The 71,666-nt window shown below is 31.1% G+C and overlaps 3 protein-coding genes across 3 annotated transcripts; 2 read left to right on the plus strand and 1 right to left on the minus strand.

Moving 5' to 3' along the window:
* The first annotated feature begins 4,050 nt into the window (after nucleotides 1-4,050).
* LOC131851371 (protein spaetzle 3) lies at nucleotides 4,051-37,575 on the plus strand. The gene is made up of 7 exons (XM_059201864.1): nucleotides 4,051-4,216; nucleotides 16,025-17,000; nucleotides 23,934-24,061; nucleotides 32,443-32,567; nucleotides 33,723-33,923; nucleotides 35,153-35,278; nucleotides 35,726-37,575. Exons 2-7 carry the CDS (start codon nucleotides 16,220-16,222, stop codon nucleotides 35,880-35,882), a joined length of 1,518 nt encoding a protein of 505 aa, XP_059057847.1. The 5' UTR covers nucleotides 4,051-4,216; nucleotides 16,025-16,219; the 3' UTR covers nucleotides 35,883-37,575.
* Nucleotides 37,576-37,762: 187 nt separating this feature from the next.
* Nucleotides 37,763-41,363, minus strand: LOC131851375 (NFU1 iron-sulfur cluster scaffold homolog, mitochondrial-like). The gene is made up of 5 exons (XM_059201868.1): nucleotides 41,184-41,363; nucleotides 40,876-41,099; nucleotides 40,273-40,458; nucleotides 38,987-39,174; nucleotides 37,763-38,212 (listed from the first exon to the last, which is right to left on the minus strand). The coding sequence occupies exons 1-5, from the start codon at nucleotides 41,255-41,257 to the stop codon at nucleotides 38,087-38,089; spliced, it is 798 nt and encodes a 265-aa protein (XP_059057851.1). The 5' UTR covers nucleotides 41,258-41,363; the 3' UTR covers nucleotides 37,763-38,086.
* Nucleotides 41,364-42,281: 918 nt separating this feature from the next.
* LOC131851369 (piwi-like protein Ago3) lies at nucleotides 42,282-56,069 on the plus strand. The gene is made up of 17 exons (XM_059201861.1): nucleotides 42,282-42,356; nucleotides 42,733-42,879; nucleotides 43,443-43,533; nucleotides 43,787-43,871; nucleotides 44,722-44,842; nucleotides 46,947-47,118; nucleotides 47,469-47,596; nucleotides 47,944-48,107; nucleotides 48,685-48,882; nucleotides 49,316-49,465; nucleotides 49,907-50,084; nucleotides 50,651-50,908; nucleotides 51,067-51,294; nucleotides 51,861-52,044; nucleotides 53,518-53,683; nucleotides 54,105-54,323; nucleotides 55,252-56,069. The coding sequence occupies exons 2-17, from the start codon at nucleotides 42,739-42,741 to the stop codon at nucleotides 55,514-55,516; spliced, it is 2,748 nt and encodes a 915-aa protein (XP_059057844.1). The 5' UTR covers nucleotides 42,282-42,356; nucleotides 42,733-42,738; the 3' UTR covers nucleotides 55,517-56,069.
* The last annotated feature ends 15,597 nt before the right edge of the window (nucleotides 56,070-71,666 follow it).

Consider the following 71,666-nt stretch of genomic DNA (forward strand, 5'->3'; position numbering starts at 1 on the left):
TGGGCGATATTGTATATTAACATATAGGACTCTGTTTATACAAATTACACGCGTGTAAATTTGTTCTCCTATAATTTGCTAAGATTCGTCATTTTTGACTGACGTTTTTGTTGATTATAACATGTGAAGAATACGTTAGATTACATAAGTATGACTCAATATGCCATTATTCATAGTTTTTTTTATAGCTAAAAATAGTGAATAAGTTAACTACTCTCCTCGTATGATGAAACCAACGCGTTATAAATATGAAACCCCATAGCTATGACGGATTATGCTGTATCAATCAAAATACGTCTCAGATGCGTCATAGTACTTAAAATTAAATATTTTTTTAAATCATTTCAATTATAAAAAAATGGTAATCGTTTTATTTACATCCGTATAAATAATCTAGAGATGTAGATAATAAAAAAAACTCAGTGAAAATCGTGATCGTATTCTGAGTTGCGTTTCTTATATTTAATATTTTTATACGCTGTAAAATAATTTAAAATGTTTTTTTTTATAATTTACATATTCAACAATGTTTATTCAATGTTTATTCAATTCCACTATTTTCAACTAATAAATTCGTTAGTGTATTTAATAGAGTGCTTTACCTTGTGATAGTTGCAGGAATCGACCCTAAATATAGTGTTTGGCTTACTATTCTATCTAACTGAACTCTATTAGTTCTGATAGAATATTATCTGTGATAGAAGTGAGTTGTGATTTCAAAAAGGACGCTTTTATTTTTGTTTTCTAGAAATAGAAATGAAATGGAAGAAAAAAAGTGATTTTTTTTTAATATATGTAAACCATACTAACTGCATATTTTTTAGAACAATTAGTATTATAGTTAATAGCAATCGTGCGAAATCGAGTATTATATAAGAACAGGATTTTTCTCTCTCTATATTATATAAAAGGATTTTTGTTTATTAGTTTCGCTGCACAGTACATTTTGTTTAATTCGGATAAAGCTGTGTGATATATCTAGTCTCATTAAAATTTATTTTTATATGGTTAAGCTGCAACCCTAAAGTAACCTGTTACTGGGTTATTTCATATTACGACTATTCAAATGCGTTGTATTGGCGTGTCTAAAGTCATTACACGGTCATCTTTATTTTTTTCACCTACCAGTCTACCTATTTCTTTCTGTGTCTTTAAGCCTTTACAATAGAGATTATCTAAATTTACATAGTAATAGAAAATCTTGCAACACACTAAGTCGCTATTCATTTCGTATTATGTAAATTCAACAGGCTAATTTCTGCAGAGGTCGCATTACAGTCAATTTGCCAATTTTCTCCCCCGGTGGTATATATATACATACAGAGAAATACAACAAAAGAAAATGTTTTTATTGTATACAGTAAAAATATATTCAATATTAACTGACTTTGAATTATTATGGTATATAATATTGTACACAATAAATCAACATTATTATTATTAAGTACCGGAGGAATTTTGACAACCTTTTATTAATTTTTTAACAACAATGTCATTGAAAATATTTTGTTAGATGGATGAACTACAGTACAATTACGCTATCAATACAGTTATTGACAAAAAAAATAAAATACGAAAAAAAGAAAATTATTAGTTATTTTTTAAAAAACTAGAGTTTTAATATATTAGCAATATAATAACTACACGTAATTTTATTTTTTTCGTGTATAATATATTACACTGTAATCGTAGATCAGAAGACCCAAAATAATTATGTTACAATAATTTATAACCAAACTCTCGTTGATATCTTTTAATATAAAAATGCATATATTCTTAAAATTAGAAATGAAAACATTCAGATCAGCATTGAAATTTTCATTTTTTATAATTGGTATAGGTAGTTTCAAAAATAGACTATTAATAAAGAACTAATTATTCTTAAATATTTTATGGTACCTTTGAAAAATAATAATATACAAAATACATGTTATAACCATACTTTAATTTTTTCTTTTTATTATCATTAGGATACTACCGCATTCACTTTTATATTTATGCATTTACAAATATAAAAATCTAATATTGTAAGGCTGAAGAGTTGGTTTAAAGCACTGATTTTAGAAACAAAGAATATAAGCTATTTATCAAGGAAGGTTATAGGCTTATATAATGTCTCACTAGATAAATAGAAAAGGAGCATCATTGAATAACGCAGACAAAGTTGCGCGGATCAACTAGTTTGAATATATAAATAGACTAGGATCTTTTTTACTGTCATACAACAATAAACGAAACGCATTTCAATGAACTTTAAACCAATTTATTTATTAACGCCAGTAATTTTGTTGGTAATGATTATTGTAAAATAATTATGAAAACCTATATCAATAATGATGCAAATATTAATCGATACAAAGAATCGATTCAATTAATGCTCGCTAAAACGAGGATTATAGTTAAATTAAATATTACTGGATGTGGTTTTTGTGTTAATGTATTTTAAATGGTTTCTTTTATTTTTCTGTTTAATGTGCTTTGTTAATAGATATTTTTCCAATTGCAAATTATTTTTATTACAAATACTATGTCGGCATATGTAGAAGTTTAACGATATGTCTGTATGTCTGTGTGTGTAGTATAATAATACTCATTTGAAGACATTATTATTTCTAAATATAAAATTTATAGTAAATATACGTTTTATGCTAAAGATTTTTTAGTAAGAACTATGTTAATTTCCATTATATATTTATTATGAAAATTATAATCAAATTATTACTTATATTTGATATTTATAACTATAGAATGTCACAATTGTAGATAAAATTTATACCTATAATTTTGACATAACAAATTAAACTTATGAAATTTCGAAGAATGTCCAAGGTCCGTAATTATTTTCCCCATAATGAGGGAGATATATACTCTGAACTGCGGACAATAGATCGTTTGTTATCAGTGAGTAAATAAGCACTACAGAAAGTTTTAGTTGACAAATCTATTTACCTGTACTGTTGAAATATCATTCTAAGGGTGGTGCAGTGTTGCACATAAATTTGTATTGTTCTAAGTGATGCGAACCTAGTTGTAATTATGTGGTTATAAGATGACCAAAATCTTTATATCTTTTTAACAAATAATTATATATAAAGAAAAAAATATTTATTTATACAACTTTAATTCACTACATACAAAGATAATACAGGGTACAAGTCGAATGTAACACGTTATGGTATTTTCTGCCCATTAACCATGGGTGGTGCACACTTACATACAACAAGCAGAGTTGATATATATTTGTATACGTTTTATATAATTTATGTGTGTATAACACATAAATTAATATAATACGTATACAAATATGTATCAATGATTAACAGGCTATGATGGGATAAACAATTTACTTCAAAGTATGTAAAGGGAGAATAAATAAGATACTCATATTATCATGAAGAACAGAAAGAAAAAATTATTATAGAAAAAGCACATGATGTTTTTCTAGAGAAATAAACAAAACTGTACCTTGTATTGTTTTACTAATTTATATTTATTAAAATTTTTAATGTACGTGGTAAAAACTTAATAGAAAGTATAAATATATCTAAAATTTCAAACGTATAGAGAGATAAAAATGATTGTTATACGTATATTTTAATTTACAATGCGACGTCAAAAGGTCAAAAAGAGTTGTCTGTTAATATACTATATAGACATAAAGCAACTGGTATCTATTATATGTATTTTGGTACGACAATGTCACATTGTGATTTTATCTACAAAATTTATTAAAAAGTTACGCTGTATTATAAGCAATTGCGTAAATAAACATTAGGGAAAGACCAGTGTAGAGTTTATAACCTTTACCCCTTAAGCGCAAGAGTCCCTGCTGATACATATCAGATAAAGATCACATGAAAATATTTGATCCGCAACTGTTTCCGCGTGCTGTACTTATAAACCATAACCAATCATGAATTCCAACCGGAACACATATATCATCGGAAGTTTATACATTGCTCTATAACCATTGACCAGTGTCAGAACAGCTGAGGTCTCTCGAGTAAAAGGAGCCTACCAGATATTGCTCAGTTACCGCGTGATCGCCAATGTCTACACACGCATCACGGTTAAGTGTTACCCGCGTCATTGCAAAACTTTTAAAAATATCTCGAGTTTAAAGAGTTTGTATTTCGAACGTGACAGTTTTGTTTCTCTGTGGAGTAGTATTTTGGAAAATTGGCGGCAAATAGGGACGGAAATTGAGGACAGTAAGGTAAGGGTCATGATGCCTTTTTATTATCGAAAGTTTGCAATTGAATTACAACTTTCGCGAAGTATGAATGAACAGGTATATTGACAGGCTTATCTGTTATGTTCGTAATCATGTGATAACACGATGGTTTGCGCTTTAGTAATCGATCAATGTTTTCATATATAATTAATATATTTATAATCTGAGTTGACGTTACAATGTTATTGTTATTTTTCACCGTCCTGAAAAGAGGAGTTTATAAATTAGAATATACAGTTTCGTGTGTATACGCACTAACGTATATTTTGGTAATACATAGAGTTTAATTTAAAGATATACTAACTGGAGTTTTGTAAAATAATAACTCTACATATATTGTTTGTTTATAAAATATTAATCTGTGTATATATCTACTATATATTTATATTATGAATACTGATATTGGTTTTTGTAATTTTAGCATCTTACTCAGCTATATTTTTTTAAATTGCATGGTGATGTCACATAGGTAGGTCGAATTACTGGCGTACAGGTAATGTACAATTCACGATAGGTACCTACTATTTAATTGATAGATAGATATAAGTAAATACATTTTTTGTAGTTAGAAATTAACCAGACTTATGCAAACTGTCATACTCATAAGTTTTGTGTTGTGTGCGAGTTGAACCCGCGACCACCGGAAGGTCAGACATTGTACCACTAAACCACCGAGGTTGTCAATACATGACATAATCACAAACAAGCGCAAGATTGTATGCTGCCAATTCTTTAAAATATTTTACATATCGTTGTTTTAGTTAATCAATAATTATGTTCATCTTTTTTAATTTATTTACTAAAGAATTCTCGTGTTGAGAATTTACAATTGCGTCACAGAAATATACTGTAAAAGCATCTGTAACGATTATAACGAAATCGAAACCATAAATTTCACTTTCGTTGCCGACGTAATTTTATGATAATGAGGTCATTAGTTATATTTGTAAACTTGTATATATTAACAAAATAAGTAAAATGTTTATTAATTAATATATAAATTTATCAAAACAATCTATTCTTGTTAAACTATCTATATATGTAGTGTACCTAATACAATAATAGTAAATAATCTAACAGGTCTCTCCATTCGGATATAGCTTTTTTGCTCCGTATCTAATGTTGTAATTACTCAACTCCTATAAATGGTAAGTCAATATGCATAATATACACACATTATGTATGTATATAAACGCGTCTCGGCAATTCATTCATCTCTTCACTTACTTTTTTATTGTTTTCTAATACTTCTCAGAATGTTTAGTCGGTAAGAAAATTAAGGAAGTTCACGGGTATGGTAACAATTCGCGTATTAAGGGTATGACTAAGAATAAAATATTTTTTGTATCAATCTGTGTAACATTTTTTTTATTATGGTATACTAGCTGATCCGCCCAACTTCCTCTGCAATACACTTGCATAATTTACATTATAGCTATTATATAATACATAATATATTCTGATGTATAAGGTTATTTACTCAAAATTATTAAAGTAAAGTTTTATCAATATCCATTCAGTAGTTTTTGCGTGAAAGAGTAACAAACATCCATACATCCATACTTACAAACTTTCGTGTTTATAATATTAGTAAGATTAAGATTTGCGAGCAATTATATCTATAGCTTCAATGAAAGTATGCAAACTTCTTTAGAAATATTATTATTTATTCAATTTACGTTCCACTCTCAAAACGGCGGTGCTCTTACAGTACGTAGAGTTAGTCGCTCTATGGTAAGTAATAATTACGTGACGTTCTACATGTATGCTGGTAGACGAATTCGCTCGAATATCTACGGAATTTATAGCTTAATTTATTAGAGCACTGACCCTGTCAATCTTATGAAATAGTATTCAATACTTTTCATTTCAGGAAAATTACTAGCTACTGTATTGTCTGATTTGTCCTTTCTGATGTTTCATTGAAAGATGTAAAAATCTTTCATGGAGTTTTGTTATTATTTATTAATTTAACATTATAATTATTGATATAATTAATTTTGCCCCTTTTTAAATTTTTCATATGTGATAATTTCTCAAATATTTAAATTTTACTTTTACATTTTCAAAATTAATTTATAAGTTTAGATTTACCGTTTTAGCTTATTTATCATCAGCTATCTACCGGTATGATGTGTACGTATGTATAAAAAAATACAATTAAAATCAATGCTCGTCTATAAATAGCCTTTAGCTGAAGTGGAACAGCCTTGAATAAGTGTCGCCAATATTTACGCAAACGCCGCCGCCTCATCTCGTTTCGATCAAACTTTTTCAATGACATAATGCAACACACACTTAATATACACATGTGTAAGGGGAGGGGATTGTCAGTAATGAATAGTAGCCACGTTGATATTAATGTACCACGTCAGCTCGACCTCCATGATCGCCCCCTCTCCCCTGGAAACCGTCGTGGTTAATTCCTGAGGGATTTACCATGCTGTACTAATTTAACTCCTGGTATTCCCTATATCTCCACTGTGTCCATGTCTGGCCAGGACGAACTACAGTCAGAGGATAAATAGATATATAATTTTATATATACTAGCGTACACTTCAGACATCATAGCGGAAACGCAGAGTACCTTATCGGGTCCTATTGTATGATCAAATAATCCAAGAACTGATTGAAATATACACATAAAATTTCGTCGTGGATTTCGACGAAATTTTATGTGTATATTTCGAGCCATTTAGAACAAAGATGAATGATACAGATTGAATGATACAATTTTATAAATTTTATGTAATTTATTATACAAACATTGATAAACTAAGTTAGCAATTTTTTTCAATTGAAGACTGAAAATTCAAAGATTATATTGTGTTTTTTTACTATGTATTTTAGTAATCTTATTGTCTCTACGTATTTTATATGTAAATTCGTAATATGATATCAGAAAGCTAGCTTTTTAATAAAGATAATAATACATACGAAGTAATGAAAACTTCAGATATGACGATGGTTTTTTGTTCTTTTAGTTGGAATAATGACAAATATATTTTACTATGCGGTTTACTAGTGAGCACGCTTAAAGGATTTATTACGATTACTTTCTACAGTATGGCGGGAAGCAGATCAAGCGAGCAGTTCTTATGTTATAAAATATACCAGTTATTTTTTAAAATAAAAGCTGCTTACTGATAAAAAAAATTAAGGAGAATAATTTTAGTGTTAATGTATACAATTATTTTTATACTGCGTTAACTTTGTATGAACAACCGGTATATAGCTTGCTTTTAGTCTTATAAATTTAGTTTTATTTCAATTTACTTAAAAAAATCTATAATTATACACATGTTAATTTATTTTTTATCTTGAATACAACAATTTATTTATTTATATTCACAATATTTAAAAACAAATAAAATTCCAAGACAAGTTTATGCTTTAGTATTGCATAGTATATAATTTAATTAGGTGATTTAAAAAAAATAAAGACAAAAACAGCTGTACCCATTCATGTGCTTTGGTTACTTATTATTTCAAATTTATTCAGTTAAGTACCTTTAAGTAGATAAATTTATTTAAATTATTCTAGTTATGAAGTACCTACCGATGTCTAAGTATTTAAATATTACTACATAGGAAACATATTATATATATAATATAAGACGACTATACAACCATTTGCAGATATAAAACACGTACATAAAAACTACGTCTAATAATTCTTAATTTATAGTGCCAATAAAATATTATGTATCAAGCTTCCTCAGTTGAAAACTTCTTCAATATTTACCATGACATTTACAGATTCATGTGTGTTTATATTATACATTTGTATACATATAAGTACTAAACAAGTATACACGAAGTTATTTGCCTTGTGCAATGTATGTAATATACAGCGACTAGCAGATTACTGGATGTAGAATTATATTAAAAATATTTACTTTATTTCATCTAAAAGTTAAAATTTTGGTGATTCTATATCTATTTGTCAGGAATGAAATTAGGGTAGGAATATGCGGAACGGTGCAATTGCATAAATCACTAAATCGAATATTGAAAGCAGTCGATATATTATAAGTGTGGATGGTATGGGGGAGATATTAGGAATAGGGAGTGACATTTATGTGCTTGCTATGATGTACCATATCACACCAGACCAGATTGATGTCTCATTAGTCCCCTGAAAACACATGACGGTTAATTCCTGGTGAAATGTTATTTTAGGCTTACTGACCTGATGTCACGGTGACATCTGATATATTATCATCCTCCACAGGTACTCACCAGTAAGGTATACGTTAATCTACCATTCCATTATCATCCACTAAAATAAACTCTACCACACTGTAATTAACAATATGTATGTTTGAATGATATAATAGTAGGCTTGGATGTTCCTCTTATTTATTACTGCTACTGAGAACTGGTTAATACCATTAAAACTTGTATCTAGTAGGTGATAATTTAATTTCTTTAGATTTGTTGTAAAGACTACCAATAGCCTGAAAGTTTTCTAAATCTTAAACAACAGTGTCCATATAAATAATATCTGTTATTTTTAGATAAATAATTCATAGAAAGCAGAATCTGTCTACATTTATATATATCAAATGGGGCGATTCGCAAAAATGATATCGCATCCTAATACATACATCAGTACTGCCAAACATGCCATATTGACCGTTTTTATGTCAACGCGGAAGTATTTTTTTCTTATCTCTGACCTTACATCGAAAGTCTGCAAGCAATTAAACAAGTTTAATAAGTAAGAACAATTTATATAATTCGATTCTTTCGCATGGATCATTACGTTTTCCGGGTAACCTTGTCAAGCCGTTGACACGCGCTGGAATATGGTTATTTTGTGGAAATCACAATTTTTATTGTTGCTGTCACACGCTTTTGTATGACACAATACACGCCATGTCGTTTGTTTTAAGTCTTCTAAGTTAAATGCTGTAAATATTGTAATACATTTTAACTTAATAGATATTAAATACAATAAACCTATAAAAAACCAGATGAACTATTTATGTAATACATATATATATATATATATATATATATATATATATATATATATATATAATATAGGTATATATTTTGATAGAAACTTTAAACTCGTATAAAAAATACGAGATTAAAGTTTCTATAAATATATATCTATATCCAATTTAATTGTTATAAAGTATACACACTACTTTGTATCGTATATCGTGGCTATAATTTAATATTATGTCGGTACCATGCTTCTATCAATACAATTCAGCTTAACATTTTAACCACGCATTTTACTGATAGTAAATTTTACAATTTGTTATTAAACGCGACAATACAACGATAAACACATGAAATATTGTCTTAAGTCTTGGCTTTTATTAAAGCCTTGAAATTATAAACCAATTTAGACTTAAATTATCACTGATTACAAGCTACTTACGAGCTTCACCATACAAGTATACAATGGAAATTGATATCACATGTCATATTTAGATTGGTACTTGGTCTGTTAAGATTACTTACTCTATATGTGGGTATGTTATTATTAAAATTAATTTAAATAAATAATTTAACAACTACCTAAACTATAACTAAATAATTTAATAACTACTAAATAAAGTTGTTAACTTTAGCATAATATAAAACAATACATATATTTTTTAAATTGATTAGTCTTAATTTTAAAATCGTTTTTTTTATTTTAGTTTGGATATTATATAAATTATCGCAATCTCGCAAAATAAGTGTAATTTGTATAAATTATGGATAATTGTTATTAGAATTCTTGGAAACTGAAGACAGTAAAAGTAATGCATATAAAAATTAATTAAGAAAATAATAGTACGTTGTATAGGCATATATTGTCTTTTATGTGACACTATAACTAAATTTGTATGTTTAATATTTCTTGATTGTAGAATAACAAATCAAGTAAAAATTATATGGTTGGTAGAAATCAATATAATTAGTATAGTATTATATATTTCCATAAAAATGTTGATGAATTAAAATGAATCATCAAATAAAAAGTTTATACTAGTTAGCAAATCAAGTTAATATATACATACAATAATCCTTCTACAACTTTAATAAACCTGTTGTACTTTCCATAAATATAAATCTAGATCATAACCATCTATAGTATGACGTAAGATACCTGATTGACGGAATTAGGTCAACTATCAGACGAGCTCAGGTTTAAGGCTTGCAGCCAATTAACGCAAAAGCATTTATTAATGACTTGTGCAAATGTTTTTTCTGTTGTATTTTTTTAAACCTATCGTCTTTTTTTTCTATTATGCCAACTGAAAGGTACAGGCTTAACCGTTCTTCTTTGGTACAAACTAAGCAGTTATTTCTTTTAAAATTTTTGGTGTATACGTCTAATATTATGTTGAAAATAATGTAAGACTTAAAGTCATATCTGTCACTTGAGTAATTATTTAGAGAGTCTTTATCAGTAAGAGTATTTTAATAATACGTTTTAAATTTAGTTAAGTCTAGCTCTTAAAAACCTTTATTATATTTAAACCCATTACTGTATTATATAAGACCTATAGATTTTTTTATTTGCTACTTTTGACGGCCTCGGTGGTCTAGCAGTTTATAGCACATCGCCTTACATTCGATGGTCGGAAAGTACAAACGCTTTAAACGGTATAAACGTTTGTATTCATGAATATGATTGTTTATACTGGTGTTTTCTACGTATAATATTAATCAGTTATCTAGTACCCATAACACAAGCTTTAGCTAGTTTGGCTTGGCTTAGTTCTAGAAGGCGCTGTGTGACAATTCACACAGCGCCTTCTAGAACATATTTATTTTACTTTTTTTTATCCCAGGACAATTCCTGGGATAAAAAAAGTAAAATAAATATGTATGTATTTACAAAAAAAAATATGTATTCATATCAGTGATCTAGTATCCATAACACAAGCTCTAGGTAACTTAACTGGACTAGATTTCGCTGCGTGAATTGTCCTGAGATATTATTATCACAAATACAATAACAATTATACTAATTATTATACTTCGGAACGGCAAAGTGCTCGGTCGATAAGTTATAAGTACCATATATAATGTACATTCTGTGTGACCTGCGGCACTGTGGATACAATATCAACAACACGTGTTATGTCAATTTGTACAATTCCAACGGCCAACGTGCACCGTGTTTTTGTTCATGTTAACGTAAACGACATGAGTAAACTGTTAGAGGTCAAAATGTGGAATTACTCTTATGAGTAACTTATAATACATTAGATGATTTTCAGTTATACATAGGTACTTATGTTTAGATATATGTTCAGTAGACGGATTAGAATTTAGAATTCATAATATCCGGTCATTCTTCTTATAATATATCAATGTTCGTTTCAATTCAATGTGGGTACGAAAAAAATCTAAACATGATTATACCAAACCGTTCTACTGTGTGTAATCACCTATAACTGAAACTATAAGTAAAATGAAAAACCTATAAGTAGTAAACCTACAAGTGAAATGAAAAATTTTAACTTGAGGATATTTATGTTTTTTTTAAATGTATGAAATAGAAATATACTAGACTGGGTAGAAATTTTCAAAGAAGCGGTAAATAAACATTATAATATCATTGCTTTTAATTAAAGTCGGTACTAAAAGTCATGTCATTTATTAAATGACGTTGACAACAAACAATCTGGTATATAATCATTTACTTAAGACAATAAGCACGTGCGTACCAATTAGATAGGTAGGTACCTATTTGCAAAGTTAAAAAAATCTTCCTAGTGCTACACATTCACGGTCATTGTTATACATTCCAATGGACTGTTCGAATTATATTGACAAGGTCGCCGATGTAGGCTCGCCAACTGTGAATTTGCACTACTTACTGTAGCTAATACGTGTGTATTTTTAGGTTCAATTACACAAAAGTTACACGAAACTAGCAAACCTGTAATATTAAATACAGATTTTTAATATAATTTTAGCGAATTTCTATACTTTAATTGTACAATAAAATCATAACTTTACTACACCAGCAATAATGATCAGATTCACTTTCGCCTGTATGATTAGTAAAATATATTAATACTTTTAATTCTATGTACATATGTATTGTAATTTATGAACTTGTAACATCTTGCATAGAAACACATTAAACACTGTCTGCACACCATTTCAGTCATTCATTAATTTATCTTATGGAATTTTATATATATATGTATGGAATATGCAATTACTAATTCATCATCACCTTCATATTATAAACCGGTTAATACCTTATTATTGGTACAAAAGTCTCGTAAACGAGTCATAAGATAATAGAGGCTTGTTAGTCTATATTTACAATACTGGTCAAGCGGTTTATTTATAAAGGAGTGGTTACACATTATATTACCACAGATAACATAATATATTAATATATACCTAATGGTAGCTACCCGCTCCAGATTTACAGGCTATTTTATCAATTAATTGGTGACATGCAACAATTGAAATAAAGTGAGAAATTGAGTAAAGAAATGTCAATCTGTCAATGGATATATTTTTAATGCAGTTGGTCGCAGGTGGGATTTACTGCTTTACTTTACAATGTCACTAAGTCTAAATACTGTAAAGTAAAAAAAAAGTTACCAAACGTTACTCGTAATTAAATAACCAATAAAATTATTGATTGATTATTGAGAACAATACATTATAATAATCAATATGAACATCCACCTACTTTACATCAAAACCTGTTTGGTCAGGAAGTGATCTTAATACATCTAATCAGCCATCATTAACATCAGCGTTTCAACATATGTGGCAAATGTGTTTTTAAAATGATAAATTATTGTAGTATAGTTATGAAACTGTTTACATCAACATTTAAATGTCATTAGTATTTAAAAACGAAATGTTATCTAGAAATTTTAGTGATTGTCGACATTGAACGGCGCCTAATTTATAGAGTTAAATTATGTAATAGTTAACTAACATATATTAGTTTATTTTATTAAGATAATTTTATATTAGTACAGGTACCGAATAAAATGTATATCTAGACAGAATACCTACTCGCAGCAATATAGTAGTAATTTGAGCAAATTTATTCGAGAAATGATTTTTTTAAATTGTAGTTTTAATTGCTTTTTTAATGTGGTTATTAGGCGTAACTATACCGTTCGAAGCCCGTGGCAAATTCAGCTATCCGGGGGGAGGGGTTCTCTGTTATTTTACAACAAATACACTGAAATTTTAATACATTTTTCTTGGGTATGCAACTAAGTAGGTAACTAACATAAATTAAAGACGATACATTTTTTAAAATTAAATTTTTAATAGTAATAATAAATGTTGGAAGTTGAGACTATCTGTGACGGTGGCCCCTACCGGCTAGGGGTCTGAGGTACATAAAAGTTTTGTTCGATCAAACAGAGATTTTGTAGCTGTCAAAATTGTTGGCGCGAAAAGTTCGCTGCTTAATGGCGTCCATTGTATCATACGAGTATTAGAGATTTTTATAGAGACAAAAGTTGGGGGGATAGGTATTAGGCTGTTAGTTTGTAAAAATAAGTTAAATCTTATAAATATGCTCACGACTGTAATTTCAGGTGGGGTACTCAGATAGATTTTGTAGTGTCGATGTTGTGGGGAATGTAACACTTGATATACTTGCAGTTATTAGTGTGTCAAATTCATAGCCCCCCCACTACGGAAGATTTTTAATATATAGAATAGCTTGTAAATATAATTAAATAGTAAGATATATGTAAATTATGTATTACTGTTAATAAATTGATTTTTAATGCTAATTTTTCCATAGATATTTTATTTGGAAGCAATATACGTACTACTACTATATAATGACTATTTATTCATGTACCTATATCTTTAATAATAACTATAAGGTACTGTATTTTCTAGAAATCTGTCCATATTATGATTAAACTATCATAATTTTCATAAATACATCATTCAAATTCAAAATCACTCAAACGTAATCTCCTTACGTAATAACTATCAGAACACTGTCAGTCAATAAGTTATATTTTTCTTGTCTTGAATTTCTACATTTTTAACGTAGTATTTTTTATGATCTGCGCAACAAGCTATAAGAGTACGATGTTCTAAATCGAAACCAATAACACCTGATTCTCGCAAGACGGTATCAATTAACCTGACTGTTAGATAACATTAATAACCATTCTTTCATCTACTTCACAGTTCTCATGGTTATTTCCCACGAATGCGCCGGCGCATCGTGATCTAGATGCTCTTCGGCGATAGTACATAGAATTAAACGTGAGGGATAAGCACGAAGCATTGCCAAAATTTCCGCTGAAATCTTGTTACACATATACTGCTTTAGTTGTGACGAACTTTGTCAAATGTAATGTCAATTGTAAATAGAATATTTAATAGTCTTCTTTAGGATAGGTATTATCTTAATTTGGTAAAAATCTAAATATTAAAGAATCTATAACCTACTAGGTCGTAGAATTAGATACCTACTTGTTTAGTTTTTAGTAATTAAACTGCAAATAAATTGAATGTGAACTTATAATTTCAGTGTTTTGCATGGGAAGGACAGAATCTTGATACTTAAAAATAATTTAGTCATTGGAAAAATAGAGTATTATTTATGTATTACAATGAATAAGTAAGCAATTATGAATAAACAATATTAAAATTAAATAAATAGACTATTGCAATTTAATTCTTCTAACCGACTCATAAAAATATGATAACGACAAGTAAATATTGTTAAAAAATAATCTATTTTTTAGACTTCGTATCTCCACAGATCTTTATAAAAAAAATGACACGGTTGTTAAATTTGATGTTAAAATTAATTCATTGTTACTTGATACAAGAGTTATATAAAATATTGTAATGTATCGGGTTTCCCCAGATTTACACTAAAAGCTGACGGCACTTGGATCGCATCACGATTCGCGCCTTTCAAACAAACTGCCATTTGTAAAGTGGCAAGGATATCACGAAACTGGGGGGAAATCCAGTCATAAAACGACAATTCACATGATATGAGATGTTCACGTCTGTCAAACCCTTATTGACGATAAATTATGAGCGATTAAAGGACAATATTTTTTATATCTGATTGTCAACGAAACTCGACTGGACATATTAATTATTGGATGCATAGAAATAATTAAATTAAATGTAATAATTTTATACTTATAAGGTCGCCTGATAAATGCCAGTTGTTCTCATCTAAAATAGACGTTGGATATAATTGTTATTATATAAAACAATAATTAATCCACATAGATACGTCTCCTATGTGGCTAAAATATATTGAAATTATATGGACATATTAAACGATTTTGAGTTGGAATGTTAACCCTAACTACACGAAATATTGTAAAGATTATTATCATCCTTAAAAATAAATAAATTAACTAAAAAATATATTGGCAATATGATAAAAAATATATAAAAGTGGAAACACTGTATAAAAAAAAAAATAGAAAATAAATGTTCCTAATTTATATTTGAAATTTTTATTTCATTAATTTCGTTTATTGTTATTTATGCCATATTTTATATACAATCATTATCATTGTAGTGCCTTCATAAAACTTTTGAGCTTAAGGCTAGAGGGAGAGATACAAATTATAATCAAAATATTATTAAACCACAAGATACTGTATAAAAGTGAGAACAAATAAAATTATCGCCGTTTATAAAAAATCATTAAATAACCTGATTCCTATAATTGATTCCTGATGCTATTTTTTAAGCAGTACTATAGGTAGTAAAGTAAATACGAGTAGTACCTAAATAATGGCATGTGAATGAAAATAATGATAGATCTATTTCCATTGTTTCAGATAAAATCCAGGACGCGTGTGTATTATTGTGAGTTATTGTGTAGTGCAGTGTCCCTTGTTACAACAATGAGAAGACGCTCGCGCAGCTAGACGATCCCACGCTTACATTATTATGCAAGTGTAGCTGTGACGTCCGTCGTGCATTATATTGACTTAGTGAGTTGGTATATCGCACCAATGCCGACTGAATAAGCAATGGCTTTGGCAAATTTCACGCTGGCGGCAGCTTCCGCAACAACACCAGCGCTTGTAACCACTTCCTCGACACCGTTGCGTGTCGATCTTGACGACTTGCTCTATTCTCCTGAAGTACAACAATCCGACTACCCACTATCTCCAAATGAACCTTTTACGCCACCAGCTAATCAACAAAAGCGATCGAAGCTTCGAAAACGAGCCGGTTCCGCCTACCTTCCACCCCCAAACCAGTTTACACATTACCCACACAATGACGTCCCACATAATCCATACAATGGTCAACTGCACTCACAGGTATATCAACAGAACACAAGACTTGACATACAGATAGAAAATCAACGAGTGCAACAAGTGAATCGATTCGATAACACGGGACAGTACATTCATGATCCTAGTGGCGATTACGATTATGAACAGAGGAGACTTAATCAAAATGGGCAACACCCTTCCTACAATCCGGGTTATGCGGACTCGCCATATACGACTGTGACAACGTCAGCCCCCCCTTCTAGTCGAAGATTCGATGTAAATTCGAACCAAAATGTTAATAACTATAATTATATGAATAGACCTGTCACTACGGCAGCTCCGTTGCCGCAGAGACCGAACAATGAAGGTGAAACAAAAACGGGAAGTATTAGTGGTAGCATTGGACAAACACCACCCGAACGACCTCGAGGTTTTACGAAAGTGGAAAGTGGCAGCCCCGGCGGGAAAACGCAACTCCACGCCGTTCTTGACTACGATGATGATTACTATGATGATGTTCCTGGACCTGGTAAATATATTTATTTTATACTGCATTTGGCCTGTGTCTTAATTTACAAATCATTATGACGTATAATTTATTATTAAAATTTAATATAATACATTCTTTTCATTCATTACTATTTATTAGTTGTGAAAATAATTAAGAATATATAGTGCACACTCTTTGTTAGATTATTGTCATTTGAAATAGAAAGTGTAATTATCCATAATTTCTTTCTTTGGTAACTGATATTGACAGATAGCATATATACATAAACTGTAACTATTAAATTGTTTGAAACTGAATATTTTAGTAACTGCGTTAGTAATTTTCATAGTCCTGCCTCTGGCAAAATTTGTATAGTCTATGGTTTAGAGTGCGAGTAAGCAATCAAGACAATTAAACCTGTTCTTAAATTATAATAATAAGTATTAGACACAAGCGATTATTGAAATACAATGAATAAAGCTATAACAGATTATTATTCAAGAAATAGACTCTCAGTGTGGTGGATACAGAACCCAGCACCTGCATTAACATTTTTTACTTTTTATATTACCGTATTACATGTGCTACGAGGATATCATCATCATCCTTCTCTTGTATCATATCATTTAGGATATTATTATTATTATTGCACTTAAGTAAAATTGTACAATTTGGCGAGCTTATGATCATATATGTTTTCTCTTCTATTAATTTCTGTTCTCATTACAGTTATCTCGTCTGATCTCGTTATGTACTCCCCTGCTTGGCATATGATCTTCAAAACAGTCCATTCATCTCTTTTTAGGCCTTCTTCTTACAACCAAAGAAAATATACAGAAGTTCTAAACCTCTTCTAAGACTGTTTCCTAGTTCTCAATACTATGGCTATTATTATTTATAATGGTATTTCTTTATATGGATATACATATCGCTATGTAGGTACAGTACCTATCAGTTATATATAATAATATAGATATAGTATGAGCGACATTATTCTTTTATATTATTATTACTTTTACGATACCTCTTTTTAAAAATAGGTATATAGTATTTAATAATATTCATTTAAAATTATAGACGACGTGAATGATTTTTAATAATGCAATACTAAAAATAATAACTTACGTTTATAATTTCCAATTTTATAATAATTTATCATAAATAAGTAGGTATATTAGGTAACTTTTACATAAATGTATAAAATGAGCAAGTTACTAATTTAAATGTATAATTTACGATTACATAAACACGTGAGTCTCGAGTCTCGAGTGCATCTTTTCTCAAATGCAAACCTTCGTTTCCTAAGTTGCGAAATAGTTGAAAAATTGTATTATCAGATCTTGATTGTACTATTTTATATCTATATAATGTCATGTTTAAATATTGTATTTACATATCTTTTGTTTATGTATTCACAGTCATTATTCACTTGGTTAGATCACTGATTATAAAACCCGTATCGTCTTTTGAGGCAGTTTAGAAAATTTCGATTTTTTACTAGAAATCGGGTTGTTGCAATTATTATTTAAATTATTTGCTGGATTATACTTAGCATTTGTAATTCCTTTTGAAGTATCTTATTAGTATATTTTTAAATATGTACTTTTTCGTAAGTATTTGTATTTTATTTGCCTATGTCATATTTAATAAGTACGTTTAATGTAAACAGAAGTTAAACAAAAAACCAAAGCCCACTGTTTATTTAACCTTGTCGTAGTTTCGGACATTTTAACTTTATATTTATAGGTTATTTTATAATTTTATTTTGTAGGTTATCATTATCATATTATGCGTAATTTAATTCAATTATTGAATTTCATTTTGGATAGTCGCTTGTGCCTATATCTTGGGTCTATCGCGAGGCCTTCGAACGCTTTAACGCCAATGCCAAATAGACAATGGCTACTCTACTGCAGCAATTGATATACGAACATAAACGTTGTCGAGTCCTAGAAATGTGTCTTAATTATTATTCAACTTCAAAATGAAACAAGATTGATCTAATTACAAAATAATAAAAAAAATGTTTTTATTTTACATGTACAATAGTAAACTTAAACTGACGCACTGACGTTTATACTCTCATTTTTCTAACTCTAAAATATTCTTAGATACTATTTTCTGTAATATATATACATCACAAAAAATAATCTCTCTTAATCTCCACATACCTATATACCAATATCACTATTTTTATATACATATAACGAAAAGGAAATAACTCACTTTCTACTTATGTCGTTATTATATGATTAGGTATATGGACACCTCAGTCGCCATCCTCTTGGAACCACAATGTAAATCCACCACGAATTTTTATACAAGAATATTACATTAGGGTTCTTTTTGATATATATATATTAGTATAACCTTAGTAAAACACGGCAGTAATAAGTTTCATGTAGAGAATATCATATGTATATAAAATCGTGGTAATAAGATAAAAAATAGGGAAATGACGGAGTCATCAGGTTCGGTCAATCGCCCTGACACAGGACATAAACACGGTAAACTTTGGCCAAACGTGATATAACGCCCATAAAGATCACTATCATTTTATGTGACTAAAAAAATATTCCATAATCTTTACAATGTCATGTTTTCAATGCCAATGCATGCAAAATTACTTGGTAATTAAATACTTAAAACGTACAATACGGATGTCATAACCAATTTATTGAATGAAATAAAAAATAAATATTTTAGATAATTATAAAATTTTACTACTTCAATAGATAGTATCACTGTAATAAGTATATAGACCTAAATAAAAAAAAAATATATATATATTATAAAAATATAGATTAAGGAGTATACGTATGTTTTGTCAGTTCAGCGTAGCGTTTAGCGTTCACTAAATCTCTGTTATGACTTAAAATGTTAGAAGTGTGGATGGATGGATGGATGTTTGTTACTCTTTCACGTAGAAACTGCTGAATGGATTTTAATTAAACTTTACAATAATATATCTAGTTTATACATCAGAGTAACAGACAGGTTATAAATTTCAGGGTGTAACCGCGGGCACAGCTTTATTATCATCAATTTAATTAATGTTTATAATAACGTGTAAATGCAATTTTTAAATATCGTTTATAATACAATAAAAATATACAAAATTAAGTACATTTGATCAGAGAAAATCTTAATACCGATTTAAGCTATGTATCATAACTTATTAATTTAAATGAACAGACAGTATCGTTTCGTTTTCTCATTTGGTTGAGGATCTCCATCTAATATATATATAGTTAAACTATATAGACTAGATTACAAATGACACCTTAGATTAACGCTATCATATCATGACAGGGAGCACTCTAAATCTCAGCACGCTTTCGAGTTGTTTTGCATCACACCTAAGCCTCTATTCGCAGCTAATAAAATACTTACATATCTATTATAGATACCGTTATAAATAGATTGTGAAATGTCTATATATATATATATAACCTTTCTTTATATATGAACTGAATACAGGCACTTTTTAATGATATTTTTATTCTACCTTTCATTCAATGAAATAAAAATGAGCAGTCTGAATTTTTAAACAAATGTTATTGGACTGTATTTAAGATTTTGTGCGAATACAGACTAACTAACAGAACTATTTATTTGAGTAACAAAATAATTCAGTCACAATGAGCAGAGCAGCCTACAAGCAGCACCTGTTCACAAGTATAACAGATGAGCCAATGGTTGCCGTTGTCAATCAACATAGCTATTTTATGGAACCCAATAACTTGTCCCATCTGACTTTACATCTTTCTCATACATCTTTCTCATCTCATATGAAATTAATTCTTAATCTTGTAAAATTTGTAATGTTATTAAAACACTGGCAGACGAATTTATGCGGAATCTACATTTTAAAGTCAATGAATGTAATTTATTCATATATTAATTACATCAATTACTAAAAACTAACATAGGTGCCTATGATTTATGAATATAGTTTGAGCAAATTATGCGACATGACTACTATATTATTCATTGCATGATGTCGCATAAAATATCGAAGGCTTCATTAATTAAGTACCTATGTCGTGTATATATTGCAATATAATGTAACTGTTTACTGTCACTGGAAACAAGAACTTCCACCTTGATTTCACTTTCGAACTTTTATTATAGTCTGGCACTCCTTACTTACTCATTCTGGCACTTTCACAAATTTAAATGTTTTACTACATGTAATTATTTCCAAATTATGCAGTTCAATACTTTGAGACATTTGCCTACCTATTAAAATAAATAATAATAATCTCAGGGCATTTCACACAGCGCCATCTAGACCCAAGTCAAGCTAGCTAAGGCTTGTGTTATGGGTACTAGACAACTAATACAATACATAGAAAATACCCAGACCGATACAAACAATCATACTCATGAATACAAAATGTTTGTGCCGTGCGAGGAATCGATCCCGCGACTATCAGACGTAAAGCGGTGTGCTAGACCACCAAGGTCGTCAACGTCTATTAAAATAAACCGACGTTAATTAATAAGTACATTACTAATAATCAAAATTGTACAACTGTAATAAAAATTGTGTCATTACAAATCTAGAGTCATCGGTTTATATACTATATTCTATGTGTTTATTCATTCACTTTTAGCATATTTTGGCACTTACGCACGTGACCTTTTTAATCCCTATCCTTATTGTCCAACAAAAGTACTGGTAAGAAACCATACTTGTATTCATGGACACAGTTGTACTTTTCGAGTTTTCCTACTCTACCATTTGTTTTATTCTTTACTACTCCATTAGTCGCCTATTACGACATACTAAGGATGATAAGGAGTGGCACATTATATTAGACCATCACCACACCTTTGTGACTAAGGCCAAAAATAACCTCGAAGTGCTTTCCAATCATCAAATGCGACTATGCTAAAGTTGAACTCATCTGTTACAACACAGTTATAAAATGTGTAACATGAACAAGTTGTGAGCAATCAATTAATAATGAGATCGAAAACGGCCTTGACCCGCCAAGAGAAAGCATTTCGTGACCGACCTACGCCGTTAAATGAAGATATTGTAACAATGTACTTAATGGATATTCTGGTTATACTATATCTTCGTGTTATAACAAAAATGTACATGAATTTAAAAAAATTAATAAAATGTTAAATATTACGAGCTTTATACCTACTTAAATCCAATTTAAAACAATTATTTTTCAAGAAAAAATACTAATAATATATTAATAAAATAATATATACCTACCTAACAAAATAAATTTTCCTAACACAATAATTAAATTTTGATTGAAATTTATAAGATATAAAAGTTTGATCAAAATACGAAATGACTGAAAAACAAGCCAAATATTGGGTATATTTGTGTTTTTTATAAAAAAAAAACATTTATACAAAAAAATTACCCATTTCTTGACAATGTTTATTATCATATTATATAGCGTCTATGCTATAAGTAAAATATTATTATAAGTCTGAAAACTCTCAAATCATAGACAATGAAGTTTCTAAGTAATTGTTTTATTTTATTATAGAGTAGGTTACAGACAACAACAAGTAATAAACCGAATGGTCGATATCACGTAAATACTTCGCAGCCCTTTCAAATACCGACCTTACTATGGTCTCAAACTGGGTTAGTTCTTTGTGCCAGTTATTTAAATTGGTATACCTAAGATGTGAGTAATACTGATACTATAGATCAGACAGTGTCTCTTTGCAATTAACGTAAATTAAACAAGTGGTCACCCAATGGAAAGTCTGCTATGAACAACAAGTATTTATATTAAACTAGTGGATCGGGCAAACGTTACTTTGCATTTTATAATTAAATATCGCTATTAAAAATAGGTGCTGAGGGGTAGAAGAGTGAAAATGATGTATTTTCAATAGTGAATGATTAAATTTTTTGTCCTCGAGATATAAAAAACATCGGAGTGTGTTTACCTACCAAATACATAAAATTTCATAAGAAGCGGTCAATTTGTTTCGGAGTATAACAAACATACAGATAGACACACTTTAAGATTTAAAATATTAGTATGTAAAATTGTTCTTGTCTACAGTTTTTATTTGCGGAACTTTTTGTATTATTTTTCAATATTGCATTCATAAATTGACTAATATTAGAAACTCTACTTGATATTCAGTTATTTGGCTGGCTTTGCTTACTATGTCATTGTATTATAGTTAGTGACATATTATATTACACAACATCGTAATTTGTGTCGTGGTTATATAAATAATTATCTATGCCTCTAATGCAGTATGTAGAAGTTTTGTTTAACTACTAATAGGTGTGAGACATCAGCAGGCTTTTCTAAATATCGTATTGTCCTTAAATGGGCATGCTCTTGCGCAGCTCAAGCCTTGAACTAAACCCTGATTTCACTAAAGCAGTTTAAAAGTAATTTTTAACAACTATACCTAATATTTACAACAAGCCAGATCTTGTGTGTAACAAAGAAAAAAGTACTATTACTATACATATATATATATATATATATATATACTGGTATACATATATATATATATGTACAAAAAGATTAAGTGTTGGTTTGTTGTCTCTTGGCGTCTTAATTTCTCATCCAATCGTGATAAAGTCTAATATAAATTAAGTATTTTGGACGGGGTAAAGTATATATATTTATTTATTTTCATAACTTATACATAGCAAGTCTAAATAATGACTATTAAGTAAATCTATTCATTCATTCGTATACCTAATATTATATAAGAATTTGAAAATCAATTCAAACTTTACTAATCTCTATTTATGATTATGTATTTTTAATCTTAATATTATAAAGGGGTTTTATACTCGCATTTTATATTTACTGACACCAATCAATCTAACACTGCATTTTGCCAACTAAATTTATGTTTAATAGAAACGGCATTATTTTTATTGTATAAAGTTATAAGCACAGGCTACAGATATCTTAACATTTACTTCTGAAATATAAGATTTTTGTTTATTACCAGTTTCAGATTCAGGTCAGCCAGCTATAACACCACTTCAAGGGCCTATACTTGTCAGAAATGGGACAGTACCGGTAGTTCCCCTCACGTCGTATCCAACGGTTGCCAATGGATCCTTCTACCAAATACCGGTACGTTATCTATTTTTAATTATTTTGTATAACCTGTAAGAAGTTTAGAAAATTTCATGGGTAACTGGCTGCATAATAAGGTACTGACCTCGTGAAAAACTATGGGTTTATGTTACTCGCTGATAATTGATATAATATGGATTTTTTTTAATGAAATGAATTAATTTAAATAAATACTTGTCCGATTTTTATAACGGCCATTAACATATTTAAATTACAAAAAAAATATTATACGGATTTTTTATAAATTAAAATTACTGGATATATTATATCAATGATATCTATTGTATTTATATGAATACAATAGATATGCAACAAATATACTTGTAACTAAGTATAATTACTGTTCGGCTCGACTGAGTGTGTTCCGACTTCGTACTCGTGATTTATCTTCACGTCAAATTTTATTAAGATCATTTACTCGTGAATAGATAATAAATAGACATGCTTTCTATAATATTAGTATGGATAAAATGTACCTACTATAAAAAGTACTGGAAATACTAAGTCCACGAAAACTAAATCATAGCCTCTAATATATATATCAACTAGTTTTATAATTAACTTATTTGCAGTATTACAAATATTTTGATCACTTTATTAACTAGCATCAATAATTCAGAAACTTCGCTACGCAACAAAGTAGAAAAGTAATTAGATGTATCAACGACTCAATTTGAGCTCGTTCGCCAGTAACTAGTAGGTAATAGGTATAGATTTAGTACCAATCTTACGACATCATTCAATGTAAAGAAGCTTTATGTTATCGGTTTATATTTACTCTGAAATATCACGATAAAATAACATGATACCTATTTCCGTTTTATTTCGGGGTTAGATGGAATAAAATGCCATTTTATGGTAACGTTTTATTTTGTAGCCATGAGTAGACACCAAATAATAGAAGTAACTATTACTTCTGTTGTTTGTCTATTATATAGCTACGTATATTAGCCTACCTTCGGCAAATTGATCGAAAATAGGCTAAAACAGACTGCCACAAAACGCACAGATGTTGGTAAATATATCTTAAAAATCGAACTACAGATAAAAATAAAAATATTATAAATTTAAACTAAAATCTTTAATTGCTCTTGTAAAGGTAACACGTAAAACTCTTTCTAATGTTTTTATTGTTTACATTATACATACTCGTAAGACTAAAGTATCGTACCTACGTACCACGTAATTTTAGTGACATTACAGGCTTAAAACAAATTAGCGAAGCGGCAGAAATAAGCGACAAAGACAAAATAAGTGACAAAGAGACAAAGTAATTTATATACATAAGTATATATTTTTTTAATGGCTTAAATTTTAATTTTGTTAACTGTTTAACTCTTACCTAAGATTGTCTGGAAGAGATTGCGTTAGCGATAAGACCGCCTTCTGTACCTACCTTCTTTTTTCTTTAATGTATCTGCTTTTACAATTCGCGCAATAAAGGATTATAAATAACTATAAATAAGTGAGACAAAGTTACTCACGCAGATAACTTTATGGAAAATCTACCTTGGTAAATGAGACACTGTATGACATGGTCATTGTATTCTTATTCCCTCACCATACGGATAGCATATTTGATCACGCAGCCAATAGGTGTTAATTGTATTTTGAAACGCCGTGACGAAGAGTACAATCAACAAACATGCGCAGTGCAATTTATTTGCATACAGACTTAGGACGTAGGTTAGCTACATTGCAGAGTTCTTGTGTAATATGAATTATCCCCATATTCGTTGAAAGTAATATTGTAACTACGAAAGTTTGTCCATCTGTCTGTTTATTGCCTTTTCACGGTTAAATGACTGATCCATTAGGTTTTCGTTGATGAAATATAAGGTGAACGAACATTATCACTAGAATTACCTTTCCATGACTTAACAACAGAAGGACGGAAATCGTGATTAAATTTAAAGCAAAAAACTCTCTTTTGATTTGAAAAATCGAGTCTAAAATACTATCTGAAAAGTATATCTAAATATATGCAATTAAGTTTTAGTACTTCTAAGGACCCGCTTGTATTGTAGCTATGAATATCCTAACTTAGCTTCTCTAAACAGTAAATTGTTCTGATCTTATTCAACTCGGACGCAATATTAGAATTGCGACGGCGTAGGTCGGCAGGAAACGTGAGTTCCACCTAAACCACTCAAGCAGGGCTGTCATGCAGTGAGCGAATAATGTATGCACGCTTAGAATCGCAAACGAATTCACAAACGAATTTCATTAAGACTATTCTATTTCATACATCTTTTTCCGAACATAACCCCGTTCGATATTCTGCATTGACTGCTCCCATGAGAATAGAATCTTTTTTTTTACAATTACCTGAGGAAAAATCTACATTGTACTTCAGGTCAGTTAGTAGAGTATTTCAGTATTGCTAGCGCAAGTAGTTTTGGCTATTTGTTATCAGTGCAGTCTGTTGGTAATTTGGATTTCAACACAATTATGATATTAATTACATTTACTATGTTATACCATTGTTAAAAGTTGTGTGACTAATCATAAAAGGCATTATTACACCACTGCCTGATGATGTTACTCTGGAATAATTACTTGTTCATGTGTATGAAATCTCTAAGTCAAATGAAGAACTTACTAAGGTTGTGCGCGATTAAACTTATAAAAACTTAGAAACATAAAGGCAGCTTTAAATTAGCTCTACATAAATGAAAGTGTTCTAGATAAGTTAACATATAGGATACCTAAAGTCTAAAGTTATGTGAGTCAACCCTGAAGGCTTGACTCACACGCGTGGGCTTAGCACTGATAAAACATGATACGTGACCGATTTATAAGATATTCGTCCCGTGTGGACAACGTAATAAAATTTATACCTAATATTGTGTGGATAGTTGGATATAATTGGTAGAGCATTCACCTTTTTTAATATTAGACAGGTACTTGATAGAATTGACAGTTATTCAACATTAAAAAAAATATTATAAACACCAAAATACGTGTTAGTATTTTCTGAAAACTAGTGACGTACAAACTAGTACTACTGTCTAAAATGATCTGGCTATTTTTTTATATAGTTCAACTTTATGTACAATATATATACATATATATATATTATTACTTAATTGGTTATTTCTAGAGTAAGTGAACTAATTTAGTTGTTATGTTTTTAGAGTTTTGTTATTATTTTATTTCTTATATTCTTATTATTTCTTCCTCTACTTTGTTAAGTTTCGGTTTTGGACAAATAGACAATGCAAGGACCTCAATTTATATGAAGAAAAGTCTTCATGCAAATTAAAGTCCTTGTTTCTATACCTTGTACATATATCTAGTTTAGTATGCATCACTACTAAACTAGATACTTCACATTTACATTGATGTTACAAAAGCTAAATTAATTTATCAATTCTATAAATTATTTATTAATATATATTTTATGTGTGCAGGAATATAAAAATAATATATGTATTAGCCCAAAATCACATATATAAATTTAATGAATGGCGTTTAAAATTGCCTTTATATTTCATATTATTTTTAAATATTTAAATTAATCGAATTTTTGATATCTGTGAATACATAAAGAATGATATTTCAGAATCGAACTTGATGTATACACTGTACCTAAAGTATAAATTCATTGGACCATATCACCAAATGTCAACAAACTTTTGTCATGAATAGAAAAAAACGTAATTATCCAATTTTATGTGGTTCAACTAAACAATGGGACCAAGGAAGGATTTGTTTTTCACAATTCCATCGATAAAACAATGAATGAAACTTAGTAGAGTTCATCAGTTTTTAATTAACCTATGATAGAGATATTTAGTGGATATACAGCAGCAAATTTAATTTACTCTTGATTTCATCATAGGTGCACGTAATTATTACATAATATAAAATAAAGTCGCTGTCGGTGCCTGTCCCTATGTATTCTTAAATCTTTACAACTATGCAATGGATTTTGAAGCGGTTTTTTTTTAATAGATAAGTGATTCAAGAAAAAGGTTTATAAATATAATACATGTGTGTGCGAGACCGGGGCGAGTATCTAGTAATTAATAAACTTAATTGACGAACAATTACCTCATAATATAGTTCAAATTGATAAAGCATGAATAGATATAAATTAATATTGACCATATATATATACATATCTGGTTTATGCAGGTGTAATATTTATACCAATTACAAGTGCCAGACGGGGTCCTCCGCGAAAGTCGGACTTCGATACATTTCATTTGACATTGTAGTGCTAGATTTCAGTGCCTGCCCAAGCAGTGGACACATCTCTCTTCGATGACATGAAATATGGGGCAGTGTGAAACTGCCCCATATTTCCTTGAAAGAAAAGCGAAAGGAACAATTGCAGTTTACTTCGGTTCGGAAATATCTGTTTTTTTTTTTAATTAGTACATAGAGATCCTGAAACTTGACAAATATTAAATAATTTCGAGAATAATACAGGAAGGCCTTTGGCTACGCCTCGATATTTTCATTTGTCAATTTTATATGAATTGTTTATGATGATTTGAATTCAGCAAATAACGTGATTTTGACAACTTATATTATTTCTTAAATTATATCAAAAATAGGAAAACATAACAAAAAAGGAGAATACCTTTCTATGAAAAAACAGTGTCCGAGTTTCCTCTTAATGGTATTATTGTTAGTAATTTTATGATTGTTGTCAACGGACCCGACCAGAGTATATGGTAGAGAATCGATAGCTTTCATTCTTACAATCTCTAATTTGATACAACAAGTATAATAAACAATTATTTCGTAGTTATAATGCACGCGATTTTCGATTTTTATGTTTCCGCGTAGATAAAATTTTATATTTTTATATATAAAGTTTCCGTTAGCATCTACATATACATAGGTAATCAAAATATCTTTAACCTTATAAGAACATTTTATTAATCAGGTGTAGCTATTGAAACAATGACCCTTTTGTGACTAAGATCAAAATGCCAGTATTTACGAGTTGACGCATTTTAAGACGGAGTTTTGTTCAAATGCGTTGATTGTATTTTCATATCCAAGTTTGAACTTTAGCGCAATCGATATTGTTACTATTTTGGCTAAATATCTAATATAAACAACAAAGATTTGCAATACCGTGGGCCGCATATAAAATAGCCAATTAAGTACTTACCTAACAAATGACTAAACCCGAACAATAGCAAAAAATATTAGTACTGTAGATTATATATTTGCTCGTAAACATATAGCCTCTAATGTATCTTTATTCTTTTTAGTTGTATGGTATAAATAGAGCGTCATAACTTAGATTTAAGCCGCATGATACTGACCGCTGTGAATTCTAATCCTGCCAAAATAAAAAATAGTGTTTAAATTTACATTTCTGACTGACTTTCATGTGACGAAAACAATAATAACAAACTAGTCTGAGAAGGTGGAAGGTGGTGGAACGCACCTTGCCACGTTGAACATATTTTCGGATATACTGGGATGATTTTTTTATAGCATAGAGAAAAACAAAGACTATGTAAGTGATTATCGCCGCCAATGAGCACCCGTAACATCAAAGGAATTGCAAGTAGGTTGGGGGTCCTTTAAGAAGGTATAAGCTATAATTTTTACCGCTTTTCGCGTCGATATCAAAGAATTGACAATACAAGTGACTACTTCATGTAGAAAACCTGTCGAAAAGGTATATTTGCCTTATTTGTTTATACCTATAATTTAGTATTATTTTTCTTCTGTACTCAAGTTATAAGTATAAGAATGAAGTTAGCATTTATATAATAACTATTTTTTTTTATTGGCCGGGACACATTACAAACCTTTTTTATTTAATTTATTTAGCTAATCAGCATCTTATACAAATTATACACATTATTTAGTATTACATAATTAGCATCAATAACAGATACCAGATGAATTTATCAAAATTTGTGAGAAGAATGACATTATCTGTTTACAACAGATAATGTCATTCTTCTCACAAATTTTGATATACAAGAATTTATAATATTAGTTAAGATTGAAATTAAAACAAATTGTTGTACGTGTTAGCTATAAATAAATGCGAGTCAGAACAAAATATTAATAGTCACATGATGTACCCATTATCTAATAGTGGCAATGATACAAGATTGCTAATTAATAGACCTGAGACTGTTTGAACCGCCTCGTTAACATGTCCAATGGCGAAATTAATTGACGTAGGTAACTTAATCTGTGTTAAATGATTTGTGAACCATTTATTATCCAAAGAGATCAGTGATTGATAGATTAAATTGATACGCGTGAACATATTACCGACTATCTTTAAATAGGTAAGTAATAATTCAATAACTATCCATTAGGGGGAAAGGGATTGATAATAATGTTAAATAATTACTCTATAGCAATGTACCAAGTTAAGTTAGCCTCCACGATGATCCCTCTGGAAATCATCGTGATGAATTCCTGGAGAATTTGTAACGATGGGGTCAATGAACTGTCAGTCAATTGTCCTGACCTCATGCTCATCCTCCACTGGAGCCCCGCCAGTATAAGCGCTTTCATTCCATAATCTGATACATAAAAAAATAGTAGGTAAAGAATTTTATTTTTACAATACCCACATCAATTTACCTAGGAAATATAATATATAATAGATATAAATTAATATATCTTATCAGTACGCCACAAGTCGAAGAACTAACTTAGCTTGGTACTTATACATAAACGTGTACAAGAAAACAATAATAAAATGCTATTATTACATACGAACAACTCAAGATGTAATTATGTTACCTCCCTAAGTCATTAAGTCACTCCGATTAAAATAACACATGAGGTTCTATGATATTATATCGTAAGAAACATCTAGAGTGATATTTAAATACTCAAATACTTGGCGTAATTAATTTGTATTTCTCGGTTTAATAATTACTTTTGGCCTTATAGTGGCAGTCGGAAGACAGATAAAAATTAAATAGATTGTCCATAACATCATAAAAATCGGAATATTATTTAGATGTGCCTAAGAAATGAACTTTACCATTGCAAATGTAACGCAAAAACCAGTACATTGAGATGTAAAAATGTAATAAATCATCAGCAATGATGTTTAAGCGCCAGAAGTCTGCACGCCAAATGCTATTTTTTATGTTTAAAAATATATGTAAATTTATTTCGTACTATGCAAGGTTATTGACACACTTGATTCTAAAGTATACCTACTGGTGAACTGTAGAATTGCTAAATAACTAGCTCTTGCTTAAATTAATGATGCGATCCAATTTTCCGTCGTTTTATAATGCAATGGATTATTTTAACTAATTCGATTATACATGCATGTCTGAATAATAAGAGAAATTGTATTTTGAATACAAATATATTCATAGGAAAGCTTAAGTTTATTCCGATCGAGTACGTTTTGCAGAATTGCCTATATTGAATTTTGATTAACATTAGCGTTACTTACACTATACAACATAGGCATCTTTCTATTTGTATGCATGATAAAAATACCATGAATAAGTGGTGAATTATGGGCGCGTTTGTATGAATATATAAAGGAACGATAGGATATATCTTAAGACTCATCCTACGTGTAGCGCTCAATGTGGATTGAAGAAGTTGTACAGAGCGTAACATCTTTTTTCGGTTATTATCTGTTTTGGATTCGTTCAGTTAATTAACACACAGTACAGTAGCTGGACGTGTTAATTAAAAATTTGTCCAGTGCCGGACATGGAATTATTCAGCTTAAATCGTTTAAGTGTGAGTTTACATTGTGTAATAACGTAATACGTGCATAATGTTATAAAATTTAAACTGCAAGATACATAACAGTTTGTTCCCACATTCTATTTGGCCATTTGTTATAGTGAGACGTGTAGTAACTTATTCAGATTTATAGGATCGTGTTTTGTTACATGCTGTACAAACGCGTCATAAAATAGTAACAATATAGCCTACCGTTTGATAGTTAGATGTTATCTACCTACTAAATTTACACTTTATTTTGATGCAATAGAACTTGGTTAATATCTTTACATAGTATAAAAGTCGCTTCCGCTGTCTATTCGCTTAGATCTTTTAAATTACGCAACGGATTTTATTGCAGTTTTTAGCAATGGGTAGAGTGATACAAGAGGGAAGTTTATATGTATAATACATGTACACCTGTGCGAAGATTTTATATGTATAAGCTGCACCCGAGCCGGGGTAACTAGTCTACAATAAATCTTACTGACTAATTTATATTATACGTATTTTTAGATATATTATATACAATGTACTGTAATAATAATAAGTAACTTATAAATATAAACTTATAATTTTAATATGAAATTTTTGCAACCATAGAAATTGTGATAATTAGTGAATATGTTCATAAAATAAATCACAATCAGCTCTTAAGATGTGTTATGTAATCATTTCAGATCTTGTGGACTGCGCTCTCCGTGGCACTGGGTTACGAGTTACAAGGTCAAGTTGTCAGAGGCATACCATGCGTCAAACGAAACTACCAGCTCTACTGTCCGACTGCTGGCAGTGCATACCCTTTGTAAGTACAATTTTAATATTTTATAATAACCCATGAAGTCCAAGGGCTCGTCACGCGTCTCTACCTATATATATGCGAAGTTTAATATTCTGTAACAACCCTTTGAAGTCCGATGGTTGGTCACGCGTATCTACCTATATATACGCGCAGGATATTAGTGTACTATTGAGATGCTCATTTTGGTATGACGGGTTTCATTTCGTATATATAGATATGCCCTATACACTGGCGTATAGTAATTTGTTATTTATTCCATAATAAAAATTGCAAATTCTTAATTAATAATTGTTTTTGCTCTTTGGATATCTGTTTCATACCAACTTTTCACGATGGAAGTATTTCTTATGCAACGAAAGCTTAATTAGCATATTAAATAATAATTGTCGAAATATATAGGTAGGTATTTTCCGCCCAACTTGGAAATGAACTTCTAATCGCAGAATTCAATTATAATATCCTTGAGCAACTACGACCTAATACTAAAATTACAATATTATGCCTGGACAATTCACACAACGCCATCTAGTCCCAAACTAAGCAGAGCTTGTGTTATAGTTACTAGACAACTGATAGACTACCGAATACATAGATAATATTTTTCGTAAATATACATAGAAAATATACAAAACAAACATTGAAAATACCCAGACCGAAACAAACAATCATACTCATGAATACAAATGTTGGTACCGTGCGAGGAATCGAACCCGCGACCATCGGAAGTGAAACGGTGTGCTGAACCGCTAGGCTTACGAGGTGTAGGTGCATTGTCACGACTGTTATCCCAAATGGTGTAGTACACTTGACATACCCTCAAAAAGACATGGTGTGTGCGCTTAGTATTTATTTAACATACTCGTATTTGAACTCATGATCTTATAGGTACAGGCAGGTCGGAATAGTAAACAACTGGGCCATAATTCTCTAAATCCGTCATGTCAAAGATACGGCCCCGTGGCCACATCCGGCCCCTGGGCTGTATCCACTATATAATATCCATGATTGCATATATATTTGAAATTAAATGTTAGAATAATCCAGTATATTTTTGTTATTTGTATCTGGCCCGTTTACACATGGTAAATTTAATGATTTTCTACATAATTGAGTTTAGCACCTCTGCTATAACTAATGATATATAACATATACTTTCAGAGATAAAATCGAGAACTTCATAGACGAGAACAAAGCACTAATAAAACGTATGTACGGTACATTCACGACCCCTGGTGGAAGCAGGGTGCGTCGAGCGCCCGGTGTACCAGACCTACATTCCGGCGACTCGTTCTTTCGTCACGTTCGGCAGACTAATACACCGCTCCCGCCTGATGCACAGAATGTAAATGCTACAGACAGGTAAATATTTATTTCCTAATATCCATTGGATGATTTTCGGAATGGGTATAAAAAATAATGATTCATATTGAAATAAAAAAAAATACAATAAGATACTGAAAGATATATTGACTGGAATTGCCTTTAAATAAATTCAAAACATCTGTTAAACCATATTTATTGAGCAAAGCCCAAGTAGCAAAAGAGCATATTCAATTGTCTAAACGATTACTTGAATGACAGAAGTGCATGGCAATAATAGTTCATACATGTGTTAGATATAGACACCTGGGTACATAAGTTCAAAATTTAGATAAATTAGCTATTTAAAAAAATCTGTCGTGTTTCTTGCCAGTTTTTATCAATTGAATCTGTAAACTGAACTGAACAGTAGGGAAAAATATTAATACAAAAAAACGATGTTAAACGATGGTAGATCATAGGTCATCGGGAGGTGCCTGCAGTTTTTTCAACTATCATATGTATAATAACATATATATTATCCAACGAAATATCGCTATGTACAGCAGTCATGGAATCCGTACACTCATTGGCCGACGATAATAAACTTTGTTTATACTTAGAGTCTAACATACGTCCTAAGAGAGATATACCCTCATTTATTCGTTTATATATTAGAGAATATGTAGATTAAGAAATCATGGGTTGTTAGTCCAAATCCTGGATGAGTAAAAAAAGATTCTAAGTACCTATAGGTACTTTGCATAAGAAATACTTTAGGATACCACATAACACATAATTAATTATATAAAGTGCCATTCAAGAAAGATATACGATATAAACTAAAAGTTATTGACAGTTAAATGTCATACATATATTACGAATGCAGTAAAGCGAATTATTTCATTTCGTGAATAATGGTTCCGTGAAGTCACTTCAAATATTCTACGTGGGGTATTTATACTTTTTCTACTTCCGATGCTCACGGGTTCGAGTCCATGCACTGTACCTACTAACAAGTAAGCGTAATAGTATTTAGAAAAAGTATTCTTATCTATCTTATCTTATGTCTAGTACCGATAATACAAGCATTATTTACATAGATAGGATAACTTCGCAGTATTCATAAGTCCTGATCATAGTTAAATGCAGAAGCTCATCCGTTGCATTCAAGTGGTGCGTTCACGCTAGCGTGGAGTCATTCAGTCACAATATAGTCTTGAAGGTAGGTACATACTTATATTTTTTTATTTGGAAAGCGTTTAATCCTTTTGTAATTCCTGTTTTAGAGTAGACGCCTGTGAAAGCAAGACGACGATCACTACACCGTACTGGGCAATGAACTCTGCTAGCAAGTTACGGGCTATCGTCAACACTATGCACTTTGAACAAGCCATCCATCAAGAAGTATGCAGGTAGGTACCTAATTAAAATGGTATTACCTGTTACAGTTTATTTGTACACTATTTTATTATACCGATTACCGATACTATACATGAAACTGACCCAAACTAACCCGAAAAATTAAGATGAAAATATATTTCAGAACCTTCATACATACACAGCGCAATCAGGTGTTCAATTTAGTATTAAAAAATAATTTACTTTTTGTTGGTGAAAGTGGTACAGGTACCTACTATGACTATATTACCTGACTTTAGGCTAGGCGTAAGCCAATCCAACGGCTATATATGCATAAGCGTGTATCATACAATTTACATTATTTTGTAACATAAATCTCTAATATCTACTAGAACAGGACACTTATTATAAAGGGTTTTTTTTATTTTCGTAGTACTTGTAACTTGAATTTAAAAGTAGATATGAAATATTATGTATACCTATAATAATGTTTGTTTCAGTAAAACAACAACGTCTCGTTGCTCAGGCGATTGTGGATGTGAACAGAAGTACAAATGGCACCGTCTCTTGGCCTACGATCCAAATAACGACTGTATGGGTATATTTATGGACTGGTTCCTATTTCCATCATGTTGTGTATGCAGATGTAATCCTTGAGACTAAAATTTTCACCCATAATTGTTTTCCTTAATTACCATAAACCATTTTTATAATACTGTGACTGTTTAATTGAATATTTACTATGATGGCAAGATCTTTGTTATATTTAACGACTTTTTTATAATTTAAATGGATTCCGTATTAAGCATACTTTTATTTTTAACCAGTTCTCTCAGGAATGTAAGATAATGTATTTGGTACGACTTAAAACGGATGGAATAACCATGTTAAGTTTCGTCTTGGAATTTAGTAAAAAAAACTTTTTTGAACATTTGGTAACATTCTAGACAATTAATATATTTTAATAGTATATTTACTTCCTATGCTTTACGGTTTACGGCGTCTTAAGGCCAAATGCACTTCAGTTTTCTTTTCCTATATGTACGGAGGCTTCAAATCATAAGTATTAAATAGAAAAATATACTCCTAATGAAGATTTACTTTTTAAATTACCTTAGTATTACTACTTTAAGGGTCATCGTACATTTAGAGCAGACATCGCCTAATCAGCACAGATAACTTCATGTCAAGGAGAGGAAAGGATAACTAGAGAATAGCGTGCTATTCACCGGTTTTTTTATTAGACATTTAATTGCATGACATGACATGTAACGTACCATACTTCAATTTTTTTAACTCGATTAGGCGAAGCTTGCGAAACGCGTTAAATGTACGATGACCCTAAACCAATTAAGAATGTGTGGAGTGTAGGTATTCCTACGCTATTTTATAAGCATTGTATAATACATGTAATTGTTGTAATCAATATTTCACTTCATGTAATTTGCAATAACTTATTTAATATTTTAACATTAAGTTACTTTTAGTTATTTTACTTTAAATAAAACACTGCCATTGTACAGTTTGAATTTTAAAAAAATGTGTATAATATCTATGACTAATGCTAATATGAACATAAATTACTTGAAAAAATAGTACTAAATACATTGTAATAAGGATATACATATATACAAAATACAAAGTATGAATATACATTGAAAATATTCAAATCACAATACAATATAGGTGCATTGTGATAATTGTACTACCTAAAAAAATGCATCGCAAAGAAGAGATTTCCCTTCCTAAAGCTTCTAAATATTATAGGTAAAATTATGGGCTCCAATAACCGTAGTTTAAAGATTAGGTGGCGCCCAAAAGAATTCGTCGTTTTTAATCGAGTTTATTCCATATTAGAATTGTGCGAGAAATATAAACGTGAATATTTAAACAAATTCAATGTAATATATTAAGATGTTCTTATATACAAATATATTACGATTATATATATTAGTTCACTTAAGTTTCTATATATAGAAATTCTGAAAATAAATGATTTGATTATTTGTGGATTATTTATTAAGTAGAGGATTTCTTTTAAATTTAATTTTTCGAATTGGTGTAAATCCTGGTATCGAATAAATACTTGGAAATACTGTTTTCACACATTCTTAGGGAATATGTGATAATAAATATACAATAAAATATACGAAATTTGATTAAGGTCAGATATAGTATATGATATATAGATATATTAGCAGACACTTATCAGCAAGGAATAGCAGTTTTATTCTGTGCTATTAATGCCTTTAATTTACCTATAAAAATTAATTCAAGATATTTTGATACGATGCAAAGTATTAGTCATACAAATTAAATAGTTATACTTTAATTTATATTATAAGATCTACAATGTAAAAATAATTGAAATAAATTCAAATGATAATAAATTTATAATGTTATGTAAACTATTTTATATTATTTTTATAGTTAGGTACAGAATTGTATTTATATTTTGTAAGTATTAAATTAAGAATATATAAAACACAATTGTATTATTTTTAATGTCTTTATTTCACATTAAAAAATTGTATTTATAGCATTTTCTTATGTTTATCTAAATTCAGTTCAGTATATCCAACATTCGCTGGTCAACAATTGGCGAAACTACATACTCTAACTACGTAATTGTCACCACTAAAAATCAACATTAATAACAAAAAAATATTTTTTCTACTATTCATAAATAATAGACTTCCTATAAAAAGCTACAAGTTATAATCATTGTCATTCAAGTTATGTTGTTGTTGTTAAAAAATTTTAAAACAATATTATATAATTACATACAATGTAATAAAATATATTATTTACATAATGGATACTTACAAAATTTACATATTGAAACCAATTAACTAAACGACTTATTTTTCTTTATTTTTTAATTGTTCGAATTCCTTAAAAACTTTATCGCTTAATTTTTCACCTTCATCATCAATTTGTTCTACAGCTAGTACCTCAGGTATGTAGAACTGCATCATGTTTTGTACCTGTAAATTAAGTTAATTTGTAAAGTAAAGAACTATAATTTGTGAGAAAAGAACGTTGAGGCTACGGAATTTAACGTAAAAATGTATTTAGAATGACAAACAATCTGACGGCCCATGTGATGGTAACTGTCGCCTATACACATAAATTGCACTGCGGATACCACGCTAGGTCTAAGACGCCCCTTGGTAAGGTAACACTCGTGTGTTGCTATACCAAAAGACTAAGAGGTACAGAGTAAGAGGCATAGTAGCCTCTTACTCTGTAATATGGAAATATGGGCGATTATACCCCTACCCCCTTTTTTTCGGATTACTCTAATGCTTTGGCCGCAGCTGGCCTTTACAGCTTTACTGGACGATAGGAGGGCGAGTACAGATAACAATCCAAACCCGCGGAAGGTCCTCTGGAGCGGTTGAAGGCCAATCCCCGGCTCCCGCCTGACGGATACGACTTTAGTATGAGGGCACCGGTAAGGGGTTGGAACCTCGCCTCAGGCCGTCCTAATTTAGATCCCCGTTTGAATTGGAAGAGGGATCGATCAATGGGTGAAACTGAGGTACACTTGTTGACGTTATAGTTCTTTTTATCAATATCGAACATCTTTGGTGAGCATCAATTATTTTTAGGTAACTTACCACTTTATAATGCAAGGGATTTATTACCAAACTAAATTTTCTGGACCAAACAGATTTTAACGATGGATGGATCGTTTCTTCATTGTAAAAAATGCTAATAACTAATCAATTAGGTAGACAATTTATTACTCGACTTACTCCATTTTTTAATGTCACTATTGAACTCGGACAAGAGGAACAGGATCCTTGCATTTTGAGTCTTAGCACACCATCCTTAAAGTCTACAAAGAGTACATCACCACCATCTTCTTGCACTGTTGGCCTAATTCGGGAGTCCAGTAGTTCCTTTATCATTTGGACAATTTCATCGTCATCCTCATTTATCTCTGGTAACAAACATCATGATAATATTATAATAGTTTAAACATATCAAGGGTTACACTGAACAACTGACTAGAACTTCAAGAACTTGGTGTGTGCTGTAGTATCAATTATGTGGTCAGATGACTTAATATTTTTAATGCTAAGTAGAATTAAGTCCACTCAAATTAATACTACCTTGAGATCTTTACTGACTTGATTGGGTACCATATGAGTACATGTCAAAATTTTATGATAATAATTAGTAAAGTTGTTAACCGGGCAAGATGCATAAATGCGTCAGGCGTAAACAATATCGGGTACGGGTAGGACATATGAATACGTCCTCGAAAATTTATTTGCGTCCTGGAACGGACCGAGCGTATATTTTCGTCGTCGTCCGAATTGTAGTCTAGCATTATGTATTAATAATGATTTTAAAATATATCTCACAGAAATTAAGTTTTGAATATTTATATGTACCTATTGTGTATCTTGTTTTGTGATTCCTTTTGTACTTCAAAAATATTAATAAACGATATATATTCAATAGTTTTTCTTTTATTTTATGTAAAGATAATAATATAGAAATATGAAATGATATGAGCTGTAACAAAACCTCAATATAATAAATGTAAATCTATTCCATTTATAAAATATTAGTTACGGCATATACATATAATAATTGCACTTTGTTATACCGTCATTTATTAATCTATATATAATATAATATTAATATATAACAATACATGTAACAATACAAAGAACTGTAGTTTTATATAGTTTTAGACAAAAAAATATGTAAGTGCCAAGCAATAAGCCAAGGACAAAATGATAATCCATGAAACTAAAGTAACTTCCCAAAGTCAAATGTAAAAATAAAAACAAATATTTTTACATTTGTGTGGCCATAAGATCAATTTAATTTAAAGTGTCCATTCATCGTCAAATCTATTTTCAGGAGTTAGCTGACTTTCGGATTGACACCGACAACTATGAGACCATCATCAAAGTAGACCATATTGCATGATAGTCTGTTAGTTCTCATTACAAATAAATATATATAAAATTTAAAATTCTTAGTAGGAGCATGTTTTTGTTATTGTTCATAAAAAGATAGTTACGTGTGTCTCCAGAAGGTTTAGCATCAGTGACTACAGGTAATCCACTGGCAAAGAAGTCCATGATGGTAGCATATATATCAGGTTTTAATAATTTCCAGTCAACATCATCATCTTGCTTTGTGATTGTAACAAACTCAGGGCCAAAGAAAACAGCCTTCACACCTTCAATACGGAACAGCATTTTCGCTGAAATTTTTTTTTATTATTATTTCATAATCAATATATGACAAACTATTGGCTGTATCTCCATTCGCTTACATAGAATTTAGGTACTTGAGTAGCATAATTGTTATTCATATGATGAATTTTATATCTCTTTCTTGAGAAATTATTGATACTCCATAGAAATATCAATTCCTATCTTCCTACCCAGATGGTTTCTTTATTCAAAAGACAAACACACATAACATATCATTTACTTGCAAAAAGGTAACAAACACACACACTTTAACATTTATTATAATTGGTAGAAAATATAATATACTTTCATAAGGTTCTATTTACTGAATACAATTTCTAACAATTCAATAGAGCTAACAAATAATAATATCTTTCTTATAAATTCTTGTTTTTTAATGCTAAAAAATTTAAAACTTGACTCACCCAGTGGACTACACTGCGCTGACCCAATATTAGGAAAATCCATAGTCTGCCCAGGTTCTAAAACCTTAGTACCCGGCAAGAATTTTAAACTATTTGGATTAGGAGTATCTTGTGTTTGTATGAACATAGTGCGGGAAAGGCAACTATTGAGCATAGGTACAACTTTACCAGTATTTTTAAACTTTTGTGACTGAAAGCCACCAAATTGCTTCATATGCGTAAATCTGTCAAAGAAAATAAGTTTTAAATATTTAGTTGCAGAAGCCGCATGAGTACATCGATGTGAAAAAATGTGTTATAATACGTACCTGCGTAGAAACAGTATACTAGGTTGTCCAGTTACATTTCCTTTCAGAACAAACTTTAGCGAATTTCGTAACATTTTTTTTATAATATTAACTACTTAAATGATTTTATACCTAATATCATCAGAAAATAGAAAATATCTAATTATTTACTAAAATAGTGATGAGCACTAACGAGCTCTGGTAATTTATTACTGATTATAAATAATCGATAATATTAATCGTGTACTCTTGTCAACGATTACATGAGCGGCGATAAAAGGTCGTCTGAAACTTCAAACAGACTTTTTTGTTGTTGGGATTTTTATCAAAAACTAGATCTTGGAGCCATTTTTCATGTAATTTGTGTAAAATATTTGGAAATAATATTGTTTCTTTTCTAATTTGCCTGTTATATCTAAGGATATTATATTAATATCATCTAAGGAATATTGAATCAATTCGAATCGATTAAGAATAAAATCAACGATTTTTGGCAAATAAAATTTTATGACTATATTAGAATTAAAAAATAAATGAAGTTTATCGAACTTGTCATTCAGCGTATTATATATCTGACATAAAAGTAGAAATAAAAATGACAAGCGCTAACAAATGTATTTATGCATTTAGATGAGTAATCCCACTGTGGAACAAGTGCATACACTCCTAACATGAAATTATAAAAAGCCAACATCCTGCCAATAGTACTTGCTATATTTATATAATTAATTAGTTTGTGAACAAACACAAATTAAGTCAGTCAATACTATATTTTTTTAATATAAAAAATATATACATATACAAAGGACAGGCGAAGGAATCACGTAGCCACCTCTTGAGTTATTGAGTAAATTTATTAAACTAATTCTACATAATTTCATGGTTCTTATTAAAAAAAAAAGTAATTTCCAATTTATGGGGTAAAATAACATACAACAACAATAAACAAAATTATTTATATGTTATTTTATCCCATAAGAAAAATCTAATAAGAATAAGCAAAATCGATTATTATGAATCGATTTATAATCGATTTTTTTAGGTAAGTGTCAATCGCGTCCCTAATCTGATGAGCCTTTCTGAGAGATCTGTGATTCTGTTGTATTCTGTGGCTTTGTTCGTCTGTACAAACTCGTAGAAACAGGCTTCTTTGAAAATTTAATATTTTGATTGTTTGCCACAAGTTTACAGAAGGTATAAAGACATTACATATATATACAGTAATAGACACACACTTGTAAATTTTGTAGTTTTATTTATAAAATATTACTTTCACTACTTTAATAAATTTTATACGTTTTAAAATTGTATTTTTATATTTTATGACGTTTATGTCTGTTAAAATTTAGCAAAAATTTTAGTTATTTTATTATATTTTTCTTTATGCAATATATTCTTTTTACTATTATCGGCTATAAAGCTTTTACTGTCATACCTATATTAATTAAAATTCTGTTTTATAATTAAATGTTCGCCTGAACTATATAAATTTATCTACAAAGCACTTTTATAGTTTGTAGGTAGTCTTGACGATTGAGCATCGATTACATTATTAATTTTTACATTACAGAACATCATGACTGATCCAAATAGAGGTCGAGGCCGGGGGCTGGCGTTGCTTCAGGCCTTGAAGAAGTCACAAACAACAGATTCTACACCACAGTCGGAGCATCCTTCTCCAGATCCCACTCCTGGTCCCTCTGTGGCACCTAGTGTTGTATGTTAATTATTGTTTTAGTACTGTAAGAGGTTTTTGAACCACAGTTTCAAGCATATGGCCTACCTAATGGTAAATGGTTATTATAGCCTATGGATGTCTGAAACACCAGGGTATTCATCACTATATGGCATCATGTATTTTAGTGTAGGTGTAATAATGGTAAAGTCAACAAAGAAAAACAAAGTTTCTGAAGTATAATGTATGGAATTTCACTATCTTAATATTAAATTAAAACTATGTTGTTCATACATATGCAAGCCATTTGTGGCCACTATTGTATCTGCTTATAAATAAATGTAGATTAAACATTTAGATATGATAATAATTATAATTTGGATAGATATTTTCATCTATATCATAGGAAGAATAATAAATCTTAATGGCATATTTTTCTCAAACACATTTTGAATGGCATTTTTATGTAAGTACACATAATTCATATAGAATATGGAGAAAAGGTAAATGAGGAAGACCTTTCTCAGTTGTGCCACAAGATAGGTAAATTGTAAATGTTTAAAAAATATTGTTTTAATAAGAAAACATAATTACTTTGTTCAAAGGTAAGCTCAGATGCTGGAACAACTACTACAATAGGTGGTAGAGGTCGTATAGCAGCTTTGATGCTTTCAAAGATGCATCAGAAACCTGGAGGTTTGTAAATATATTTTATGTTACCTGTTTTGTATAACATAGTAGTATCAAAATTGAGTATCTAATTTATTTATGTAATTAAAATGCTGAATAAACTGACAGCCAAATACACCAATATGATGGTAAACACACACAAAGCAAGGGATTTCAGATTATCATAATAATATGACACCCCAACAATATGATTACTATGTATATATGTCTTGTAATTCCACTTATCTGGTAATTTCATAAATGTATTTATTACTTTTAGATATTCCCTTCGTTCCTGCTACTGATGTTAGCCCTAGTGCACAGACAATCGGTGCTGGCCGGGGCCTGAAGCTATTACAGACTCTGTAAGTTTCTTTATAACATTTTACTAGTCTCTACTGATTTCACATCTGTTGAATGATCAAAGAATTTTCAAATAGACTAGGTCTGGAATTCTTACCATCTACTTATCTGCAATGATAAAATTCACTATTTATAATGTTAGTGAAAAATAAATATTTAGTTATCCATATTTTAATAAATTGAGGCAAAATGCAAACAAAATGTCATTACTTCTTTTATACTACTGACATATATTATGTTATATGATACAATTTGACACTCACAATGGATCCTTACGCTGCATGCAACTGTAGCTATGTAGTTAAGTACCTAGTAAATGAAACCAAAACAATGAGTGAGCAAGATAAAGAAATTTCATCCTATTAAAAACTCTTGGGAACAGATTAAAAATGTAAATCTACCATTAGGTAAATAAAAAATGCTAGTTTTTCATTTCTGTTCTTGTATTATTTTTAAGTTTCTCATTCAAGTCAAGCATGGAATTTTTGAATATGTAAAAGATAATATAAAAGATGATACTTATGACTGAAAACATATGTCAGTTGTATTTATGTATGATATTAACACTTGTAAAACAATAAATAAATGATTAGTGTGTATTAGGATAAAATATGTCATCATGTAAATTGTGTACTATTGCAGTTATAATATGATAGGTAGTAAAATCGAAATATAAGGATTGTTATTTTTTTTTATTTTAGTTTCTAGTATTTTTATAAGTAGAAATAATATACAATTTCTTTTTTTAAATCGATGATAGCCAAGTAATTCACACATAAGGGTGGTAGTTGAAATGAAGATAACTGACACTACACTGATAAAGGATCTGATAACTGACACTTATGTTTTTAGACAAGCTTCAAAATTGGCGGGTAAGGCTCATAGTAGTGTTGAACAAGTTACCACAAGCATGGCAGAAAGTACAATCTCATCCACAGCACAGTCATCATTTGTTGCTAAGAATAAATATTTCGTAAGTAATAATATACCTTATTCACTTATAATGTGTGTGTGTTGTGTGAATTAGACGCGAATTTTTGTAGATTGGTATGTACCAACTATCATGTGATAATAATCATAGCACTACTATTTGAAATTAAGGGGGTCTTCCTATGTGACGGCCTGTTTTTTAGGGATATTTTAGGATTTTTTTTCTACGACCAGTAAATATTTAGAGCTTCAAGTTTTTTATCATTTATTAACACATATTTGGACAGTATAAATATAAAATTTCAGCTAAAAATATTCAGTCAAACTAGAGTTACAGCGCTCTGAACACCCCCGCCTCGACAAAAAGAGCTCCCACTTCCTCCACGATTCCGGCTGATCGGCTTATCTGTAAAGTCAAAAAAAAAAAAAAACGGCGTTTTAATTTGTAGGCTTAAAAGCACGGAATGACCTATAATCAAATGAATATAAAAAAAATTGGATTTTTGATAGACATTTGAAATAAAAGTTGCAAATTAGGCGTTTTTTTTTTTTGTTTTTTGCTAAAAAAATCGAAGTTTTGAAAATTTTCGATTGATAATAGTTCATTCCATGCGTTTACATATATTGAGTGTGCCCTGTAAATTTCAAGTAATTCGGTCCAGCCGTTTCTGAGATACAATGGAGGAAAGTTTGAAAAACACAGTTTTGAGAAAAACGCGTTTAAAGTTTCAAGTCCGTTAAAAACTATTAAAATATCAACTTACTCTCAATCGGCGATGCCTGGTCCATAGAGTATTCCTTCCTCTTCCTCGTGAAACTCTTTTAAAGCAGATTGTTCAGCTCTTGAGTCAATCCTGCCTTGTTTAAGGACATCACTTACGCGCCGCTCAGAGCGTAAGATTCGCTTTTCATCCCGTTTCTCAACATACGCTTGGGCTTCACGACCAACAGGGCATCCCATAATCGACATAACTTTTAAAATACCTTGAAAACCTTCATTAAAGATAATAACTGCTAAGTAGCTAGCAATTTCAACAACTTTGGGACCAGAATGAAGATGTTTAGGAGCGAAAGTCCAAATCAAAGAATTCAAAGATTCGTTATTGTTTTGTGTCTCTGCTCCTAAACAACGAATTAATAATTCGTCTTTCGATAAATCTTCGAAAACCGGTTTGATAGCTTCTTGGACTTGCGGAATTAGAGGTGGTTTATCGTGATGAAATTGGTCCAGTTCATTATTAGCTTCAGCCTTACGCCATTTACACCAACTGTCTTCGCCTTCTGGACAAAATTGATGCTGAGGGTTTTCATCAGAAGAACATTTGTGATAGTACGTTGCCCAAACTTCCTTTCTCATATCTTCAAGCGAATCTGGATGGCGTCGAATTGCTAATCCGTAGAATTTTGTAATTTCTTGGATAACTTTATCAGTAAGTTTACCTGCTGTTTCCTTTTCTGTTTAAGTCTGTAGAAACGTGTCTAAACTTGTATAAACAAATATATTAATAAAAGGGAGGCCAGGTATAAAGCCGACGGTACACAATAGGCCCGGTCTCTAACTGCCAACTCACCGCTCCGAACCGCTCTTTCTTTTACCTGCTGTATCTTTAAAACGACTTCGAATTTTCTAAAATCGCTTTACTACCGTATTCTTGACATGTTAAGGGAGCAATTTATTAAAAAAAAAAAATCGATTTTTTCAACCCATCACATAGGAAGACCCCCTTAATATTGATCAATACGCAAGATAACTTATATGTCACTCCGACGACCTCGGTGGTCTAGCGGTCTAGCACACCGCTTTACGTCCGAAGGTCGCGGGTTCGATTCTTCGCACGGCACTAACATTTGTATTCATGAATATGATTGTATCGGTCTGGGTGTTTTCTATGTATAATATGTACGTATTTACGAAAAAAAAAATTATCTATGTATTTGTATCAATTATCTAGTACCCATAACACAAGCTTTAGTAAGCTTAACTTGGGTCTAGATGTCGCTGTGAGAATTGTCCTGAGATTATTATTATTATTATTATTATTACTTTAAAATTAATATGTATTTGCCCAAATATGCAATAAAATGTTGGCCTCGGTTAGAATTTTAGATTTTTTTTTTCTTGTTAGTCTTTTATAAATTAATTACAGAGAGAAGTAAAAGACACACCTCCAGTAGTAATGAAAGGAGACTCAGGTGCACCGTTGGAATGTACAGCCAATTTCATATATTTGAATTTTGAGGAAAACAATGTTTTTGAGTATGAAGTCCAATATGAACCAAATCAGGATTACAAACATCTGCGCTTCAAGTTACTCAATGGTAAGTGTTTATTTCGCATTATGCCTTGACAGAGTAAGTATAAAATGTCTGTTTTTTTACCAAAGGTACAAGAGGAGATTAAGAGCACACACAGCACTAAGAAAACTACAAAAATTACTGAAGTTGATTATCATCACAATTATTCCTGTCTGTTAGTAATCGTAAATTAATATTTTATTGAATTAATTAATATTATTATTTCTGAACATCCATACATTTATTAATAAATATATTGGATACTATGCTATTTTAATATGAATAGTTTGTTAGAAAATAAATGCTTGTAATATGATGATTCCCTTTGTTATACATTCTTCAATCTAATAATGTTTATATTGTATAAATTTCAGAACACAATCATTATTTTAAGGAGAAGACATTCGATGGTACTACACTGTATGTGCCACACAAGTTACCCGATGAGGCAACAAATTTAGTATCCACAAATCCATATGATAATAGTAAAGTACAAATAATTGTAAGTACATTCATTATTGTAAACTAAAATTGGACATTTAGATGAAAATGGACATTCTTTGTTAATAAAATACACACTGTGCGTCAAAAGGATGAAAATTGATATTCCCATATACTTTTTGATATTATATTATAATTGTTATATGATATATATATATATAGATATATATTTTGATATACATTATTTGATATCATTGATGTAAAACGAAGTGAAACAAATCGAAATATTCAATACAAAATTTTATTGAATGTTTCAATCGTTCAATTGTAATATGCTGAGTATATTCTCTCTGGTATGTGTGAAGCTTGTTAATATGATACACTAATGATTGTTATATATGTTTACAGATAACATTCAGAAGAACTCGTCGCTTGAGTGAGATGATACATCTATACAATGTGCTGTTCAAACAGATAATGAAAGACTTGCAACTGGTGAGATTTGGCAGGCAACATTTCAATGAACACGCCGCTATTCAAATTCCACAGTACAAATTGGAAGTTTGGCCAGGGTAATTATAAATCTATGTAGTATTAAGCAACAACAATAACGATTTGTCATATTTTCTAGTATATTAGACTTAGACTATTTTTATATGAATTTATATAAAAATAGTCTGCGAATAAATGTGTACTACAATACACAAAAGTTTGTGCAAAAAAAAATTAATTACGTTTTTTGGTGGCCCACACACAAAGAGTAGCATTTATAAATAATTTACATGTAAAATAACACTCGCGTAGACACGGCGTGTTTGTATTGCATGTGTGAACAAGTCGCCGACAAGTGACTCAGTAACTTGTCAGAAAAAATTGTTTCGGTTTAGTATGTATTACCATTTTATTTAACAATATGATGGGAGAGAGTAGAAAAAAGCCCACGGGTCACATGTTATCCATCCCATTCCTACATTTAAAAACTAGTGCATATACAAGCTCATGAGTTGTATCTTGATCCCTTCATTGAAGAAAGTTCTATAAAGACATTTTTAGTCCGATGTCCGTGTGTCATTTCATAAAAATAGATAACGTAGAAGAATTTATCCCATTATATTTTTACAAATATGTTTATATTCCACCTCTGATTAGATACGTAACTGCAGTTGACGAATATGAAGGCGGTCTGATGTTAACATTAGACTCGACGCATCGCGTTCTCCGTACGCAGTCTGTATTATCGTTTATCAAAGAGACAGTCCAACAAGAAGGGGCGAACTGGAAGAAAGCCTTATCAGAACGGCTGATTGGTTGTTCTGTCATGACTTCATATAATAAGAAACTGTTTAGGTAAGTTAATTAACTAGTATATATGTACGGTTTACTTATTTGCTAATTGGTTTGGTATTCGTATGTATATATATACATACGCATATATATATATATATATATATATATATATATATATATATATATGATACACTCGTCTGCGCTAACGGTTCATGCTTGGCGGGGCATTCATGCTTCCAGGGTGAACCGCGTGGAGGTCATTCTGTCATGGTATATTGCTAGCAATGGGGTAATTAATCCACATACTGACAATCCCCTTCGACATGAGAAAGAATTGTATTCAGTAGTGAAGAATTTGTGGCAAAAATACGCGATGTTGCCATATATATGACTTTAACAAAAAATGTAGCTGATTCTCGGTCTACCTATACCTCTTGTCTTTTTAATGTTAAATTATTAGTTCCCGTGATCTGATACATACTTCTATTTACAGAGTAGACAGTATCAACGATTCAATGACGCCGAAGTCAACATTCCAAAAGAAAGAGAAAGGAGAAATGGTCGAAATCTCTTACATTGATTACTATAAAAATAACTATGGTATTGATATCCAAGATTGGGATCAGCCAATGCTTATTTCCAGGTAATTTTAAGCTAATATATATGGTTTTAGAACTAATATGGTAGTAAATTATTTTTTGATTACAATATAAATCATTGAAATACCATCAGGTTTGGCGAACATACTGCAAACGTTTTTGAAACCAATCGTCATTATATGATAGCGAACTATTGCGCGTTTCTACGTATCTTAGAGATGTGCTAACTCGTAATAAACATAACTCGAATTGAAATTCAGCTAACTCGAGTTACCTGGAATAAACAGTTTTTTTAACTCGACAGTCTATTAATACCAAATATAAAATTTAAAATAATTGCTCCAAGTTAATTATGTGACAGTCCATATCCAACTTTGGTTATCATGCCATCCATGATATGCACAACAATTGTCACAATGAAATAACAATTGTTGTGCATTTTCTGCACTTCTGATATCATATTTTTAATATTAATAAATTTTCAGGGACACAAAACGGATGCCAGGTTCAGAAACTCCAACAGACTTCATGATCTGTCTTGTTCCTGAATTGTGCCAGTTGACTGGTCTGACTGACGATCAACGTAGCAATTTCAGGCTAATGAAGGATGTAGCTACTTACACTAGGATAACACCAAATCAGAGACATGCTGCATTTAAAAAGGTATTTTTATAATAAATTTAGTAATATTTATTGATATGATGCATAAATATAATATTATTAATTAATCCTGCAATTAAAGATACAATATTAGCCGCATACGACGACGACGGTTACGATGGTTTCATTAATACACCAAAATAGCTTTGTATTTATTAATTAACACATGAAGCTGATTACCATCAGCATAAGCGTTTATTTAGAAGCGTGTAATTGGTACAAAACTGGATTGTAATCCAACACAATGACTAGTTAATAAAAATTATAGTAAACAGCAAATAATGCAGAACTATGTAATGTGTTGTACTCGTATACATGTATACTTATAATAACTGTTTTAATATAGCAGTGTCGTTTTATTCACTTTCTACTGCATGTATTTTCTATTTGACTGAAACTGGTTCCTTGAAGAGAGTATTAATTATAATAGAATAAAACCTATGCCTGCTACATGCTTTTTCTTCTTTATACACACAAACGAGAATGTTGTGTGACATCACTAGTGTCCATTATTTCTTCCAAGATAAGTTTAGTGACTTACTTATTAAAGTTATGCTATTTTTTTTCAGTACATTCAAAATGTGCTCGACAATGAAACGGCTAAGAAAAGATTAGCTGGGTGGGGTTTGAGCATCGCTAAAGAGACAATTAACATTACTGCCAGAACACTACCACCGGAAACTTTATACTTTGGTAACAATGTTAAAATACCTGGAAAGCCGAATGCCGACTGGAATGGAGAGGTGACGAAAAACGCTGTGATGCAAGCCGTAGATATTATCAAATGGGCGTTATTGTTTACTGAACGGGACAAACAAGTCACCGCGGTAAGTACTCGTTACGCTTACGTGCGTATACGTACATAGAGAGAGAGAGAGAGGAACGTATAAAAAAGAGAGGGAAACAGGGTGAAAGAAACTCTGTTCACTTCATAAATGACTAGGTGTAAATATATTTAGTTTGATAGTATTTAATATGTATTTAGGATTTCGTCGAGGTACTGAAACGCTCCTGCCGTCCCATGGGCATCACCGTTCACAATCCAGACATGGTACGTCTGCCGAACGACCGTACAGATACATACGTTGCAGCATTGAAGAAAACAATTTCAGGCCATCTACAGTTGATAGTGGCAATTTGCCCCACTTCGAGAGACGACCGTTACGCGGCTATAAAGAAGATTTGCTGCGCTGACAACCCTATACCGTCTCAGGTAAGAAATTTAATATCAACACTAAAATTATTGAATAAATTTGTGCGGTGATATATCAGGCTGAACAAGTTTATATAAAGTTGATTATTTAGGTATTTTTTTATTGATGATAATGATATGATAGAGCCGCCTGCGCTAACAGTTTACGCTTTCTAATTCACCAGTAATTTATGACGATAGAATCCAGGGGACCAGGGGGATCCTTGTGGAGATCAACTGACGCAATGTTGACCTGACCAATTGCTAGTAATGTGCTATTACTAGCAATTAGTTCCTTTGTCCACATTACTAACAATCCCCTAAACAAAATATTTTATTTTTTATGAGAGAGTTATGAGCACCTAGACGAATCCGGGCAGACCATTTACATAATGATTTGAGAGTATTATTCCATTTAAAAAAAAATCTTTCACAATATATCTGAATACTTTAAATGTTTATGTCTTTGCACTCAATTATGTACTTAAAAATTTATTAAAATGACTACAATATAAAATAATTTGTCCCAATTAGTAGCTATTGTCACAGAAAGGTAGCTGTACGCAATAAAATTGTTACGTTCACAGGTGATAAATGCGCGTACCATAATGAACCAACAGAAAGTGCGTTCAATTACGCAAAAGATCCTTCTTCAGATCAACTGCAAGCTCGGAGGCACACTATGGAATATCGCTATTCCTTACAAGACTGCAATGATTATCGGCATTGACTCTTATCACGACGCTAGTAGAAAGAAGCGTAGTGTATGTTGTAAGTATCATATCTTATTACCATACATATGTATGTAATATTTACATGATTGTACACACAGCGCCATCTAGTCCCAAGTTAAGCAGAGCTTATGTTTTGGGTACTAGACAACTGATGTAAATACAAGTTATTTTTTTAATACATACACACCAAGACATATAAAATCCATACCGCGACCATCGGAAGTCATTTTGCCGAATCTTTAGACCTCAGCGGTCAATAATTCGTTAAATATGAATTTATGATCACTAGTATTTTATTTAGTTTTTTTTATGGATCTGAAATGGAAAACAAGGTGACAACGACACCACCCGGTGGTATGTGACTATAGTCGCTTATTGACCTGAAGAACGCCAAGGATCTCACATTATTATGAGATGCTCTTCCGATCCATGTAATTTCAGTATCAATCCAGCTATTACCTAAAAATATATCTATTATTATACAACTCCTACCTTTAAAAATCGGAAATATATCCTAACATAGTTTTACCACTTTATTCTTCTAAATATTATACTGTACATGCCTTTTGATCTCTGGAACTCCTTGCCATTTTCCATTGGTACAAAACAATCCATTACTCAAAATTTACAGTAAATTTTGAGTCTCATTATCGCTACCTGTAATAGAATTATATCTAAATTTCCTCTTGTTCTCGTCCATTATGTGTTCTATGTATTAGTGTGTAAATTTATTTGTTTATCCTTATAAAATGTATGTTTATATATAAGTGTATAATAAATATAATGTCTATAGTCGGGGTAGTGGTGTACCTCGATACCGATTTGTTTCATCGGCAACTTTTTTTTTAACTTATTAGTTTTATTTTAGTAGCTTTAAAGTACGTTTCCAGAACATAATTTTAAAATTTACGTAGATATACTAGTGTTTCCATAACTGTCGTCGTATTATACAGCATAAAAATACATTTTTGTCGTTTCCTTACATATAGTAATTTTTACAGTATTAACCTACAAACCAACATTTTTTTCCTTTAAACAAATAAATATTTCAAATAGGTGTTTGTTTTATGATATATGACACTATGAAAAGGTCATTTGTTATATAAAAAAGTCATTTAGTCTTTATTTTAGTGAAAAATAAGAAATATATTTTGATACAAAAACAATATATTTATTAAGACATAAACATTATTAATTTTGTGTTAATGCGTTTTAAATAAACACCTACACATTATTACTGAATAACATAAAAATGAGTAATTAATATTAATTTCTGATAGTGCCACAACATATTTAAAAAATGCACAAACCTGGCAACATCGGATATGTAAAATTGTTTTCCGGGATTAAAAAACAGAATATAGTGCGTCTCCTACATACTATCTGTATGTAAATACCAGATGTAATACCAGATTGTCAGTAAGATATGACGGCGTTTTGTAGATTATTTTTGTTGTACTGTACTTATTGTTCTTTTTTATGCATAATAAATAGTTATTATTATTTCCAGCCTTTGTAGCGTCTTACAATCAATCGATGACACATTGGTACTCTAAAGCGGTATTTCAAGAGAGCGGTCAGGAAATAGTGGATAGTCTGAAATCCTGCTTGGTCGACGCTCTGAAGCATTACCTGAGGAGTAATGGGAAGTTCCCTGACCGCATTATAATATACAGGTAGAGACTAAGTTACATTAAAAATATTTTAGTAAAAACAATAATTACACAATGATTAATTGACAATTGCGATGGCATAGCACAAAAGGAAGTTCAAAGCTTTGATATGTCTATGTCTATTTTTATCTAACGTTCTTTTAACAAGGAGTGAAATTTATGGCACTTTGTACCTCAACATATATACAATAAATAAATAACCCTGGACAATTAACACAGCTCCATCTAGTCCCAACTTATATATTTTTTGTTGTAACGAGACAACTTAAAAATGACTCGATAAAAAATGGCCGTGACAAATTTAAAACAGTATATTTACCAATGCGAATTGATTATACATAGTTAAGACAGAAAATCTGTATGGTTAGCTTGTTGGTTATAATTTATATATAATTTAATGTTAAAAAAATAATCATTTTAATAGAGATGGTGTCGGTGATGGACAGCTGAAGCAGATTAAACAATACGAGATACCACAGATGGAAATTTGCTTCACTAACATGGACGTGACCTATAAACCTACACTCACCTATGTGGTTGTGCAGAAACGCATTAATACCAGAATCTTCATGAAGGCTGGTAGTGGGTTTGAAAACCCGCATCCAGGAACAGTTGTTGACCATTCTATAACCAGACGGGACTGGTAAGTCTAATAATATTATGCGGATTTTATATGGTGGCTCTATTTTTAAATTAAATTACTGGTAGGGCACCTGACGGCGAATATGTTAGAGATTGCGAACTGTCGCCTGTATACTCGAACACCATAGTGGTATAAAGGCATGTACCAAAGATGACACCGAACATGGCTCCTACGTATGCTAACGCTTCGTCATGGTACAGAAGAAGCACACAAAGAGGACCAATCGGAACGATTGTGGCACTGTACCCTCTGGGCCGAACTTTATGTTGCATAGTGCTACACCGATCACGGTAATGTACCTGGCATCTCCTACACTGCGCCACCAAAAAGCAGGACATTGTCGAGTATATACGGTCCAAGAGTAATCTGACATTGAGGGGATGCAGCTGGAGTCGAGTCACAGCGTGAGTTCGTGGCATTTGTGGCCCCCAACAACATACTGACCACTTACATTCTTATGTTGGTGGGGAATTCCTAGACCTACCTTCATGACGTTGGGCAACATATTGGTGGAGACCCGGAAAGCCTTGAAAGTCGTGTTATAACTCGACTCCTGGCTGGTGTATCGCCTCTACCATGGTGTGGTGTATTACGCTCGTCAGTCCCGTGACCATACAAGCAATATATATTTATGTAAGGTATTATTATATTTAGAGTAGATAAAAATACTTTAAAAACATATCTGCGTCCCCAGTTTATGTCAGCCGCCAAGCTGCTTGTAATTTAAGCTGTATTTCGATTGAATGTAGTGAAAATACAGCATTGACAAATAGTAAACTATAATGACGTGACTCAGTAGTATTGTTCTATAGGCGACAATGACCACTTACTGGAAGTAAGTGGGCCATTTTTTGCCATTCCAATTTAGTAGACAACAAATGTAACAACTTTATATTATTTATTATTTATAATATGTCTTACATTTCAGGTACGACTTTTTAATCGTATCGCAAAAGGTGAACCAAGGAACCGTAACACCGACTCACTATGTGGTCATCCACGACAACAGCGGTATGTCTCCTGACCAGTGTCAAAGGCTGACATACAAAATGTGCCATTTGTATTACAATTGGCCGGGCACGGTCCGCGTGCCAGCGCCCTGCCAGTATGCCCACAAACTGGCATACCTGGTCGGACAGAGTATACACCAACAGCCGTCAGAAGCGTTAGCAGATAAGTTATTCTTCCTGTAATATAATCGTTATATTTTATGTAAAACTGGCATAAACACAGTACTCTCGTATTTGATTTAATTAAAATCTTGCTATTGAGTCTTCTTTTTTTAAATATCAGAACTATAAAGGTAATTTTGTTTTTTTTTTTAATTATATTTTATATCTTTAATACGTGTTTATGTCAGTTTATATCTATAGGTAAAGTATATATAGATATATCTATAAGATTTTGTTAAAGAAATCTGTTAAGACAGCTCAAAGTATTTGATCTATTTTTATACTTTTTCAGTGATATTATTAATCTCATGTAAGTGTAGATAGTGTAAGTTCTACCTCAGTTTGTTTAATAAAAGTGTATAAGATTTAAGTATAGATTTGGTGCTATACATTGTACTTTGTAAATGCAATGGTACTGTAATATATCAGTATATAATTTAAAACTTATCGGCATAAGTACATGCAGTATGTTATTGCATGGCCTATGTTAATATGTGTACTCAGTGACGTAGTGTGGTAACTAAGGGCCGCTGCTGAGCAGTAGGGCCCTAAATTACAATTTTATTAAAACGCACATATCACTATCCGTCAAATTAAGAACACTGCCAGCCCACAGGAATAATTTAGGGAAATTCCGATGGTATACCTTTCGAATTTCTCACAACTGAGTAGCTATGATTAAAGTCGGGTTAAAGTTCGATCGAGATTTTCTGGTAAGGGTTCGAGGGCCCCCCGACCTTGAGGGCCCTGGAGCACTGCCCCGCCTAGCCCTTAGGTAGCTACGCCACTGTGTGTACCGCAATATGTTTTGTTTAATACCACTGTGAGCTCAGTGCTCTATTATATTTCATGGGTATCTTAAACGTAAATTTGATTACTAATAGAACATAAGCGCTTATCCTAATAACGCATGTCCATACTGATTTAGTTGAAATCCTTCACAAACAGAATTGAAAAACTATAGAGTCTTACCCGGAAATTAGGAAAATAACTTTAAAGAAAAGGAATACGGATAATTGTAAAACAAATAATTGTGAGGAAAATTATGCTCGCTTAGTCGCTAAATCCAACTTATATTACAAAATCACTTCGAGAAAAATGTTTGTCTAAGAGATCAGTTTCTCTTAGACAAACATTTTTTAATCATATATAAAACAGTCATAATTGACTAGTTTAAAATTAATTTCATTTATATCTGATTAGATACTCTCCCTGGCTTTGTACATGTATTATACATATAAAGCTTCCTTCAGAATCAGTATCTATTAAAAAAAAATTAAATTAATGATTCAAATAAAACATTATTCTTGTATACGAACTTATGAATTGCATAGGCATGGTAGGCAGTCACGATTAATATGTAAACACTTCTGTACTGCATGTCACATTGCATTAAGAACAACTCCAAACATTTTTACTCATTACGAATGTATTGTTGGTGTGGCAAGTTACTACATACTGTATACATATTGATACATATTGTTTACATAAGTGTTTACATATTGTTAACATACAGTATTTTTTAAAGGTGCCATTGATTTGATTCATTTATATTTATACTAATATTATAAAGTTCCAAGAAAAGTAAATAGAAACTCTGTAACTATTGCTGTGAAACGCCGATATGTGATTATTTCACTGTTTGCTAAATACAGTACAATACAGTTTGCTAAGTAAAGTTTAACTAAAATAATTTATAGCGCCCACAAGTTCTTACTTTTTTTATAGGTATATATGTCATTATTGTAATTGTTTGTTAATTAAGTAATATGGAATTTATTAACGTAAATTGTATTGACTATGCGAATAAGTATTCACATTTTTTATATTCATTTCTTGACTTATATTTCAATTGTCGAACCAATTAATGTTCTATTCATTGCATTGTTGATTACCGTATTAGACTAAAAATAAGAATCTACAATGACATTTTTTTAAATTAATTATTACATTATTTCATATTGTACATCTCAAAGTATTAGGCCCTTTTAGTTAGACTTTATGACGGTATAATAAGAATAACTGTTATTTTTATTTAATATTTCGATATTTCAAGACATACGTATTCATTTTATCCGTAAAATAATTCATGGATTTAATGAGAATGAGTAACTCAGAGCATATATGTACCTTCACAGACTATATAGGATATTTTCGTGTGTAAGAATATTAAAGACATTAGGGACTCGAAATTCGATATTCTATTTCTGTTACTATATGTATATCTATTATTGTGGTCACGATAATGATTGAATTTCGACAATACTTTACTACTTTTACTAATTTTGTATCAGCCTATATAATCAGGTTTTATCCATTGTCATAAATATCATTTTTGTCAAACATTCCTTAGATAGTCTAGTCAGTCTGATAGTAGCATCCTATGTACTTTTGTAATGTAGTCGTGATTAGTTTTTTATTTTAAATGCATGAACCACCGAATGGCTTAAAAAACTAATGGATTAGTCTTTTTTGGTAGGGATTAATAATAATGTTTATTTAGAATGTTGCGTGGTCCACGTAAAATGTTTGTATGTGTACACTTATGGTTCATACTTTTTCTCATGGTCATACAACCCCACATCCAGTATTATTTTTTTTTGTTAGTAGCGATAATTGAACTGAATTGAAACAGCTATGTGTGGGTGGGAGGGGGGAAAGAATTAGTTGGAAAAATAAAATAAGAAATGCTTCTCATTTAGTAGGAGTTGGGACGTATCAACAACTAAAGAGATGGAAAAAATGGCAAGAGTTCCGCCGATATGAACGCGATTCTTAAATTATGAATGAATGAATGAAGACTGGTCTTTTATTATTGCTGCGTTTCCAGCAATTTTTTCGAACTATTCTAATGCTATTGGCATTCCAATTGACAGCTGACATTCCAACCCCGGAAGGACTTATGGGGCCACTGCAGGCAAACTCCTGCGTGACGGATACTAGTTTAATTTGAAGGAACCTTTAGGGGTTCGAATCTCAGATGTATGCAGGAATAAAACGGCCGCCGAGATCTGATTTCGGGTCACAAAAAAAAATGCGTAGCCTACAAAAAAAGGATTTATTTTTTTAGGAGTTTTAAATAAGTATTTCTTTCTATTTAGACGAGACGTGTTTAGATTGATTTATTCTTGAACGAACATTGAAATTAAAATTTCTATGGTAATATTTACCAGTATAAAATATTAAAAAGCTTAAAAGACTAAAGATCAAAATAAATTTGTTAAAAAATATTGTTAAGGTTTTTATAATTAAATTTGTTATTTAGGATAAGTACTATAAATGAAAGTACGAGTGATGTATCTTTGCCTGTAACTCTGTAATAACTTCAATAGAAATCTCCAAAATCATAAACAATATTCACGTTACAATGTATGGTACTTATATAGTACTTTACATTAGGTGGGCCATTAATATGTTTCCCATGCCAGCTACATTAAAAAAATAAAGTCCTAACGAATTCATACCACAAATCAAAAATAATTTATTCATGTAGGACATTTTAGCCGTTTACGATATTTACTTTGATATTTTTTTTTGTATTAATAGTTTTTCTGCCGTCCAGTTCAGTAAACAGATTCAATTGAGAAGAACTGGCAAGAAACTCAACTGAATGACTTATAATACGGATTGCATAATTAGTATTAATCTAACAAAGTCGCTAATCCAAAGTATTTCTTCAGCATCATCTTATTTAAACATCTGTAGTATGAGCACAATAAATGTAATGTAGTCTGAACGCTTTCAACACGAGGAAAGGGTAGAATAAATACATATAAATTTGATAGAAATTCCCACTAAGCAGGAAATTCATTCCACAATCTCAGTTGTAAATAAAAATAATCCTTATTTAAATAAATAAACTTTATATTAAATAGCTGTGATTAGTATTTTTTTACAACTCATTCGGAATGCTAATGCGCAAGAAATTCTTAGTGTTTACGAAAGAATTTCCACTAGAATCACATTTTACACGATGCTTCAGGTTTTATTGTATGGCGAATACGTCGTTTGTGTGGAGTTCTGAAACATATTTTGAACTGTTTCATATACCTTAAGCCATCGCAGGGCCTGTAGCAATTTTTTTCAAGATTCCTAAATTCACTTGTTTAAAAAAAAAAAGTCCGTTTAGTTTGTCAAGTAAAATAATACTTAATCCATTATTATATTAATTTTTTGTTGTATTATCGTAAGACGTAAACTATAATACTAGGCTAATCAGGCACTGTATATTAATCATATTACGAAGAAGTCATATTTTGGCCTACCTCAATGCGTGTGTATGTGTATGTGTTATGTATGTTAAATTGTAAAATTTACTTATCGGTATAATTTGATAGCATCGTCACGATTTTGTATGGTCTTTGAGATTTTTATTCTAATTATTAGACTTATTTGGAATAACACAGGTACGGTTTTGTCTTTTACTGATTTAGAAGCTGATTATTTTTTTTTGTTTTCACATAAATGATGATCTAATGTTTTTTAAATAATATGAGGAATCCTTGCCTTATATTTCACTCGTATTTTAATCACTATCATTTCGTTAAATATTTCGAAGCGGGTTTATATTTCAGATTGTCCTACCGATTTATTTGAATGATAAGTTCGTTTTGTTTATTTTAGTAATAAGAGTTATATTTTCCACTGGAAAATATTGTTTCGACAAAATTAAAGAATCAAATTAATATGTTGGTTTTATTATTCACATTTACTAAGTAGATATATTAAACTTATTTTTTATAATTATAATCTGGATTACTGACTTAAATAATTATTGTAGGTAACAACTATAATAAGTCATGACCAATATCTTTATGGTTCTTAGACTTTATAACAATACATCTGCATGGATGACTCTGTCTAACTTATTTCGTTAGCTTATTGCTTTTTAAGATGTATTTCACTTGATGAGGGATGAGAACAGGCAGTGAATTTATAATATATATATATATATATATATAGGCATAACATCTTTATCTTCCGGAAAGGCAACGCATGAATACCACGGGTCTCATGTGATGTCTGTGGTACTGTTCACATATAGGCTATGGTAACCACTTACCATCAAGGGATCTATAGCTTATTTGCCATTCTATAAAAATATGCTGTATATTAGATGATTAGTCAGGTATTCAATGTAGGTATAAAGAAACTAATTTAAATTGATAAAAAAACTAATTTAGGTTGAATTTTTAAAACCAGTAAAAATTCTACTAGAATTGCTTGCTGCAAGTGACAATCTTATTAAAAAATTTAATCTCTTTATTTATATCTTTTATGGCCATATATTTTTAAATGTTACATTTTTTATCAGTTGACAAAATGTAATGTACCTATATGTATAGACTGCTTTATTTAAATTTTACTAATACTTAAAGTAGAGGGGCTACCCTCTGGTAGAAAGGCCGTATTACGTCACTGATTTATTTACAATTACCTAATTTTATTTCAGTTTACCGTAATATTTAACAGAGAAAACCGTAACAATCCATACTTCCCAACAAATCTATTATAACGTCCAACTAATACAAATAGGCTGTATTAAAACAATGATTGCTGTTAACGGCTAAATCCATCGTAGCGGGCTAATCGGTGTCCGAAATATTTCGTCCTAATTAGCTACAATGGGGCCAGCGCCCGCGGCATGCCTTGACAGGAGACGAGGTCGGCACGAGCTCTAGACAGATGGGGAATTAGACAACCCTGTACCACTAAGCGGTGATTACTTTAAACGATTGTTGAATCTACACCAAGGCATATCCAATGCTTGTTTTATTTCAAATAAAGTATTCAAACTCACATTATGCCAGTAATGGATCTGGGGAATTGTTAAATGTTGTTATCGTTAGGTTTTTTATGGTAAAAGTCACGAAGTGATCCACTATTGCTGATTGTGTTGCAATTCGAAATTGGTGGGAAAGTCTTCTAGATAATTTTATCTAAAATTGTAAATTATACTATTTTTTTAATATTATTAGGGATTAGATGGACGTCTAACTGATGGAATGATTTACAATGATTATGTTCATTTGATTTCTACTTATTTATTTTGAAACTATAATACCTATTGCTCTGAAAAAGAATTTGATCACGCAAAGGTCTGGTTTTAAATATAATTTGCATCAATTTTAGGCATATTTAATTGGTTTTGTTGTAAAATAACAGATAAAATAAGATTGCATGGGTAGATATTTTACGACAAAAAATTTAATATACCTAAGTAAGATTCGTTTTAGTAATTTAACTTCTATCTGAATTTTGTCAGCCGCAATTTTTAATGCCTTTTATATATATGCAAGTGAAATAATTATCATTAAGTTACTTTCTGCAGATATAACTTGAAAAGCAATCTGAGGTAGGTACATGTAGAGATATTCATATCTTATTTATAATTTTGCATCGTTAGATCAAGTATTGATATCTATCTAGGTACTTACTACAAGGATCCTCCGTTTGTAGACCAGCGTTGAATGAAATAAGGTACAACTAGACCGTAAAATAACAGGTGCCTTGCCCAAATTAACCTCCTTAACCAGGAGCCAGGTATGATTACCTTTAAAATTAAATATAATTTTGAGGGTTGAGTCATAATATATTTGTATCTAAATCAAGATTGAGATGAAAAGTCTAAATGAGCCATTCTAGCTAAATAATAGAGTATTTTTTCGCAAATATACCGACACCAAAACTAAAAATAATCTGAGAGTTGGTGTGTGGTAGCTTCGCCCTTTGAGGTTGGATTCAAATATATCGGGCGAAATGTCGGCATGTCCAGTGTATACCCGTGTACCATAAAATCGACAGTTATCAATGCCTCAGACTATAACATTTGGGATAACTATTGTGTAAATTAGCTATAATTAATGTAGTTTTATTTAATGTTAACAGACGTGTATCATTAATAGAATTACGTGCATAGGTGCATACATACCTACTTACTACGTATTATGAATGTTCTGTCTGATGATGGAGAATAAATATATGTGTCACTAGTCACTACTCATTTTCTGTCACAGGACCTCGTAACAGGCGTCTACGTTAACAAAGGTACTACGCGGATACTAAAAAAGCATAATTTGAGAAAATATATGTCTTTAGTAGGATAATTTCTGCTCTTACGGGAAAAAACCTACGCCCTGTAGTGGTAAGTGAAACGTAATTCATAATCATAACATACATAGTTGTGTTTGGATTTTACGTAGACGTAGGTGGGAAATTTAGTAGAGACAAGTGGAATAGGCCCATTTTTGTATCATTTCATACACACTCACTGCGTGTATGCACTTGTTATGACACATTAGTCATAACAAATGCATACGCACCTATCAGTACCTACTGTGTACGTGATATCAATTGTAGGTTATTAGTTGTCTTTTTGTATTTTACAACTACGACATGCGTAAGGTTATGTGTAATAAATTGGCCATATATCGTGCCCAATATCGACGGAGATCTCCATGTCCAGCAATGGATTGCAGTGAGCTGATGATAAATGATGAATCGATGAATGTTTTTTTAATTGATTCCCTGCGCACCTACTTGCGCTAACTGTATGTGAAGATGTAATATGTGAATGAATTCAGTTCATTAAGATCACAGTGGCAAATACCACGTATATAATAATACTCATTAATTAACCGCGGTGGTTTCTAGGGAACCATTTCGAGGTAATTATTAGTAATGTGCTCACTACTCCCCAGTAATAACTATATCCCTTTCCCCAATAATTAATCTGTTTAAACTGTCAAGCCTGAATTTGCTGTTGTTAATTAACCTTTCAGGAAGTGTTTTGTTTCATGTTACTTCTTGGAAAGGTTATACCAACAACAAATATTGTTATGAAAGACGTAAGTATTTTACTAATAAGTAAACACTTTAGTTTAGTTTGTATGTAGGTAACATAATTCAAGTAGGACGGACAATAAATATTTTATCTGTTTACAAGCGTGAATAACACCGAATTAGATATAAATTATCGTGGAACTACCCTATAATTTGCAATACATGAAAACGCAGGGTAGGGCACGTAACAAGCAGTGCTATATCGATAACAAACTTCTAGCAGCCAAGTCGTGGGCTGACGTAATCTATGCCGGTCTCCACCTCGGAACAATCTGAAATACCGACGGTGTGTGTGGGTGTGCTTCGTTTAACGAAAGAGCGGCAGTCCATCAGGACGGAGAGGGACAGCGTTATACAGAGTGAACGGTGCAGGCTTATACACAGCCCGTGGGAAATGCACAGTAGTGGTCAGATCAGAGTGCGCGCGCGCCGGCCCAGTGCACGTATTATTGTATTGGAATCTTCGTAGCCTGCAAAGGCTTATAGGATTATACTCGAAGATTTAATATTGATCTTATGAGAAAGAGTTAAGGGTTACTTTTCAGTTATAAGGCATAAGCATTTGTGGTGTAGAAGTTAGTATTGAAGTTATATAGGTAGTTACGCGTCGAGTATAATGCGATGAATTTTTTTAGCGATCGATTGAGGTGGTTTCTGCGGCGGGCCTCGCTCGGGATGCAAATGTGTTTATGAAGTTCGCCGGCACACGCCTGGTTATGTTCCATCAATAAAAGTGAAACTTTCGTAGGTGATTCTCTTGACAGTTCAATTTTTGGGTTCTGATATTGTAGCAAAACATTGTTTGACCAACAAATAATAATACATCCTTTTATTCATTCTTTGCATATTTCCTGCAAAGTAATAGGAGCAAGGTTATCGATTATTTTTGTATTTTAATTGTATATTAAAATTCACTCTTTTGAAAGCTATGAGTAGAGAAGGTTTTGTCAGTACTTACGTAATGACTCCTTATCCTTGTCCTTATCGATAAAATTATCAGGTTAAACCTTTACAACTTATATTTAGATATTTAGGGTAATGAATGTAGCCAAAGTTATTAGAATATTTAAAATGACCGAAGACAATCAATATTCAATCAGTTAGTATCTAAAAATTTCGACTCATTGATGAACACTGTTTAGAATTTATATTCGATACATATTGTATACATAAATATATTTATTTTGGCATATTTGATAATATCTAATGACCTATATCAATCATTGGAATACGAGGAATCTCTCAGCATATAAAGTAGCTAGATGAAATAGATACATACCTACGAGTAGTACGCTGCATATTTTGAACGACCTAACATGATTATTTTTTGTCTTTTTGGTAGTATTTAGTTTAATTACTTTGGTTCTATATATTTTATTTTATTAATATATGCAATATAAATCTTTCTTATGCTCTGTATGTGAGAGTACCTACAGGGTTGATTATTTTTAACATTTCAAGTTCGATCTTGGTCTCAAATCATACCCGCCCAGTAATATCAATAACAATAGTCTATAATTTGTATCGGCCCACGCGAATATCAACACATGTTCAATTAAGAAGGTTCATGATTACTCCATCTCTCTCAAACTGAAAGAGATTTGTATCTTTCTTTCTCCTTCGTTAAACATTGTGACTACAACGAACGATGGATTTGCATATGTTACAAACTTAACTATAAAATATATAAAAAAATTACAGCTTCATCATATTTTCTTAAATACCCATTGGTATTTTTAGATACATATTGTAAAGGTAGTGTATACGTAATCTATAGGTAACTAATCTAAACAAAACAATATTAAGATTAAATACCTACCTTACCTTATTATTTTTCTCGTTTAAGTAGACAAAACCGAGGACACAAATGGGTCCGCCTGGACAACATCTTGAATAATTCCTTGTGAATTTGCCAGGATGAGCTAAGTAACCTGACTATAATCCAATCCTATAATCCTCCACTGATGCTCCGCCAACGTCCGTTAGTGCAGGTGTATGCTGCTGCTCCATACCATCCATTAAAAAAAGAAGCTAGTACCTACGTCTTATATCATATAAAAAATATAATTAAAATAAAGGATCAGATGGATAAATAATTACACAATGTCCAGTCGTTATTGTAATTGTAATAAATAATAATATTTTATCAAAACTAATAACAATACAGACTTTATCCAAAATTAAAATAGTTTAAATCTCTGATAGGCAATTTAATAGATACCTATTATTTACCTTTCAATCCATATAATTCTTTCCTTTGTGTATAAATACTATCGACTACTCGTATATTGACAATACCGTCTGAAACATAGGAGGGTTTCTCTTACATCGGATACATATCTTAATTAGCCCTCACATGGCGTCCATTCCTTTTTTTCTTCCATCCGCCTGTATAACCGTGACGAATGTATAGGTACCTATAGACATACAAAATTAAATGTTCACATGATTAAAATAAATTTCTTAGGTTTTGTTATGAAATAGAGTTGAAAATTCCATAAATAACTGACAAATTGTGATCACTGTTGACGAAGATTCGGTGATAATTAGAAGAACCGTTGACAAGCTGTTTCACTGCAGCGTGTTTAATGAATCGAATACTATGGAGTTGTAATCACGAACTTGTGAATGAATAGGATGTTCGTTATATTGTCTATTAAGTTTGTATCGGGTTTGAGAATAGCCACTTAAGAACAATAAGTGGGCCACCCCATTGTCACCATAAAATGAGACCGTCATTTTATGGAGATTTTACACTAGAAGTACTATTTTATTTGGACCACTTTCTTACTTTCCTCTCTAGAATTTAGAACAAAGTATAGGTACTAAGTTAAAATTATATTGGAGTTTATTTCTTGAGGACTAATGTGTAGGTTATGATGCTATGTTGTTTTCGTCCGATTTTAGAAGGTGGTTTCTCTGTAATAGGTACTATATCATCATTAATTAAAAGAAAATTATGATAACTGTGTTACGTGTGTTCCAAATGACTAAGTTAACTGCATATCGTTTCCATGCAAAACATAAATCTATCTTAACTTGATAGTTTAATTAGTTAATTCATTCAAATAATATGTAGAACTATAGCGAAACAAAGAGTGAATTTATAAATCCTAAGATATGTTTCAAGGTAACAATAAAATATGCGAAGTATGTGATATCCTGCAGAGTCCGCGTATAAACAGAATGCCACTGTTTATTTTTTGCTTAAAACTGTTAGGCGCTTGTTCAATGTTGGACGACAGGCTTTTTAATTTATTTTTTTATTTATTTTTACGAGATACACATAGATGATATCAATGTGGAATTTTAGATATTTTCCCATGTACTTGGATGAATTATATTTGAGTTTTATTTTATTGGAGTGGAATGACAAAGGTTGAAACACTGACGATTTACGTAGTGAAATTGCTGACCAATACATAGACTGAATCGGGATAAAGATATACACTACACTTACGAGTTGTATGGTTGTACTTACAACAATGACACTATATGTATTTCTCATTTCTGTTTGGCACCATTCTTTCTAATTTTACTTAATTATGTTGTTCATCTTGAAGGCAATCAATGGCTGTTCATGGAAAAATGGGGCGATATAGTGGAGCAATTTAGTATAAGTTGGCGTGAAAACCATGCAATCTACCCTCGTAAGAGACATGTAGGTTGAAAGGTATTAAAGTTTGTTAACGCACTACGTTTAAATAGTAACTAAATGGGTTTATATTATGGTTTCAAAAAGATAGACTAAACAAAAGATTTGGTAGCTATGTTTCAGTTGATGGGTGAGATACAGCACTGAAATTACAGGGTACGAGGTACGACAACTTAGTCTATCGGAATGGCACATGATGTGGTTCTGTTCGTCCACTTATATATAGTTTTGTACTGTGTCTGTTATTAGGTGTGTCTAAAATGGGTAACCCATTCGTTTTCCACAACTTTGACTCTATTTTCTTGGGCACTCATACAAATAATTAAAAAATTTTGGTGGCCCGTTAGCTAAAACAGTAAAAAAGATGTTGGACTTCAGCAAACTTTTATTTAAAAAACATTAATAAGACGTAACAAAAACATAGAAGGAAATGTCTTTTTGTTCTTGTGTAAGCAATAAATTCAATTGCAAAAAATTTTTATAATTTGAACATAATTACTATGAATTTTGAAAAATAACGCGCAGTTATTGTATTTTTATATGATTACCAGTTGGACACTGGCAGAGAAATGTTTAGAGCATCAAGTTCCAAGCCGACACTGTTCGTCGCGCCATGTTTCAGTTCGGCGTCTGCGCAGCCGCGGGCGTTTTGCCGTGGGAACAAATCGTACTCAGGCGCAGCTTTTCAGAGTAATTTAATGTTCATCCAGTTGGAGGTAAATTGAGGGACAATGTTTAGCGGCTTAACTGTGCACTTTAAATTGCAACATAATAACCGGGTTACTCGGCTTCGTTGCATCTAACTTCTATTAGGCAGAATTTTATCTGATGATAGTCATTTCTGTGTTTATTTTCAAACAATATATATATATATATATATACCTATATATATTGTTTTAAAATTATATTCTTTTGAGATTTTCATTATCAGATTTCTCATAATATAGATTATTCTTCTTAAGTAGGCATATTATATGCTAGCCGCGGCTTTGTCTAGATAGCTCTATTACTTAAAACATTAAGATCAGTTCAGCTGCTTCAGTTGGAAAGGCCAATAAATAGATAAACAAGGATACTCTTTCGCATATATGTGGCTAAAGATAATGTAAATAAAATTAGTTTTAATTAATTTTAATGGCTAATTTATTTTACTTTAAACATTAAACACTTACTTATAGGTAATTTTAACAAATAGAGACGAAAGCCAGATTTGATTTGCACGAATCGTTTTATTATTAGTTATTTAATAAGTATTTGTATTATTATTTAAAATCACTGTGTGTAAAGTTTGCTCCCTTTTACAACTTTATTGAACACTACAAAATAGCGAGTCTTTCCTTCTAAAAGTTATGTTAAAATTCGTTTAAAACGAGTCTATTAGAGGCAACGCCGGCTCGTTTAACATCGAACATCAAATTAATGGGGCATTCATGTAAAAGCGCGCTCACCTACCGTAAAATTAACAGCGTACTCTTTAAATTTCACTTAAACACAACCTATTTATCCTTTAAAGACAGTCGGCGAATCTTTATATGTGGCGAGTATAGGAATTATTACTATTGTGAGGGCATTACTCTCACCATTCGTTCATCGGCATGAGAGATGAATGGTTTTGCGTCTTACATGTCGGTACAATGGTTGGCTGTCCTCCTATTATTAAAGCGGCGGCTTTGTGCCGACGTCACAAGTAAAGGGGGTATAAATAAGCGAGCACACGTCATGTAGCGGCGACGCTAAGAGAAGTAGACGTCCACCAGCGTCGTACATAGTGTTGTGAGAGCTTATGATTTTTGTAATATTATCTATATGTACTTAATCTACTAATATCGTAAATCAGAAAGTGTTTCTGTCTGTTTTCATCAACTACTAAACCACTACATATCAAAGAGGAATTTTATTCTTCATGTGGCTGACAATTTTCTTTAAGGATATTTAGACTTAAGACTATAACCATTCCCATTTTCATTTCTATCCCTGCCTAATAGAGAATGAGTACAGTTGCTCATAAAGTCAATTTCACAGATTATACCTATAAATTTAGAAACAGGCGAATATTTTAAGTAGCCCAGGCCAGATTCTGTTGCTACGTCTTGTCTGTGGAAATTCCCCAATACTTACTGGTATTGTGTACTAGTAGGTGGATTTATTAGTCACTGCACTCATAGCAAGTTATACGTTAGAAAGCTGTAAAGTCACTGAATTGTTGAAATTTAGTGGCATGTTACTGGAAGCTTGTAAATTTCAAGGTGAGACTAACTGATTATTAGGAAGGTCACGTATAGATTTGAAAGAGGTACTGCATCTATATAGAGTGCCTCTTTCAGATCGAATATAATCAAATGGATTAGGTAGAATATAGGTACTTGAAAGTGAAATATGAGATATGAAAACCGATACGTAACAAACTTTTGTGTTCGATTCAATTAGTTTGCATTCTTTACAAATCTCAATGTATTTAAAATGTAATAGGAAAATGTCAAACAGCGCGGCCCGCCCATCGCTGCGGTGGTAAAGTACCGCCAACCACGGTGTCGGTGGTCTGCCGGCGTCCTACATTACTTTTGAGGTGTCACCACCAACGTCGAGGCACAATAGCATTTAAAACCACAAAATTCACATTTCCGTACAAATATATTATATGAAAAGAATCTTTAACGTCATACTCGGAAGGTATACTTTAGAATTACTCAATTGCAACTGTAACTTCGCACATCATTTTACATATAAAGGCCATAAAGGCACCCTATCGGTTTTCCGCAATATTCCAAGAAAGAAGTTTCAAGTTCTGTTCATACTTTAGCACGTTGTTTATGTGTTCGGAAATGACGTCAGAGATGGCAAACAATGACTTCCTCTGTCATAAAAATTGGTAAATATATGAGCTTGGAAAATATTATTCAGGAAACTAGAAATGTATCTAGGCTGTATCTACTTTGAAGCCTTATGAGGCTATTTATTGTAAGTAAACTTAAACTTACGGTTAAATTTACTCGGATATTACGTAATTGTTTTTAATTTAGCTATAGGTACTATTGTATAATATAAGATAGGGGAAGCAGTGATAAACTCAAATAAGAGTCGGTACTTAATCATTTATAAATTTCAGTGATTTTTCTGTCAAAAATTTCGTTATCTAATTATATTTGCAGATGAAACAGGATAGATAGAACAGGGTTATGTTTATTAAAGAATAATAATGCAATTAATAATTATTCAAAAATGTTTGATGATTCAGGTGACTGTCGGTGATAATCTTCGCGTAATTTATTAGAATGGTATCGATTGAGTTCGATATCGAGTAAAATCTTCGAGTCCAAAAGTCTCCGATTACATTTGCGATTAAATGAGACATGTTATTTAAGTGGCAACTAAAGTATCGATTTACGTCTTAATGTTCAGGCACCAACATACGTGGATGACTTACAAAAGTGCGAGAGAGAGAAAAGAATATGAGAAAAAAATATTTATGAAGGAATTGTAATGAAGTATTAAGACTGTACCTACTAATTGACAGTGTCACTAATTTATTAATATTTAATGTGGTTTTAAAATATTTATAACAGCACAAATATCTACATAGTACACATTTTCAATCCCAGATTTTGGTCAGAGATAAATAATCACTTATATATGAAAATAACTTTAATAAGTTTTATTAAGGTTATTTTATAGCCTATCCAATATAAGAGCCTCTCTCGTAAACTGTCAGAAGGAAAGGTCCACACAAAGACACTTGTTTGTCCATTATAGAGACCACTAATTACTTGATACTAGGGGGGAAGGGGATTGTTAGTAATGGGAACTAATAACCCCCAATGCTAACAATGTACCATGTTAGGTCGACCTCCACGCGGTTCCTCCTGGAAACCATCGTTATAAATTCCTAGTGAATTTGTCACTATGGGCTAACTGACCTGACATCATATTCATCTTATCATCCTCCACTGGTGCCCCGCCAGCGTAAACCGTTAGCGCAGGCAAGAGCACCATTTCATTATCATCCACAAAAAAAAAATTACTTGATACTTAAATCAGCATTAACACTATTGTAAAGAGTCTCTTAAGAGACAATTCAAGAAAAAAACATTCCGTAATATCTTAATAATGATATTTTTGCGAAATGACTAATTCGTCGTTATTTTTCTGTCAATCCTATGAGAAAAATATATCACTTATATATTGATTTACATATTTAAAACTGTAAGTAGATTTCAAAAAAATATTTACATTGGTTATTTCACAATGATTCGAATTATTTAATAGCCCGTGTACTTAAGTACGGACATTTTTTAAAGCTTAACTAAGTAGAGTCATTATATATGACCACCTCGTTGGTATAGTGTTCTGCACACCGCTTTACGCCCGATGGTCGCGGGTTCGATTCCTCGCTCGGTACAGACATTTGTATTCATGAGTATGACTGATACAAACAGTCATTTGTTTGTATCGGTCTGCGTGTTTTGTATGTATAATATGTATGTATTTACGAAAAAAAATGATCTATGTATTTGTATCAGTTATCTAGTACCCATAACATAAGCTTTAGCTAGCTTAACTTGGGTCTAGATGCCGCTGTGTGAATTCTCATCAGATTATTATTATTAGATTATTATAGTTGTTTCAGAATACTAATAAAAAAATAATAGATTCCAATAGTTACGTGTACGAAATGCT

Source organism: Achroia grisella, unplaced genomic scaffold, assembly GCF_030625045.1.
Source record: "Achroia grisella isolate CSIRO2021 unplaced genomic scaffold, CSIRO_AGI_Agris_v1 utg782, whole genome shotgun sequence".
NCBI lineage: Eukaryota > Metazoa > Arthropoda > Insecta > Lepidoptera > Pyralidae > Achroia > Achroia grisella.

Excerpts from the sequence above, each read along its gene's own strand:
- LOC131851369 (XM_059201861.1), top strand. The coding sequence starts at position 42,739 with ATGACTGATCCAAATAGAGGTCGAGGCCGGGGGCTGGCGTTGCTTCAG. Across the intron at positions 42,880-43,442 it reads CCTCTGTGGCACCTAGTGTT|GTAAGCTCAGATGCTGGAAC; the intron begins GTATGTTAATTA and ends CTTTGTTCAAAG. Across the intron at positions 51,295-51,860 it reads ACAACCCTATACCGTCTCAG|GTGATAAATGCGCGTACCAT; the intron begins GTAAGAAATTTA and ends TTACGTTCACAG.
- LOC131851371 (XM_059201864.1), top strand. The coding sequence starts at position 16,220 with ATGGCTTTGGCAAATTTCACGCTGGCGGCAGCTTCCGCAACAACACCA. Across the intron at positions 17,001-23,933 it reads TGATGATGTTCCTGGACCTG|TTTCAGATTCAGGTCAGCCA; the intron begins GTAAATATATTT and ends GTTTATTACCAG. Across the intron at positions 32,568-33,722 it reads GCTGGCAGTGCATACCCTTT|AGATAAAATCGAGAACTTCA; the intron begins GTAAGTACAATT and ends ATATACTTTCAG.
- LOC131851375 (XM_059201868.1), bottom strand. The coding sequence starts at position 41,257 with ATGTTACGAAATTCGCTAAAGTTTGTTCTGAAAGGAAATGTAACTGGA. Across the intron at positions 41,100-41,183 it reads AGTATACTGTTTCTACGCAG|ATTTACGCATATGAAGCAAT; the intron begins GTACGTATTATA and ends TTTCTTTGACAG. Across the intron at positions 39,175-40,272 it reads TAAACCTTCTGGAGACACAC|AGATAAATGAGGATGACGAT; the intron begins GTAACTATCTTT and ends GTTTGTTACCAG.